General features: G+C 55.9%; 8 protein-coding genes across 8 annotated transcripts; 2 read left to right on the plus strand and 6 right to left on the minus strand.

Annotated features, from left to right (window-relative positions):
• The first annotated feature begins 6,916 nt into the window (after positions 1-6,916).
• AP1S1 (adaptor related protein complex 1 subunit sigma 1) lies at positions 6,917-12,939 on the plus strand. The gene is made up of 5 exons (XM_065892329.1): positions 6,917-7,044; positions 8,882-9,060; positions 9,681-9,789; positions 10,775-10,912; positions 12,165-12,939. The coding sequence occupies exons 1-5, from the start codon at positions 7,042-7,044 to the stop codon at positions 12,210-12,212; spliced, it is 477 nt and encodes a 158-aa protein (XP_065748401.1). The 5' UTR covers positions 6,917-7,041; the 3' UTR covers positions 12,213-12,939.
• A 1,475-nt stretch (positions 12,940-14,414) lies between these two features.
• Positions 14,415-16,265, minus strand: VGF (VGF nerve growth factor inducible). Its single transcript, XM_065893634.1, has one exon. The coding sequence runs from the start codon at positions 16,263-16,265 to the stop codon at positions 14,415-14,417; it is 1,851 nt and encodes a 616-aa protein (XP_065749706.1).
• A 7,299-nt stretch (positions 16,266-23,564) lies between these two features.
• NAT16 (N-acetyltransferase 16 (putative)) lies at positions 23,565-29,603 on the minus strand. Its single transcript, XM_065892364.1, is given in 5 exon segments — positions 23,565-23,996; positions 23,999-24,139; positions 24,759-24,983; positions 28,407-28,689; positions 29,599-29,603. Coding segments are annotated over 5 exon segments (1,086 nt in total).
• Positions 29,604-32,696: 3,093 nt separating this feature from the next.
• MOGAT3 (monoacylglycerol O-acyltransferase 3) lies at positions 32,697-35,294 on the minus strand. The gene is given in 9 exon segments (XM_065893352.1): positions 32,697-32,851; positions 32,934-33,139; positions 33,716-33,809; positions 33,812-33,890; positions 34,196-34,398; positions 34,686-34,766; positions 34,856-34,948; positions 35,170-35,209; positions 35,211-35,294. Coding segments are annotated over 9 exon segments (1,035 nt in total).
• Positions 35,295-35,821: 527 nt separating this feature from the next.
• Positions 35,822-38,351, minus strand: LOC136134694 (putative diacylglycerol O-acyltransferase 2-like protein DGAT2L7P). The gene is given in 7 exon segments (XM_065892368.1): positions 35,822-36,009; positions 36,268-36,418; positions 36,513-36,679; positions 36,854-36,940; positions 36,943-37,057; positions 37,167-37,258; positions 38,336-38,351. Coding segments are annotated over 7 exon segments (816 nt in total).
• A 634-nt stretch (positions 38,352-38,985) lies between these two features.
• PLOD3 (procollagen-lysine,2-oxoglutarate 5-dioxygenase 3) lies at positions 38,986-46,555 on the minus strand. The gene is made up of 19 exons (XM_065893625.1): positions 46,023-46,555; positions 45,569-45,660; positions 45,266-45,402; positions 44,994-45,157; positions 44,751-44,863; positions 44,516-44,579; positions 43,875-43,972; positions 43,510-43,611; positions 43,209-43,334; positions 42,891-43,012; positions 42,381-42,485; positions 42,142-42,267; positions 41,746-41,887; positions 41,555-41,668; positions 41,300-41,368; positions 40,725-40,829; positions 40,071-40,217; positions 39,761-39,886; positions 38,986-39,419 (listed from the first exon to the last, which is right to left on the minus strand). The coding sequence occupies exons 1-19, from the start codon at positions 46,132-46,134 to the stop codon at positions 39,264-39,266; spliced, it is 2,220 nt and encodes a 739-aa protein (XP_065749697.1). The 5' UTR covers positions 46,135-46,555; the 3' UTR covers positions 38,986-39,263.
• A 535-nt stretch (positions 46,556-47,090) lies between these two features.
• On the plus strand, positions 47,091-55,239 carry ZNHIT1 (zinc finger HIT-type containing 1). The gene is made up of 5 exons (XM_065893403.1): positions 47,091-47,134; positions 53,919-54,089; positions 54,539-54,618; positions 54,743-54,912; positions 55,002-55,239. Exons 1-5 carry the CDS (start codon positions 47,113-47,115, stop codon positions 55,021-55,023), a joined length of 465 nt encoding a protein of 154 aa, XP_065749475.1. The 5' UTR covers positions 47,091-47,112; the 3' UTR covers positions 55,024-55,239.
• A 4,363-nt stretch (positions 55,240-59,602) lies between these two features.
• On the minus strand, positions 59,603-64,892 carry CLDN15 (claudin 15). Its single transcript, XM_065892528.1, has 5 exons — positions 64,414-64,892; positions 61,515-61,679; positions 60,417-60,498; positions 60,210-60,326; positions 59,603-60,128 (listed from the first exon to the last, which is right to left on the minus strand). The coding sequence occupies exons 1-5, from the start codon at positions 64,628-64,630 to the stop codon at positions 60,002-60,004; spliced, it is 708 nt and encodes a 235-aa protein (XP_065748600.1). The 5' UTR covers positions 64,631-64,892; the 3' UTR covers positions 59,603-60,001.
• Positions 64,893-66,159: the final 1,267 nt, after the last annotated feature.

Genomic DNA, 66,159 nt, shown 5'->3' on the forward strand with positions numbered 1-66,159 from the left:
AGGACTAAGATATGGTTGTAGAACTACAGGAAAAAAGGCCAGAGAGGCCACTTTGCCTCTTCCTAGCCTTACAGCCCAGCCCGTACACAAAAACTAGATGTAGCCTGAGCCAGTTCACAAGATACTTCTACGCTGAGGTTTATGGCCAAAACTTCAGCTGGGGCTAAAGGATTCCTCTTCCTGCAGGAATACTTCCTTCCTCTCATACAGATCCCGATTCAGGCTCATAAAGGCTCATGAAGGCCAAGAATTTAGGACACCAGGATCCAGATTTATCTTTTGTCCTCCTTATACCCTGAAAACATGACCAATGCCAGGCACTGGGCTAGTTGTTGAGGAGCTACCCATCTGTGACAGATTTGCTTAGAGACCAAAAGAGCCTCCTTTTTGCACAAGATGCTTCCAAAAGCAGAACACATTAGAGCCTTAATTCTGCAGGATGTAATTCAAACACTGTCCATACATGCTGAGAAGGCTCAGAAGAAAAGAGTTCTTCAGAAGGTCTCTTCGCCACCAAGGGAGTTTGCCCCAGGAAGTGCCCCATTTAACAGTACCTTCTGTTCTTCTCAGATATTTTGAGGACAAAGACGGTGATGCAGCCTCACAGCGTGGAGCCCACCCAGGCCTCCTTGGCCACTCTTCCTCTGTCTATTTCTAGGGATGAAAATTCCACAAGATCTGCCTGCATCTATCATAACTGCAGATTTCTTGTTCACCTCACCCATTGGAATTATGGATCTGCCCAGGTGTGGGCAATGAGTATGGATTTTGTAAATCCCTCAAGGGTAAAAAGATTCTATCAGAATGAAGCTTGTCAAGGAGACACCATCTGTTTTCCAAACCATTTTTTTTTCCAGGCGGTTCCTCAAGTAAGTTTCATTGTACCAATCATGGCGTGCACTTCTGTAGAGATGAGGAAGGTAAGACACAGGAAGGTTGAATCACTTGGCCCAGCCATGCCTGTGCTCCTGGCCACTGCACTGTACCGCCCTCTCTGTGGCATTTGTGAACACAGATCTCCCTGAACACAGAGGAGGGCTCAGACGCAGTCAGGAGCAAAGGTGCTGCCCTCGCGGGCCCGTCACCAGGGCATCCTGTGTGCACACCAGTGCCTTACCAGCTGGGACACTAGCGTCCTGAATGCAGCCTTTTCTCCCCTGGCCACCAGAGGTCGCTTTGGCGCCAGTGGAAAGCTTCTGAAGCAAAGCAGCTATGGCTTCAACCGAAATCTTGCCAAGTCTGAACTCCAATTTAACAAGTTTTTCTTTAAACGTGTAACTGTATACTGGGGGCGGTGAAGGACTTTTAAAACAGAGTAAGTGAGGGACTTCCCTGGCGGTCCAGTGGTTATTAAGACTCTGCAGAGGGAGCGGGTTCCATCTCTGGTCAGGGAACTAAGATCCCTCAAGCTGCTCAGCGCAGGCCAAAAAAACAACAATAATGTAAGTGATTGATGTTTCTTACTCTCAAGTACAGGCATACCTCGGAGATACACTTACTTTATAAATACTTTATTGCTAAAAAATGCTAACCATCATCTGAGCCCGTAATTGTAATCTTTTGCTGGTGGAGGGTCCTGTCTTGATGGATGGCTGCTGACTGATAAGGGTCAAGCTTGCTGAAGGTTACGAAGGCTGTGTCAGTTTCTTAAAATAAGACAACGGTGATTGACTGCATTGATTGACTCCTCCTTTCACAAACAATTTCTCTGTAGCCTGCAATGCTGTTTGATAGCATTTTACCCAGAGTAGAACTTCTTTCAAAATCGGAGTCAATTCCCTCAAACCTTGCCGCTGCTTTATCAACTAAGTTTATGTAATACTCTCATTCCTTTCCTGTCATTTCAACAGTCTTCACAGCATCTTCACCAGGAGTAGATCCCATCTCAAGAAACCACCTTCTTTGCTCATCCAGAAGAAACAACTCCTCACCATGAAGGTTTCATTGCGAGATTGCAGCAGTTCAGTCACACCTTCAGGCTCCACTTCTAATTCTAGTTCTCTCGCCATTTCTACCACATCTGCAGTTACCACAGTGGTAACAAAGATCACTGATCACAGGTCACCATAACAAAGATAATAATAATGAAAAAGTTTGAAATATTGCAAGCATTACCAAAATGTGACACAGAGGCATGAAGTGGACAAATGCTGTTGGAAAAATGGCGCCAGTAGACTTGCTCGGTGCAGGGTTGCTACAGTACAAACCTTCAATTTGTAAAATACTCAGTATCTGAGAAGCACAGTAAAGCAGAGCGCGGTTAAATGAGGTCTGCCAGCATCTACGGAGAATACTCACCAAAAAGCTGAACTGTTATGGGAATCACTGCAAAAATGGTTCAAAGAAACATTCTAGAAATGATCACTGGAGTGTAAAGGGTCATCAGGACCGGCTGCTTTGTTCCATCTTAAAGGATGAATAAGGTGGATTTGGGTCTGTGGGGAGGGAATGGCAGGGCATTCCAGAAAACAATATGAACAAAATCACAAAGGAAAAATAATAGCAAGGCAGGTTCCAGGGACGTGCCTGAGAATGAAGTCCCAAGTCATCAAGTTGGTTTTCAGACTGCTGCCTCCCTCCTCTGATAACCCAGCCCGTCTCCCCTTTTTCCATACGCTCTCCTAGTCTATCAGGAAGGTCTGATCTATGTCCCTTGAATAAGCCATGCTTTTTGTGATCCTTCACGTCCCAGGCTGATAGTCTGCAAACTTAGGAAAAGGTGGCGATGTTGACCACAATGGGAAACCAAGAAATGGGATGGTTTCAGGGGAAGGCGGAAGGAAGTTACTCATTTGGGGCAAGTGAAGTTTGAGATGACAATGAACTTTTCAAGTGGAGGATCCAGTGTACCTTTCTTCAACAACTCTTGGGTACCTGCTGTGTGCTGGGCACTGTGCTAGGTACAGGAGAAACAGCAAAAGAAGGCAGCCTATCCTCTAGCAGGAATAATAGATATTAAATATGTACTATTATATAGAAAATTAGAATTTAGCATATTTGGGGTGAGATGTAAGATTTAAATATCTCAATTAGGTAACCATGTATACCAATCATAATTGAAGCCAATCAACAAGCACTGTGCTAGGTGCTGTAAAGAAATAAAACATGAGTAAGGCACTGTCCCAAGAGGAGCTTACAACTCACATGTTTCATCAACAGACAGTGTGGCATGATTACCTAGTTTACCAGTCAGAGTCCTTTGTTACCAGGAACTGAAACCAACTCTGGCTAAATGAAGCAGAAAAGGAAACTGGGGAGCTCAGGGAATTGCCAGGAGGGCCAGAGAACCAGCAGGAGGTCTCACACTAGAGACAGAGCCCCAAATTACAAATCACCAGGTACCCCCACCCTACCTCTTACTGGTACGGGACACTGCCATTGGCGCCACTCCACCTGCGCCCTAGGTTTTGTCCTCTGACCCTCTGCCAGAGTCTTACCTATCCTTATCACCCCATCCCCCCTCATTCCTTCCTGGACCAAAGTCCAGGTGAGAGTAAAGATTGGCCGAGTCCAGCAGACATGCCCATGCTGTGGGCACAAAGAGGGCTGCCAAAGGGAATATCTGGGAAATTCAAATGCTACACTGGGAGGTTGCTCTATCTCCCCCTAGACTCGTAAGGTGGGGATTCTGAAACCCTAGGAAGGGGGTTTAGAGCCAGGGAAGTGAAAAAAAATGGCAAACATCTACCACAGAAAGTATTCAGGACCCTTAGGAATAGCATATTATAAGGTCCCAACTGCTTAGTTAAAAACAAGAAGTTAAAAAAAAAAACCCAGAGATGAGTACAAATGACATCATCAGGGAACAATGAGTACTTAAAGAATACACCAAAAATGGTGGCGGGGTCTTCCCGGGGTCTTCCCGGGGGCTTCCCCAGTGGCGCAGTGGTTGGGAATCCGCCCGCCGATGCAGGGGACACGGGTTCAAGCACGGGTCCGGGCGGATCCCACATGCTGCGGAGCAGCTGGGCCCGTGCGCCACAGCTGCTGAGCCTGCACTCTGGAGCCCTCGAGCCACAACTACTGAGCCTGCGTGCTGCGGCTGCTGGAGCCCGTGACAACGGGAGAGGCCACCAAATGAGAAGCCCGCCCACCGCCGCGAGGGGTAGCGCCGGCTCACTGCGCTAGAGAGGGCCCGCGCGCAGCAACGAAGACCCAATGCAGCCAAAAATAAATAAGTAAATAATAAATTTAAAAAAAAGGTGGCAGGGAGCATCATCACGAGAGAGAGAAACACAGATCATAGACTCAGAAATGAAAGGCTTTGAGGCCACGTGGATCACCCTTCCACCCACCGCAGGAACCACCGCTCCAACCAGATGAGGGAAGAGGGAAGGCTTGGGGAGGCGTCAGCATGGGCTTCGCAGGATAACAATAAAAACACCATCCATACTAATGAGGGAGAATCTCACCTCTTCTATTTTTCCATTTATACAAATGGCACCACTAATTCTCCAGACTCATCTTTGATTCTTCTTCCTTCTCTACTTAGATGAGTTCTAAATTCAGGTGATTGGCCCATTACAGGTATCTCTCCAATTTGTCCCCCTCCATTTCATTTTTGTGCCTAGATTCCCCAAACTGCCTCCTAGATGATCTTCCAGCCTTCCATCTGTCCTTTCAAATCATCCCCCATATTACTATAAGATTAACTTTTTCAAAGCTGTTTTCACCAAGTTATTCAGCAGCTCAGACAACTATAATGACTCCCAACTGCCCACTGCATCAAATCCGAACTCATCTGCAGACACAAGCTTATTGGACCCACTAACTCATAGATTCTCTACGTGTATCATTCACTAACCAAGAAGAGATAAATGAGGTCCATCATCTTCTAGTTAGTTTAAACCACTTGAGTCTATGATTCTACGTGAGCAAAACCCCTATTTCTCACAATTCTCTCATGGATCTTATCTTCTCTGCAGCTAGGCATGGCATGTTGAGACAAGGAATTCTAGAAAGTGTCATCTTTCCAAGGCGTGTAGGAGTTTACATCTCTAGATCTTCTACACTTCCTCGGGCTGTTGCCTAGATCTCTGCTTTACATCTTTTTTTTTTTTTTTTTTTTTTTTTTTCTGTACGCGGGCCTCTCACTGCTGTGGCCTCTCTTGTTGCGGAGCACAGGCTCCGGACACGCAGGCTCAGCGGCCATGGCTCACGGGTCCAGCCGCTCCGCGGCATGTGGGATCTTCCCGGACTGGGGCATGAACCCATGTCCCCTGCATCGGCAGGCGAACTCTCAACCACTGCGCCACCAGGGAAGCCCTCTGCTTTACATCTTTACCTCACTGCTCATCACTTCTTTATACACAACCTTCTCCTCTCCCCTATGAGCACATTTTATTATTTTGCCTTCTGCCCTTCTCACACACTCCCACTCCTTTTCACTCCATGATGACAACTTGCTTTATTGATATGATTCTTGACCTAAAAAATAACACCAAGATAGTTCAGCCAATGTCTATGCCATTGGCAAGCCTATGATATAGGCAGAGGAAAAAGGGAGATGAAAAAGAAAGGAGGAAGGGCTTCCCTGGTGGCGCAGTGGTCGAGAGTCTGCCTGCCGATGCAGGGGACACGGGTTCGTGCCTCGGTCCGGGAGGATCCCACATGCCGCGGAGTGGCTAGGCCCATGAGCCATGGCCGCTGAGCCTGCGCGTCCGGAGCCTGTGCTCTGCAACAGGAGAGGCCACATCAGTGAGAGGTCCGCGTACCGCCAAAAAAAAAAAAAAAAAAAGGAAGAAGAAAAAGTAGTAGACCAAAGAAGCTGGGAAAGGCAAATAGTAGTAATCGCTACCAATATCAAGTGTTTACAGTGTGTCAGATACTTTCTATACAGCCTCAAATCGGACTTGCAAGGTAGGTATCTTCATTTTTTAAATGAGTAAACGGAGGGTTAAAGGACCCACCTGAGACTATACATCAAGTAGAGAGCAGAGACCAGATTGCATCCCAGGTTATTAGGCCCACCCCCTTGCAACTAAAGCATATGACCTCCATAACAAAGAGTAAGAAGAAAAGAATGCAAAGTGGAGACAGGTAGAGCCTTACCAACATTTGCTTCAAGTGCTACTCAAAAACAATAGCATCATTAGTTACCAACAATTATCTAGAAATGTGCCATTAAGTTTTCGGCATGACAAAATTTAAGATTTTCCTCTTATCCATTTATATGCAAACTCCTTTACTACGTGGACACACACACACAAATATACACACTCACACATGCACATCCTCAGTCAAAAAGCTTGTATTACAATTTACATCCTTCTCATCTTTACACTTGTGTCTGGGTTACGACTGTCCCTTTTTAGCTTTAACCCATGCCAACTTTTTAAGATTCTCTTTACTTCTTTCTCTTTCGCCTTAATCATGCTTCTCCCCTTCTTCCTTACATCACTTTTCTATCAGCCTCTCCTTTTCTCTTTTTATTTCTCGTCTGCCTCATTACCTACACCTTTCTCTTACTTTGACTGTTGCTGCATCTAGCAGGTTTCCAGTAGATGTCTATTCTGAGCTCCATACTTCTCTCATGCCTGCCCCACCACCACCCTTTGTCTTTGCCTTCCTCGTCATTCTTCCTTCCCTACAGACAATTCCCACCCTGCTCCCTCTCAATCGCCCACGCCCCTTCCATTAAACCACCCTACTTCCTCACAAACTCCAGCGGTCACCTTATCCACCTCTCACCCCTTTAACCGCCTTTCTCCCCCAAGGTTCCAAAGCGCGAGGACCTCATTGTCCTCCTCCCCCATCCTCCAACCAGCCCACAAGACAGCCTTGTTACCATGACGACAGGGCTACTCAAAGCTGAAGTCAAGGACCTGGTTGCCATGGCTTCCGCTTCTCCACCTCCAGCCCCGCCCGCGCGCTCCGCAGCGTTGGCGCCTGCGCAGTACGCAAAGCCTTGGTTCTCTGAACCGCGGCGGACGGGGCGGGGCTTCAGGAGAGAGGGAGGGAAGGAAGCAAAAGGATAAGAACGGGAGTGGAGCTGGCGCCTACGGTGGCCGAAGAGGGACGCGCAGAGCCGGAGGCTGCAGGATGGTAGGCTGTGCAAAGAGGGAGGGGAGGGGGAACCGAGGGGCGTGGGCTGCACCTGCAGGGGTCCTTGGGGCCGCCCTCGGTGTGAGCCGCTCTTTCTCCCTCCGGTCCTCAGAGGCCCTCACTTACCTGGGCGGGTGGGCTAGCCGGCCTCGGAAGGAAGACCAGCTGGAAATGGCTTTAGGGAGAAGGCGCGGAGAGGGGGCGCATTTGTGGGGAGAGAGGGAGGTGACTAGGGGGCGGTGGGACCGTCCGGAGCCACGGGGAGCGCGCTGGTCGCGATCCAAGGAGTCCCAACCACTGCCGCAGGGAAGTCGCCCGAGGAATGGGGGCTCCCGGGCCTGTTGGCGGAGGGAGGCAGCGGGGGTCGCAAGTCACCAAGACCCTCTGTCCACGTGCAGCCCAGAGCAGCGGCGGCCGGCGGGAAGGGCGGTGTGTGCGAGGGGATAGTTTCCGGGTCCGAGGAGTGGACGTCCTGCCTCACCTAGAGGCGGGGGTGAGGTGGGGAAGCCAAGTGGGCTCGAGGTTTTGCTCTCGGGGACCCAGGCTTTGGCTTCCCGGTTCCGGTGCTCTTGGCTCTCCGGCCCCCACCCCATCCTCTTTCCGGAACTCGGGCCTTCCGTCTTCCTGCTCCCGGCCCACCCCCCATAGTAGCCGCACACGGCTCCCTTGTGCCCCTCTGTTGACCACCCGCCACGCTAGAAGCGCTTCCCCTTCCCCGCCACCAAAAAACCCCCAGTTCTCTCGAATTCTGATCCTTAGCCGTCTAAACTAGTGCTGTTCCGCACACCCAGGACTCCGGCCCTGGTAATGTACACGGAGAGAAGAGCTCCAGGGGAGGGAGATGACTTCAGGATGTGGCCCGGACCCGCCCACCCCCCCGAACTGGGAAGCTGTGGTTGCACGGGGTAGTGAGGGCTCTGCACTCCCCAGTCCACCCCCCTGGGCTTGTTCCACAAACATTCCCTAGGCGAGCCACCCTGAATGGCTGTGTCCAAACTGAGGGACTGAAAGGGAAATTGGTCACCTGGTATCTGGGGAGGTGTGGGCATTCAGCAGGAGGCACCCTAAAAGGAGGAAAAGAGGAATATGTCTGGCCAAATGCCTGGAGGGCCGAGGAGAGCAGAGGGTGGAATCCGGGGCTCCCAATACCATGTGCTAACGTAAAGAATACCCGTGAGCACAGGACTGGCACTGGAGGGCAGTGTGCTGGGGACATCAGCAAGGGTGTATGGCTAGGATGGGGTGGAGGATTGAGGTAGCTTCTTGAGAACAAAATACCTGATTTCAGCGTGGTGGTGGATAGAAAGAGCAGGAAAGAAAGCAGACGTCTCTGACATCAGCTATGGGCTTCTTGTCACCGTGATAGCATTTTACCCACCTTTGGAAAACAGGATTAGGAAACAGGAGGTCAGGAAATAATAATAATGATACCTAATGTGTTATAGTACTTCCTACGTGTCAGGCACTGTTTCACGTATCAACTCCTTCAATCCCACCTAACAACTCGGGAAAGTAGGTACTTTTATTATTTCCATCTTACACACAAGAAACTGAAGCCCAGAGACATAAAGTAATTGCCCAAGGCAAATTACTCAACTACTAGAGCCAGGATTTGAACCCAAATGACAGACTCAGAAGCTCTGACACCCCCTACAAGGAAAGGCACCTGCTGGTGGGAGTAGCCAGTGTTGACAGCAAGGGCTGATGTTTTGAAGAAAGTAGGAGCCGTGAGTAGAGAAGAGGTAGATGGGATGGGTTTGGGGCTGTGTATTTCTGGAGGAAACCAGCTCAGAGAGCCACATCTCTGACCCTTGGCTCTGACTCCCCCCCACCCCAGATGCGATTTATGCTGCTGTTCAGCCGGCAGGGGAAGCTGCGGCTACAAAAATGGTACCTGGCCACCTCAGACAAGGAGCGAAAGAAGATGGTTCGGGAGCTCATGCAGGTCGTTCTGGCTCGCAAGCCCAAGATGTGCAGCTTCCTGGAGTGGAGGGACCTCAAAGTTGTCTATAAGAGGTGACTCCCCACCTACTTTCAGACCTGCCTGGATCCTACTTGATTGGGGTCTGGGATGGGTTCACCTGGCCAAGAAATAGGCAGTCCCTTAGGTCAGGAAGAGCTAAGGACATCCGGAGGGCAGCGATGAACTCCAGCCGCCTTTACTTTCCAAAGTCACCTTGAAGAAATTCTTGTTCCCTTTTGGCTTTGCTTAAGCCTGACACCTACTTCATGCACCTACCTCTGTCCCGAAGGCCCCATCTTGTCTATTGCACACGTCCCTGGCAGCCTCATTCAACAGCCATAGATCCTGCGCGCGCGCACACACACACACACACACACACACACACGTGCACCAACCCTTTCCAGTTCCTCCTCTGAGCAGGTGAATTCGTGGCTCAGGTTTTTGCTGAGTCAAACTGAACAGGTCAGAGGTCGAGAGGGAAAGAGCTTGCGTCTGTGAGAGGCACTAAGGCAGAGTGAGTTACTGTTTGCATACCCTGGGGCCACCCCGCCTGTGTCCAGTAGGGGCACAGACTGGGAATGGGGGGAAATGAGAGGTTTGGGCACAAAATGCTTGGGTCCCAAAGCAGCCCCAGGAGCCATCCCAGCCATCCCTCCCGTGCCCCTGTCCTCAGATATGCCAGCCTCTACTTCTGCTGTGCCATCGAGGGCCAAGACAATGAGCTTATCACGCTGGAGCTGATCCACCGATACGTGGAGCTCCTGGACAAATACTTCGGCAGCGTAAGTCTCCCCATCCACCCATTTCTATACGCAGCAATCCCCTCTTTTTACCAAACTCTGGGGTCCTTCCGGTCTCTGCCCTGGAAGACTCAGGAGAGGGGAAGTTGGAACAGTGAGAACAGTAGTTAATCTCCCTCTTTAAGCCTTAAGCCTATTAGCCATGCCCCTTAATCAGCCCTGGGGGTGGGGGGCGGAGGAGGGGGGGGACCAGAACATGCCACTTAGTCAATCCATCTAGAGCTCAGCTCAAACTGCTCACACAAGGACAGAGGCCATGTTCAGATTTTTATCAATGGTTCCTGACCTTGACTTTGCTTTGGAATCTTCTGGAGAGGTTTTTTTTTAAAAATAGCGATGCCTGTGTCTCACCCCTGGAGATTCTGAATTAACTGATCTGGGCTATAGTCTGGGCACTGGCAGTGAGCTCAGATCTCAGGTGGGGAATAGTAATAACTCCATAATTTGTATTCCACTTAATAATTCACACAGTGCTTTCAGGTTCTCCTGATCGCTCCTCATTCCGTCCTATGAGTAGGTGTCGGTGTCTCCATTTTCAGATGAGAAAACTGAGACTCAGAGAAATTAAATGACATGTAGAGTTAGCTGGTTAGTGTCACAGCGCTGCTTGGAACCGAAGTCATTTACCCCATGATCCAGAATCTCCTTCCCTGCCCTGTCACCGTGCCTAGGGAGGGAAGCTAGCCCAGCCTCTGGTAGGAACTGTGTTGCAGATCTGGGGGGAAGGCAACAGGAGTCCAGGGTAGACTAGAGCAACTAATGTCTCATGATCACAGAGAAAGAGGCAAGAGAAGGAGAAGGAAAAGCCGAACCAAGGACTAAGGCCTAGGGGCTGGGAGGACATAGACCTGGGGCAAGAACCCAAGGTGGGCAGGAGTGGTCACGAAGGCCGTGGAACCGTGATGAGAAGAAAGTGGGGTGGAGATGCACCTTGACACTCAGCTCTGCCTCCCCCCCCTCCTCCCAGGTTTGCGAGCTGGACATCATCTTCAACTTTGAGAAGGCCTACTTCATCTTGGATGAGTTTCTGATGGGGGGTGACGTCCAGGACACCTCCAAGAAGAGTGTGCTGAAGGCTATCGAGCAGGCGGACCTGCTGCAGGAGGTACGGGCCGGGACGCTGAGGGGTAGGAGGAAGAGGACCAAGGCCAAAGGCACCCTCCCTGCTCCGGACACCTTGCCTGCGGGCCCCAGCTGCCCCTTCCCACCCTCCCTGTGGCGTCTGGCCCCCAAGGCGCCTGGTTGGCCAGCTGGCCCTCAAGCCCTAACTGCTCGGGGTGGGAGGTAGTGGGGGTGGCGGACGGCCACCTGTGCCAGTTCCCCCCTCCTTCTCCCAAGACCCAGGGTATCCCATCCCAGCCAAATCGCCTTTGTCCCACGCTACTCTTGGCATTTAGGGTTGCTCAGAGAATTGGAGAAGGGGCACATGATAGATCATTCTTTCTTTTTTTTAAACACACACATACTCAAAGCCTCTGCTTCTCAGAAGCAAAATTTTGCCATGGGGATTTGGGGGTTGGGGTTGAGGGCGCCTGGTTGTTGATTCTCCCTTCTATCCGGCACCCCCGCCCTCACGCCATTACTGCCTGCCCCCTCTCTGCTGTGCCACTGCTGAGCCTTGGTGCAGGGAGATGAGTCACCGGAACCTGCAATGATGAGCAAGCCGGCCTGAGCTGGCTCTGAGGAGGGGGAGAGATGGGGGGCGGTGGGGGGGGGCTCATCCCTGCAGAAGGAGAAAGGGCAGAATCCAACTTGCCATCTCACTGGTTCAGCTCCCCCATCACACACACACATGCACACACACTCGTACACACGTGCCCTGGCACTCACACACCCACCCTGTTGCTAGTGCTCTCTCAGACCCTAATGACTCATCTCTCTGCAGTCTGGTCCACCTTTCCTCGGGGACCTGATGCCAACTTCTTACTCCCTCCCCGCACCCAACCATCTGCCGCCCCCAGCCCTGGGAAAGCCAGTTTCCCAGCCCCCAGTCCCAGTTTTACTCCCTCCCCTTCGGATACTAAGGCCGAGCCCCTTGCTTGCCAAGCTCCTGGCTTTGGGTTCTCTGGGTGGTGGTGGACTCAACCTGGACCCCACTCCTTGCCATGGTTGGCTCTGGGGGGTGCACCTGGGAGGCGCTCCTGGGAGGCTGGAGAGCTCCCCTGAAGGGTCCCCAGCTGTTCCAGCCTTGGGCTCACGTTGGCTTCTCTCTTCCCTCGCCGTGTCTCCCTGTGTCTCCCTGTGCTTCCCCCTCCTCTGTCTGTTCTTACGATTGCTGTCTTGCCCACCCTCCACTCCCTCACCCTGTCTGCCTCTCCTGGCGTCTCCACATCACCCTCTGTCTGTCTCTGCCTTAGGAGGATGAGTCGCCGCGCAGTGTGCTGGAGGAGATGGGTCTGGCCTAGCCTCCGCCCGGGGCCACGTGGAGATGTGGGGAGCTGGTGGAGAGGCAGGGCATCGGTGGCCCTTTTCTTGGTGGGACCCAGCTGCCCCTCCTCTGCTGCCTCACCTTCTTTTGCCGTGAGCTGTGGGCTCAGGACCCTCAAACATTCCCTCCCTCCACCCCCTACCTCCTGTTTCCCCTTTTCCCACTGAAGGTTTTAGGAGCTAGGAGGCAGGAAAATGTGACCAAGTTGGGGGTGCTATTTGGCTTTCATCCCCTGCCTTTGAAGAACTAATGTCACCCCAAACTCCCCCCCACCCTTATAACTGTAAATATATAAATATGTCAGGTTAAAGGGAAAAGGTTTTCAGGGCTCTTCTCTTCTCCCTGCCCCATAACCTACCTCCAGCCCTCCCCGCAGCCAGCCAGGGCAGCTTCTCTGCCTGGGAGGGGGACCTCCGTGTCTCCAGAGGGAAGTCCTTTTCCCTCATCTGTCTCCTCCCCTTCCTTCTTGGCTGCAGTGGGGCCTCCGTTCAGTTCCAGGGGAGGAGCGACATAGTTAATTTTTTTCTAACCTTGCTACTTTGAGGAAAGGGAGGGCTGGGGGAAGGGTAGGCTTTACAGAAGACTGGGCCCTGTCCCTCCTTCACTCCGAGTTCCCAGTGAGGCAGGAGCTAAGTGGGTGGGGTGGGGAAAGTGTCTGATTTTTTTTTCTTTTCCTCTAAAATAAAAGGAAAAGCATTTCTGGACTTTGCCTGGCTTAGGCTCTGTGAAGGAGGGCTGCTGCGATCAGTCAGGACGGGAAAGCAACACTGCCCGTTCCACTCGTCCCTGGAACTAGGGTTGCCAGATTTAAGGCCAAAAAAAAAAAAAAAAAAATGAAGATACCCAGTTCAATTTGTTATGATAATGAATAATGTTTTTAGGATAAGTGTGTCCTGTGCAAATGTATTCATTGTTTATCTGAAATGCAAATTTGACTGAGTGTCCTGTATTTTACCTGGCACCACCCTCCCCCCAAACAGATTTGTGAGCTCAGTGTCTCTCTGACCTCAGTGACCGCTGACCAAGGTGCCTCCAGCTCCCTGAGCTGCCTTCAGACAGGGAGGAGCAACTCCTGGGGACATGGTTTCACTCCTCTGAAGTTTCTTTGTGGTCATTCACCTGGTTTAGTTTCATTTGGGGAGGAGACTCAAGAGTTCAAGGATGTATCCCAGCCTCTATGCTCAGAAAAGGCTTGAGAAGAAGTTAAAAGCAGGATGTTTCCGTGGCCGCCAACCCCTCCTCCCCATATGTCTTGTGAGGTACATAGGACCAGGGAATTTAGGGAGCAGTTAAGGGAGGTGGGTGGGTAAGGTAGAGCAGGGGTGGTGGGAGCCACCAGCACTGCCTAGGTGGCCCTGAGATCGTGCAAAGAAGGATTTACTAGGTGGCTCAGAGTTGTGGCACCGTATCCGCTCTGCATCTCTCTGCCAGGGCCTGGGGACCTGTGACTTTAACCCCCAAGCTGGAAGTGGAATTTAGGGTTTCCTAAAGGATGTGAGCCTATTCTGCGCCCCCTCCCCCACGCCGAATACGGTTGAAAGAGGTTCTGTCACTCAGCCTTCGCTGTTGAGCAGGAGATGGGTGTTGTGGATGGCGCTTCTCTCACCGCCCCTTGGGAAGGACCACGCAGGCCCAAGGGGACGGGTGAATAACCGAGAACAAAGTCCTAATAAAATAGTCACTTTTATTTCTTAGCAAAACTATTTCCTCCGTGAGGGGTATTTACAACAGAGTAGGGAAAGAAGGGGTAAATTCACAGCGATCCGGAGAGGGTGGAGAGGCTCTTGGGAGGCCCAAAGGACGGGAGACAGACACTTCTTCACACAGTTAACTGGAAATCCTTTTTCCGGTTTCAAACCGGGACATCCCGAGAGGGACTAGGTGGGGACGGGGCCCCGCGGGGGCAGGGAACTCGCACAAACTACCCGCCCCCCCGTGCTGGCCCCGAGACACCCGTGAGTGAGTTTGGGATTTCGGGCTTCCGACGCACGAAGAGGTCTGACAGGTCCCGGCGTAGCCCGGGGGCGGGGCGCCCCGCGGGCGGAGGGGTGGACGGGGGCGGGGCTGGGCGGCGGCCGAGGGCGGGGCCGGGCGCATGCAAACACTGAGAGGGGAAAGGAGCGACACGGAGGGGGGTGGCGGCGCGCGCGGCGGCGCGCGGGGGCGGGGCCGGGGCCGGTCACGGGCGCCTGAGCAGCACGTGCTCGATGTAATTCTCCAGCTCCTCCTGCTCCTGCAGCCGGCGCTCCTCTGCCTCCGCCTGCTCCTGAGCGCGCCGCGCCTGGGCCTCCCTGTCGGGATAGTGGCTCGAAGGCGGCAGGGCGTGGTGGTAGTGGCGGCGGCGCGAGGCAGCGGGTGGCTGCAGTGTTCGCGGCCGGATGTAGTTGGGAAAAGGGTGGTAGGGCCCCGGGGGAAACACCTCGTCCTCCTCCCGATCCCAGGGCGGGAGCACCTCGTTCCAGTCGGGCAGCTCGTCCCGAGCCGGGGCGGGGGAGAGGGGCTGGGGCTGCGGGGAGCGGGCGTGAGTGGGGACGGGGGCGGCCCGGGGGGGCGGCACAGGCTCGGGAGGGGCGTTCTTCTTCCTCTTCCGCTTCTCTTCCACCTCCTCGATGATGCTGACCACGTCGTCCGCTGGCAGGTGGAGTTTGGTGGACAGCTCAATGAGGCTATCGATTGTCTGCGGGTCCATCTCTTCGTCGTCGTCGTCCTCCTCCCCGCCCTCCTCTGCCCCTTCGGCCTCCTTTCGTCGGTGGCCAGGCGTCTCCTCCTGGGAGCGCTTGTCTTCGGCTCCGGCTTCCCCGTCCTCCTCCTCGGCAAACAGTAGCGCGTTCTGTCGCGCCCTCTCCGCCTCCTCCGCCTCCGCCTCCGCCTCCGCCGCCTCCTCATCCTCTTCCCCCGCCCTCTCCTCCCCGCCGCGTCTCTCCTGCTCCGCCGCCTCCTGCCCCCTCTCGGTCTCTCGCTCCTCCTCCTGCTGCAGCCCCCGACCCCCCAGGCCGCGCTGCCGAGCCCCGCCCTGCAGCAAATACTGGAGCAGCAGGTCGGAGGCGAGGTCGGCCAGCCGCTCTTCCTGGGCCGCGGCCTGCCGTGTGGCCTCTGCCTGCCGCCGCCCGGCTTCCACCTGCGCCAGCCCTTGCTGTAGAAGGCGCTCTCCCGCCTCAGAGCCGCCCAGGAGTGAGGTCTCCGGCCGGCGCGCCTTGGTAAAGGGAGCGCCCAGGCCTTGGTACGCCTTGGACAAGGGTGCCAGTGCCTCACCTAGGTGTGTTTTGGGGGAGGACACTCCTTCCCCGAACTGGTGGGCTTCGGGAAGGGGCCCGCTCTCGGGCATACGCGCCTGGAATTGCGGGGGAGCAGGCGGCGGCAGGGCCGCGCGCTCCGGGACGCGCGCCTGGAACTCTCCCCAGGAAGCCCGCCACACGCGCTCCGGCCCGGGGCTCTCCAGGTTGACTCGGGTCAGCGTGTGCGTGCGGGTTTCCGTCTCTGCTGCCGCCGTCTCTTGCTGGCGCTTGGCACTGCTCGGACTGAAATCTCGCAGTTCCTGAAGCAGGGAAGCTAGCGCCTCGAGCTCCTCGGAGGGGTCGGCCGCCTCGGGACCATTCTCCTGAGTCTGAGGGCGAGGCGGGGCCGCGGGCGCCTGGGTCTCTGGCGCTGGGAGACTGTGGGTCTGGCTGCGCACGGTCTCGGTCAGCAGAGCTTCTGCTGCTTCTTCCTCTGGCCGCTGCTGAGAGCCGCCAGGCGCTGGGGGCGAGGCCGGGCGGTCGAGTGCCTGCAGCAGCACCGCGGCCAGCGCCCGGGGATCCACGCCCTGGAAAAGCTCTCCCTCGTCCTGCGGCTCTGAATTCCTAGCGGCTCGGACCTCTGGGGCGCTAACATCCTTCGGCCCGAGCACTGCGTCCCCGGCTACCGGCTCTTTATGCTCAGAGCTGGGGGGAGGTGGCTGAGCCTCAGGGTGCCCCGGGGGCGCTGCTCCCAACCCCTTGGTCAGTAGAAGGAAGCAGAGGAGGACAGGAGCCGGCAACCTGAGCGATTTCATGACCGAAGGGCTGCCGGAGACTGTGAAAAAATAGAAGTGACCAAAGAAAGAGAGGGTTTCTGTAAGAATTTTCCGCTCTCTGATTTTATATTCCCTTCCCCCACCTTTAATCAGGAAAGCCGGGGCTTCCCTTATCCCCCTAACCTTACCCTGAAAAGGGACGTTTAGGAGCAAAGGAGGAAGATGTGCCGATCTCTGGAGTCGTGTAAATGGGAAAACGCCTGCAACCCTTGCTCCCCCGGTGCCTCCTCGCCCCCCTTCCCTGAGCCAGCTCACTGGCAGCGCCCACGTACTAAGCAGCAAGGATACGGGGAAAAAAAAAAAATCTCTGCTCCCTCCCCACAGGACTCCCCGGATGGTGCGTGGGCGACTTCAGCAGCAAGAGAAGAGCGGCGACTCCCCCATTTACCAGGGACCCTTCCCGGGGGCTCCCCGCTGTGTTTTCAACACTCCCAACTGGGGGAGAGAGGACCCTCCCTCACGCCCACGGCTGCTGAGGGTTTGAGGGACGGACAGCAGAGTATTTACCAGCTGGTGCCACGACGCGGGAGGTGGAGAGGAGGGTCGGGGCGGGGTGGGGACAGGGGAAGATCGGGACTCGTCCGCCTCGGCTCCGAGCGGTGGCTAGGATACGAGCGATGGTCGAGGTCTGGCGTCCAGTGGGCTGGGCTCAGCTGGGTCCGCGCGGCTCCGGGAGACTCGCTCGCTCAGGCTTCAGCACGCTGGACAGCGCCCGCGCCGCTACCGCCTTATAAAGAGGAGCGCGCGGGGTCACGTGGGAATCGCCCCGCCCCATTGACGTCAATGTTCATTCATGGGGAAGCGGGCGGGCGCCTAGAGGCGGGAGGCCGCCCAGCGATTGGAGGATGCGTGCCTCTCCCGGCCCGCGCCTGCGCGCTGCAGGCCTCTTTGGAGGGGTGTGCGCTATCCTGGCACCAGGGAAATGAATGAATGAAGGAATGAATGAATGAAATGCTGAGGCGGGCGGGGCAGGGGGGCTATGAATGAATGAAGGAGGGACGAGGAGAAAAGGATGAATGAATGAATGGCAGAATGAATGGAAGGGTGGATTCAGAGACGCTGCAAGGCGGGAGGGTGGGTTACAGAGCAACTTGCAGCGGCGGGAGCCCGACGAGCGGAATAGGGTGGGGGCTCTCCCAGCGTCTGACTGGGCCCCATAGGAGATCCACACTGGGAAGGGGGAAGAGAAGGATTCCAAAACTGAGGAGGGGGCCAGACTCCCCATTCCCCGACTGCACGGTGCGTGGGGAACACGCCCAAGGACGGCGTGAACCTGAGAGAGGAGGGATGGTTCTGCGCGCCTGCGGGCGCTGTCCGCGGATCTGCGGTGCGGGATGCGGGCCCTGGGCCGGGGCACATGGGTGGATCTTGAGGCTTGGGTATGCTGTCGGAAAGGATCCGAGTTGGAAGAGATAGGGAAAAGACTGAGGATGTGTGTGCCTCTGTGTCGTGTCTGTTCATGGTCTGTGCGTGTCTCGAGAAAAAAATGTGTGTCTGTCCTTCTGTCCGGCTGACTCTGTTGGCCCCTTTTCAGACCACCTCTCCCCACCACCCTCCTGCTTCTTCCCCTCTCGCTGCTACCCCCCAAAGGACGTTTGGAGGACGAGAGCAGACCAGGTGGGGAGGGGGGTGCGCAGGTGGGGGGTGACTCAACTCCATCTCTCTCCATTGCTTAAAGGGAAGATTTAAACGCGATGGAGGGGGGCGTGGAGGGTGGGAGTGCAACGTCAGAGATCGCCGCTCTCTGCCACCAGACCCCTCGTCCGCATCTCCTGTCAGAGGGGTTGGGATTGGGGGCTTGGACAGTTAGAGGTTCCGGGGGGATGGGGGGCGATGACGCACAGATTGCGCAAAGAGAATCCATCAGCGAGCCGGGTCCAGTGAAGGGAGACCAGCCGTGGGCGGGGGTGGGGGAGGACGGAAATGAGGAGGGGGGCAGGGGAGAGGGGAGGGAGGCAAGGGGAGCAGCCACTGCAGAAATGAACGGGAGGGAGGGAGGCTGGAGGGGGGCTGCGGTGCAGGGAGAGAGCTGTGCGGGGGCGTGGGCAGGGAAAGGGGGGGGAGTGGAATGACACATGCCAGACACACAAGGACTGCGGACACGGGTGCCTGTGGGCACACACAGGGCACCCGCGCCCTAAGACTCTGGAAACCGGGATCAGAGCTGTATGTCAGGAGCTCAGAGACCTTTTCAGAGCCAGTCCTCAACCCCTTCCTCATCTCTTCCTAGCACTGACCCTCATCCTCTCCTCTCTCTCTCTCTCTCTCAAACTCTCTCTCTCTCTCTCTCACACACACACACACACACACACACACACAAACACACACACACACACACACGCTCACGTGCCTTCCCTCTATAGCCAGCAGTGGCTTCTCGGTTCCATCAGTGGCTCCACTTTCCCAGAAGAAAACCCATCAGCTCTGCGGGGAAAGAGGTGGGGAGAAGTAGAGAGAGAGGAAAGAGAGAAGAGATGGGGGCAGGAGAGGGAGGCAGGCAGGCAGGCATCTGGAACAGGTAAAGCATCAGGCTAAAGAGAAAAAAAATAGGAGAACCAAGGTGACTGTGAAGATGCCAGAGAAGGAGAGGAGGGGGCAACAGACCTGAGATTGTGCCTCATCCCCTCCCCAGACTATCTAGGACATCCCTCTGCCCCTATGGGTTCCCCTCATTCGTCTTCCTCCTCAACCCACTCCCCTTTATCCTCCCTGCCTGGTTACCGAGAGCAGTGGAATGGGGGGGGGGTCACGTTACCTTCCTGAGGAGGATGAATCAGAGAGAGATGGCTCAGACATCTGTTGGGGGGAGGGGAAGCCATCCAAGAGAGAAGGAAAGAGGGAGGGAGGGAGGCGAGGTGGGGGGGAGGCAGCCTGAGAGGCTGATGGGGCTAAGAGACCAAGTATGAGATGACAGAGATGGGCATCTAGAGAAATTGTTTGTGTTCCTGTGGGCTTGTATATGTGCACATGTATGTACATACGTGTGCATTGCGTTTGTGTGTGTCCGAGATTAGTGAAACATAGGGGGAAAGAAAAAGAAATGGAAAATGGTGGGACCAATTGTGTATTTAATCAGCTAGAGAGTGGATGGGCATGGTAGTGTTCCAATTTAAATATGTAATTTTCTCTTCCAATCTGCGGAGCTGTGTTTTTGCCTGTTTCCAGGTGTCTCTGTAAGTGTGAGTGTGTGTGGGTCCTGATCCCTCTGAGTGCCTGTATACCTGTGCGGTTGGGAGTTTGAGTGCATCCAGTCTGGGTATCTGCTGGTGTCTGAAAATTGTGCCTGGCTTGGTGTGTCAATAATACGTGTGTCTTTGTGCACTTATCTGGGTCCTTCCATGTCAATTGATATATGTTACAGGTTATGTGGACTGCTATGTGCTTTTGATCTTTCCTGCCCCTCCCCCACTTACCTTCACCTCTAGATTTCTGTGCAGAAAAGCCTCAGTATCCTAGCCACTCATCTGCAACCCCCAAGTTCAAGTCTTGCCCCGCGTTTTTTAGAGTGTTCCCTCATTCCTGCATTCTTCCCCAATGCTTTCCTCCTCCACTCTGCCCAGAAGTCCAGGGGAGCTTCTCAGAAATCGACATCCCAAGAGTCTCAGTCATTATGACACGGGGGAGGGGGCAGTGAGATGGAAGCCAGGGCAACAGATTTGGTGATTCCACAATCTGGATTGTGTCTGCATGGACTCTGAATCTCTGGGTCTGTTTCTGCCTCTCTCTATCCCAGTTCCCTGCCTGGGTCAGCTCGTTCACACGTACCCCACCTCTCAAAAATGTGCTATGCCCTTCACACCTGGCTGCCTCTAGGGGCTTCTGGAAAAGAGCTGGACTGGGGACAGGTCCCTGGAGTTTGGGAGAGGAGGGAGATGGCAGGAAAGAAAGAGGAATGAGAGACAGAACTGGGAAAGGCAAAGCTGAGAAGGGGACCAGGAGGGGATGCCTGGTGTCTGCTCTGAGATGTTTGTGTAAATCCGTCTCTTTATCTTTGTTTCTGAATCTCTCATACTCTCCAGGAGGGTAGTAAGAGAAGATGGGCTCCAACCAAGTAATGATCCAAGCTGAAGATTTGGAAAACCCAGGGAGGGGGTAGAGCACTGGGTCTTTTCCCTGAGAAGGTTTGGGAAAGAAAAAGAGGGCAGGGGCTTGGGGGTCCCCGCAGCTCACCTCCCCTCTCTTCCTCCCTTCCCCGCAACCGGTGACTCACCTCTGCAGCCTTTCAATGCGTCAGCTATGAGGGGGACAGGCAGGGAGGGGCACTTTATGAGAAAGGCAGGGGTCTCCACCTTGAATTGAAAGAAAGTGCTGAAGAACCCCGTGGAAATGACCCCATTAGAACACATCATTGCCTATCCCCTGCCCACCCCAGTTCAGGAGGGTGGGGAATCCTGGGAAGGGGACTGGGAGAGGGCTACGGGCCACTGGTGGGTCTGGGAATGATGAGTAATAAAGGGGTGCTCACCCTGATTTTTAGTCCCAGGGTCCCATTCCTTCATACCCCCACCCACTCCTGGGTGGGGGAGGGGAGACCCAGCAAGCTGGGGGAGGGCAAAGCCGCAGAGATGAGTCACCAAGAAAGGAAAAGAGAAAGAGGGAAAGAGACAGAGATGAGGAGAGACACAGAGACAGCCACTGGAAAGACTGAGAAAGGAACACACACACACACACACACACACACACACACATCTGAAGGTGGTATCCACAAGCTAACAGGAGAAAGGAAATTTTGTACTTCCATAATCCTGAACCAGCCTCCTCCAGCATCCACCTGTCACACAAACACACATACAACAGTATCATTCAGAGTTACACTGATATCCTGAGACACACCCACTTACACAAACACAATGTCACACCTAGTCCAGCAGAGTCACCTGTCCAGGCACATGCTGAAGATGTGACCAGTGTAATGGCGGTTCAGGTTGAGAGCCCTCGATTCCTTTTACACAGGATGGTGGGAAGGCATAAAAGCCCTAAAGGAATATAACTTCAAAAATCCAAGACTTACAGGCTATGCCTTGCATACGCGACGATACACACAGTCCCCTGCTTCCCCATCCACACGTACATAGTAACCTATCAAGCGCCTCCTCGTCAAGAAGCCACTTGGAGTACCTGATTTTGGGGTACGCCAGGCCCGTAGCCCCGAATATATCCCACCCAGACACCCCCTGATTCGTACACACATGTACAGAAACACAGACACACAAAGACGCCCATGGACACACTCACACGGACGGAAACCACCTTGCGCTGCCTTGCCCGCGTCCGCACACGTCCTGGCGCCCCCGCGTGGTACTTTTCGGGATCGCAGTCTCCGCCGCTTCGGAGCTCTGCTCCCGCGGGGCGGCGCCCAGGCTCCCTCCACCTCTTCCCGCTCCGTGCGGTGCCCACCCAGGAATGGGGAGAAAGCAAGGGCGCTGGCCGCGAGAGAGCCGAGAGCTGGGAGTTAGATGCCTGGATCGTGGGAATGAGGCAGGCTGGTTCTGGATGCCAAGGGGAACTTGCGAGAGAGCAAGAATTTGGAGCAGCAGCGGACTCCCAGGTCCAGGGGAAAGCGAGGCCGAGGGCTAGTCCAAGCGCCGTGCCGCTGCCCGCCTCGGTTCTGAGCAATCAATTCTTTCTGCCGCTTGGCTGGTGTGGGGGGTAGGGGCGCGCAACGGCCAGCAGCCCTCCCCAGCTCCCCTCCAGGAAGTCATTAGCCCCAGTGCCACAGGGCTTAGAGATCCTCTCTGATACAGGCTGCTGGGGAAGGGGGAGAGGACAATGCAGCTCATCCCTCCCCACCGAGAAGAAGTGAAACAGACACAGAAGGTGGGCCAAGGGCCCGTTTTATTGCAATACAGCCATGGTTGAAGTGACAGGGAGGAGGGCAGCTTGGTCAGGTGCAGGAGGCAGCCAAGCAAGACACAGCAGCACAGCCGGAACGGGGGGGAAAGAGGGGAGCAGCGGCTGTCTGCTTTGTCCACCTTCTTCCACCTCCTGGCGCCCTCCTCTGTCCATGTCTTTGATTCCATCCCCAGCGAACCCTGTGCTCACTGTCCATTGTCCAACAAGAAGTTCCAGCTACAGTGAGGTTCTGAGGTATTCTCTGGGCTGGGGACACCTGGTTTCTAGTCTCTGCCAGGATACCAGCTATTGTGAGCCACTTGGAAGGCACTTGAGTCTGAGCCTCTCTCTCCTCCCTCTGCGGGAGATGTGAGGATCCCGTGTAGGAGACATCGCTGTGCAAATGCAGCTGTTACTACTTGCATTTAAATAGAAGACTGTCAAAGTCCACAAAAAGCATAAAGGAACAAGAGGATGGGAGGGGTGTCCAGAAATATCTGGAGGAGGGGGTTCCAGTCACGCTAGGAGGCAGCCCGGGTAGAAGCAGGAGACAGACTCGCACCAGGCTGAGCGACCTGCCCTCCACTACACCAGGCTCTCCACCCAGAACCCTCTGGTTCACGGGCCTGCTTCGGGCCCCTGGTTGGGGGCGTAGGGAAGGGAGTCTGCAAAATAGCACCATTGTGCAAAGTTGGAGGAAACCCCAGTCAGAGGAGGCAGCCTCAGAAAAGTGCATCACCAGAGCGTAAGCAGGGGCCAAATGGGGGTGGGGCATTATAAATCTATTTCCTTTACAGGTCCTTCTCCATATTACACACAGGGCGGGCGATGAAGAGACCATGGAGAAGGGGAGTGGAGGGGCAGACAAATGGACAACGGAGAACTAAGAGAGGTCCAGGCACGGGAGACTGAGAGGACGGTGAGGAGAGGAGCAGAGGGCAAGCTCTGGGGGCCTGAGAAAGATTGGGAGCAAGAAAAGTAATACGTATTGGGCAACTGTGCTCCTGGCCGGGTACTGGGCATTGCACACACTCTGCCAGCTTCCATCCACGACGGGGCAGGAGGGAGAAGCCACAAAGGGCAGAGTACTCTCCCAGGCTGGGGCACGGACAGGGAAAGGCTCTGAAGCTGTGAAGGAACCCATTCTTTGGCAGGGAAAGGGAATGGGTGGACAACAGAAGCGCGAGTGGCTTCCCCAAACCCGGCGGTTCAGATCAGGGTGTGGGCAACTGCATTTGGGGGCGCTAGAGTCAAGATGGCAGACAGAGATGTAAGGGGAAAAGGGAAGGGAAGGATGGACTGCGGGTAAGTGTAGGCGGCAGAGCCGACGACCGAGGGCAGGGGGAGGGGGCGGAGCTTGAAAAGAGCAGGGGCGGGGCTTTCGGGGGATACGAGGAAGGAGGTGGGTCTAAAGTGCATCTTCTCTCCCCTCCGACTGGAGAGGCCTTAGATGTCGGCCTCCAGCAGGTATTGTTCGGTATAACCCTTGACCAGCTCGAGCCCCAAGCCAGCCTGGCAGAAATCAGCCAGCTGTAACCACAGCTGGGGCGCCAGGAAGAGCTGGCACATGACGTTGAGGTGGACGAGACGCGGGGCCTGGCGCTGCAGATGCCACAGAAGCTGGCTCTGAACCTGCGCGCCTTCGCTGACGAAGGTGTAGATGTTGACGTAGCGCCACGTGCCGTTGCCGCCAGGTGGGATGGGGAAGGGGCGCGTGCCCAGCGTGAGCAAGCGCGGGCGCGCGCGGCTGTTCACGCGCCACTCCAGGCCCTTGGCCGCCAGCAGGCTCAAGTTACTCTCGCTCGGCCGGTAGGGCTGCCAGTCCTGGATGATGGTCCCGCCCGGAAGCACGTCGCGCTGCACAGAGGGCGACAGCAGGGGAGGCGTGCCACGACGCCGCCAGCCTCCGACACGGCCTCCGTGGGCAGCGGCGAGGAGGTGCCGGAGGCCCGCAGAGCCGCCAGCCGCGCGCCCAGCCCCTCCAGCAGGGCCGACACGTTGAGCTGGCCCAAAAGGATGTCCTGGGTGGGGGGGCACGAGTGATCGCGGGGCGGGCGGCGGGAGCGCTGCGAGCCCGGCTCCTCTTGGCACCGTCACTCCCACATTCACACCCACGGGCCCCCACCTGGGCCCCTCGAGGGCCGACCGTGCGGGGCCGGGTGGAGTGGGGTATGTGAGAGCATGCAGGAACCAGGGGCAAGGCCTCCGAAAACCTGGATCCCCAATGAGAGTGGAGATCAATGTGGAGTAGTCAGGGTCGTGGGGATGTGGACCCCAAGAGTGGAAGTGAGGGAAGCTGATCAGTCAGTAGGATGCGGGAGACGGAGGGGAAGGACAAAGGCTCAGATTAGGATGTTTGGGTCCCTGAAGAGAGGCGGGGACACTAAGTCGGGACGCCTGGGCTCCAGCCTCCTGGAGTAAGGATGGGGGATTTAAAGACGGGAAGTCGGAGCTGTTTGACTTTCCCTGGGCAAAAGGGCCTGGGTAAGGACTGGGAGTCCCAGGGCAGGGCTCATGGGCGCCCCCACTCGGCAGAGCCGGGAGCGAAGGAAAGCCGGCAACTGGCTGCATATAGGGTGATAAAGCCCGGAGGCCCCTGGGGGACAGGCCCGCCCATCCGAGCTCCTTTGTCCTTCTCACCTGCTTGGCGATTAGGTGGTATTGCTTCAGCTCCCGGGACCCCATCTGGTCGTCCCGGGTGAGTCGTGCCACTTTGATCCCCGGGTGCCTTCGCTTGACCAGCTGCGAGCAGAAGCGCTGCAGCATCCCAGCCACGCCCTTGCCGCACTCCCAGGGCGCCGCGCGCAGCCACTCCACCGGAGCCGTCTCCCCAGCGTCGATCACGTGCACCGACCCCAGGGCGATCTGCGGGCCGAGGCCGTTAGGGGGCCCCCGCCCCGCCTTCTCCCCTGCCAGGGCTCTCCGTTCAAAGGGCTCGCCTCTTCCCACACGCTGAGCACTCCGTCGTCACCACCCAGGGCGCTGGGCCAGACCCGGGGCCTGCCCAGGGAACTCTCCTCAGCACTTGGGTCTTGGATTCAAGAGCCCGCGGAAAGATCACTCGCGGGCGTCTCTTCCACCTCTTGAGATGCTCCATACCCCTGAGCATCAGGTCCTTGCCCACTCGCCACGCCCCCTTTCTTTGGCTCCACTCCCAGGAGCCTGCTACTCCCAGCTTCCTGTTAGCTCCGCCCCGGAGCCCATCTCTTAGCTGCTCCTGCATTCAGGCCGTCTTGTGCGAGAGTTCAGTCTACTCAGGGATCCAGACCCCATTCTAGCTGCTCCCAACCCCAGACTACCCCCTCTTCTCTGCTCCCCTCTTTCTGTGCTCGGAATTCTAAATTACAGAGGCTGTCCGGTTCCTCCGCTATTCCGAGTTCTACACATCTGCCGCGCACCCTCACTGGCTGGGCCTCTGGATCCACACGCCCTTCTCTCTCTCTTCTTTTCTTCTTTTTGGGAAATTTCTTCCTGTAATCCTTGCTTCATCTCCCACTCAGGCTACCCCTGCTCTTCCCATTCCTCAGAGTTTCCTTTTTGGGTCAATGGCCTGTGGATCTGGTACCCCCTTGGCATCCAGCTCTTCTTTTTCCCCTGCGCAGAGACGGGACAAAAGAGAAAGGCCCATCTCCAAGTCCGGATGACTCCTCATTTCCAGATCTCTCTCCTCCAGACCAACCAAATCAACCAATCAAATCCCCTCTTCTCTCTTTCAGCCAATTAGAATTGTCCACTCACATAACCTACATAAGCCTCAGTAACCAACATCCCAGGGGACACACATACCAGCTACTTTGAGGAGGGTGATTTGGGGATGATTAGACTTTTTTTTTTTTTTTTTTTACAAGAACATGACCTAGGTTTAGGAGATGGGACCAGCAGGGGCACCAAGGGGTGGGTTAGGGATAATTTTAGCTTCCATATCACAAACATATCACAAACAAGCACAGCGTGGTTCCAATACAAACACGCTTCAAAACCAGGGCTCCATCTCCCGCTTTCTCTTCAGTCTAATTCTTAGGCTTAAGGCTCTCCCAGGTAAGCTGGGGTGAGGTAAGACAGCTCAGGCCAGTATCATCAGAGGGCAGGGAGAAGCACAGGCTCAGAGGATCTTAGAGCCCCTGCTATGGCCACTAGGGACCGTCAGGTTCAACCCATTCCTTTCACAGAGAGGAAATCAATCAAGGCCCAAGATGGTTAAGATCTTGCCTAAGGTGAGTCAGCTTGGACAAAGCTGGGCTAAAAGTTAAATTTTCCCGGATCTCAGGCCAGTGGGGAGATCTCCGACCCCAGCCTGAAGAGCAAGGATAGGCATGACTGGGTCCTTGGCAGGAGTCAAAGTTTCCAAGTGCTAAGGGTTAAGCTGACTCAGAAGCAGAGATGAGATTGCGGGAGGAACACACACTGCCCTCTCCCCACCGTCAATAATTTCTATGCCAAAAATGAGCTCAGTCAGATTACTGGGGATGATGAGGCCCAGAGAGGAGCAGGTTAGCTTGTGGCTCCCATCTGGATCTCCAGACAATCTCATCAGCTGTTCATGGGTCCCTGGAACATACAAGCTGGTACTTCAGGGATATTCCAGCAATTCCCCACTGCCCCCGTAAGGGGGCAGAATGTGAGCAACTTGTAGACCGGAACACATCCTACTAGGTGCAAACATTAGGCTCCATTTTCCCTCTTACTTTCAAGATGGGGAGACTATTGCCAAAGAGTGTCTGCATCTCAGATAAAGAGGTGTGTAAGGGGAGGGGATTCCCAGGGTCACAGGAAAGAACGGGGAACTTGCTAATTCACCCTGCATCTTTCCTTCCCCGGCACTCTACTCCTATTCCCTTTGTGGGAGATGCAAAAGTTCTAAGGTCCTTCAACCCTGGAGGAGGTGGGAGCTGGGAACAAAGCAGGTCAGGGGTAACAGGCCAAGTGAAAGCAGCCAGCTGGCCCCACAGCCCTTGCTCCACACACTGATCCCTTCCCACCCTCCAATGTGGCTCCTTGAATTCTAACTCCCATTAGGTGTCTAGGCAGAGACAGAGGCAGCCCTGTGCCCCTGGGCACTATGGGAAATGTAGTCCAAGCACCCCCTGGACCAAGCTCCAGGAAAGGGGGCAGCATTTCCTTATCATCCTTGTATCCTTTCTCTCAATCTCATAAATATGAATGATCCACTCTGGCGAGAGGATGATTGGAGTCGTCGCTGGGCATGCCGGGAGCCCATCCCCCACCCATCTCTCTCCCTCCAAACACACCTGAAATATTGATGGCCCTGAGGTCGCAGCTTCTCTGAGCTGGAACACGGAGCAGAGGAAGCAGAGAGAGGAGAGGCGGAGTCAAAGAGACCGCAGCTACACAAAGCGCCCAAAGAAGAGAGCGAAAAGGACTGGAGCCGAGGCAGAAAGGAGACCAAGGCAACCTGGAGACGATGGGGGGTGGGGGAGAGGCACGGATACCAAGTCACAGACATGACACCTCGTGACACAGGGCACAGCAGATGCCAAACAAGTCCTAGCACGCGCCCCCTCCCCAAGGAGACCAGAAATAGAAAGCAGCTTGACACACCCCCTTCTCCCCGTGGTGTGTGGTGGGGAAAGGGGTCACGGGGAGGAGAAAATCAGCAGAGGCTGGAAGAGAACAGAGACTTGAGAGCAGAGGCAGGGGAGACAAGATGAAGTGAGGCAGGGGCAGGGGATGAGGAAGATGGACCAACGAACTGGGGAGAGGGGGTGCCTCAGAGGGCCACGATCATGGAGAAGGGGAGGCTGTATTGGAGGGTGGTCCCCGGTCTTTTGGGGAAGCAGGCGGGAGGGAGATCCCGAAGGAAGCTGTCTTCTAGGCAGGGGTCCCCCTGGGCGCCAGTCCCACCAGACTGGGACAGGTGGGAGCCAAATGATGATGGGAGGCCGAGGGAAAGCGCCTCTGAACACCTGGGCGAAGTCCGGTCTGAAGTTATCTGGGACGCGGGGCTGGGATGGGTTGGGCGGTAGGGGGCGCAGAGGCTCTCTTCCCCTGAGGGGCGTGGCTTTCTGCTGCCCCCATTCCGCGGGGGAGGAGCATGCCAGCCCCCCGCCCCCGGGCCTGGCTGCCCCCCTACCTCCCTCAAGCCAGGGCCAGGGACTGGCTGCTGAGAAGCCGATCGGGGCCGGCCGCGCAGACAGCGAACGGTACCTAGAGCGGGGTCACCTCGGAGCTCCGAGGGTCAAATTCCGATGACGCGCGGGGACCCGGCCGCCGCCGTCCGGTCCCGACTCGGAGTTCCGACGCGAAGGCCGAGTCTGCTCAGTCCTGCACGCGGGCTCGGACGCCTAGAGCTTCGGGATTCGGGCGGTACGCGCGGTCGCTGCTCTGCTCGGGCTCGGCCGAGGGGAGGAAACCCCAGTGATGCAGAGGAAACGTGGCGCGGATCTGGAGCGGACTAGGTTGCCACCGGGGGCTGGCGGGCGCTGGGGGTAGGCGGTGGGGCGGCGGGGCGCCTGGGAAAGCGGAGTGGCCCCTGGGCGGCGAGGTGGGCGCTGCTGGGTGGCCTCTAGCCTTGCAGACGAGAATCCGCCCCTTGTCCCGGTGGGGGGCGGGACTGAGGGTGGGGAGGCGTCTTGAGCGTCGGTGGAGGGGCCTGATTGCTGTCTTAGTTATGGCCCCGTGCCCGCAGCATCTCTATGTTGAGTCCGGGAATACCCCCCACGCCCAGTCCCCCTTCTCCGGGAGCCACGCCCCTACCTCCCGCAACGTCAGCCCCATTCTCTGACCTCCGGCTGCAAGACAAGTAACAGCGGCTGGAAAGGGGACGCGGACCCCAACACCCTGGGGACCTGGTCGGAGAAACTGATAGAGGAAATTGGAAACCCATGAAGATCAGGAAGGGTAGAGACACCAAGTGGCAGAAGCCAAGAGCTGAAAGGAGCAGAGCAAGGCCAAGACGGGTCAGCCGGGCCACCACTCCCCGGGGGTCGCCGAGCAGCCTCACGCCCCCCTCCCAGCCCTCCGCACTGGCAGGCTCAGCTCCACTCGGCCGCGGACATCTCAGCCGCGGGCATCTCACTTGCCATCAGGCAGCATGGCCCCCGCGGGGCAGCACGCAGAGAGAAAGACTTCAATGTACAGCTGGGGACACCCGAGTACAAGAACACAGACCTCTGTGCACACGGCTGGGCACACGTGCTAACCGGGTGGGTGGACGAAGGGTGGGAGGGAGAGCGCAGTGCAGACCCGGAACCGGAGTGGCTGCAGCTCTGCTGTTGACTCTGGACAAGCTGGTGACCCAGGCTCTTAACTCCTGGGGGCTCCCCACCCCGTAAAGTGAGACAAAAACACCTGCAGTTCTACCTGCAAGGAACCAGGAAAGGGATGGATGCGAACGTCCTTTAAAACCTGTAAAGTGCTGCGGAGGATGGGACGCCACCCCCTTGTCTCCACTCTCGTTCCTGCCCAGCTCCCATACCCCCCCCCCCCCCCCGCTTCCCACAGAAGTTGACCTCTCACCTACCTCATCCCAGTTTTATACTTCCCAAGATAATCACTCCATAACCTGGTAATCCCACTGGCTGTGCTAATGTGAAAAGATGGAGGATCGTGTTCCTGGACTTCCACACACAAAGCCACCCCAAGAGTTAAAGGGATCAGAGTCATCTCTTGACTTCAAGGCCAATAGGCCAATAAATGAGTCACTCAACCTTTTTTTAAAAATAAGACTTCCCCCCATTTCTGATTTTTTGAAACTGCTAACACACTGCATCTCACAAAGCTGCAGTCAAGGTGGAATACATTCCAGTGTGGGAAAGGACCTCCCGAAGTTAAAGGTGTTGGAGGAAAAAGTCACTAGTGGCCGAAAGGAGATGCGATCACACCCTAATTCCTTCTCTTTCACCGGAAGACTCCCCTCTGCCACCAGAAACGCTTGGATTGGTCCAACATTCACCTACCTCTAGTTTCCTCAACCAATCAGAATTGAAAGTTTCCCAACGTTCCAGTTTTTTCATGTCCAAGCTACAGGTGGTGTCGCATTCTTCCCTCAAAGGCTCAAATATGGTTGTCTTACTGAAATTTTATCGAATATTGTTGTTTGACCTAAATCCAATCATTTATTAGGGGTTACAAGACGGCGATATTCTTAATCTGTCATTCTGGGGTTTTGTTTCCCCCCCAAGCTGGAATATGCCTATAAAAGGAAACTTGTTCTCTTCTACTGTGATTACCCTTAGAGATAGTTTGTTGAAGGAAAGACCGGATAAATGCTTACATTTTCCCCTTTATTTGTTAACTGTTCAAATAATGTGGTGGTTCCTCAGCACCCTTCAGTGGTGATCAATTACTACTTTCAGACCGTTATGAACACACTGATGTTAAACAGGCTTAATGTGGTGCGATCCAATGCTGTTATTGCCCTTATTAATGTTGAAGCTAGCCAACTTTTTTGATAAATTGATGTTTTAAAGCGACACAGAGGATCGTGCTAGATCTTCAGGAAGCACTACGTGGATGCAGAGCACGTTGGCTGGTCAAGGGAAGTGCGTCTTAGAAATTCCCCTCTGGGGACTTTCCTGGCGGTCCAGTGGTTAAAACTCCGCGTTTCCAATGCCGGGGCCGGGGAGCTGCTTCGATCCCTGGTCTGGGAATTAAGATCCCACATGCCACGGGGTGAGGCAAGAAAAAAAAATCCCCTCCAGATGACAAAGAAGGGCAGGGTCCCTCCTGCGCAAGGGGAAGCCTGAGCAAAGCCCAAAGCTGAGAAACAGCCTGCTTTGCAAGAACAAGCAATTCTGGGTTGCACCCATCCTGTAGGTAGGGGCTGGCCAGCCAGGGGAGGGCTTTAAACAGGAGAGCGACAGGTTGGCCTTGTGAGTAGAGGTTGCCCTCTGGTGGCCACATGGACAATGGCAGGGAAGGAAGAAGGCCTGCCAGGAGGCAATGAGCGGTGCCCCTAAGGCATATATTCATATATTTGTAAGTTAGACTCTTCCAGATAGGAGGAGAAACCACACAGTGTTGGGGGTTATTATCCAGATACACGTCAGGAGAAATGGGACAGGTAACCTTGACGGCTCTGTACTGTGGAGTCCAGAGCTCTTCAAACTACAATAGATCCTTTAGGCAGTTTAGTGATCCATCTTTTCTCTGTGCACGTGGCACCGGCACTTCCCCAAAGAGAAGATCCCATAGCAAATGTTTGTCACCGCCCAACCTGGAACATTCTTTGTCTAATTTGCACAAAGTCCACGTCTCGGTGGATGCAGCCCCCAGGCAAAAGCAGACAGCACTTTTGTGTGTCTGGTACCCTGTGTGTCTACAGGGTAGGGCTCTGTTTGTGGGGTGCCTCAAATGCTGTGCTGAGGAGTTCACACCTTCTGACAATGAGGATCCGGTCCCAGTGAACAGGAGGAATGACATGATGAAAACAGTGTTTTAGGGAGAGCATCTTGCCAGCGTGAGAAGGTGTTAGATGGGAGATGAGAGGCAAGACCCCTCCTCTCTGAGGAGTGGTCCCAGAGGAAGTCCACGGGAGGGATGGGGGCCTGGAGTAAGAGAAGCAGCTAAGAAGCACTTAGAAGAAGACAGGAGGCCAGGAAGTGTGACTGGGGTTCTGGAAGGTGGGGAGAGAGGAAGGCGGTGAGGGTGATTCTGGCATCCCTAGCATGTTACCGGGGAATGATAACGTCTGGTGGCAGTGGGCAGTGCAGGATATTAAGCTCCTCGGATACGCAGATGCTATGTTTTGTTTACAGATGGGTTGGCTTTTCAGGGCTGCAAGGACTAGCAGTAGGGGAGGACCCACTGGGGCTGGAGCTCTGGAAGAATGACCAGAAATAGGTCTGTAGAAGAGCCCACATTAGGGTCTGCATGGGTGGCAGGTGAGTGGGGATAGCCCCGGGCGCAGGGCTGAAGTCTGACCCAGTGGGATTCTCACTGTCTGGGGCTGGAGCTTCCGAAACAGCTGTAATGATGCTGTAATGGACCCTAACCTCCTCCAGCCTGCTGGGTCGACTCCTCTACCCATTCAAAAGGCTCGTCCCCAGCCCAGCCCCATCCAAGTGCTGACCGCTCTCTTCTTTCTCTGAAAAGGCTTCCAGATGTTTCCTCCTGGCTCCATCCTGGGTGAGTGGGCACCCACCCAGCAGAGAAATCCAAGGGTAGAGATGGGTGGGAGGACGATGGCTGACAGTTCCCCTCACTCCATACACAAGGACGCCAGTGCAGCCGTCCCACGAGCCTGAGTACATCTCATTCACTTCCCAGGACAACCCCGTCTCTGTTCAGTGGATGAAAAATCAAGCCGTGCCCTTGTGATCTGTGCACTTCTCTGTGTTGTATTTCAATAAAAATTAGAAACCCTGCAACTCTGAAGTAGGTAGCCCCGTGTTATAACGAGGAAACTGAGGTTTGAAAAGCTTAAGTGACTTGGATAAGGCTACGGTCAGTTGCTGGTGGAGCTGAGAATCCGATGGTGGGCATCCGATCCTATGAAGTAGTGGTGTGAGAGAACTACCTTTTATTGGTGCAGTAGCATGGCAGTAGGTGGGGGTCTCAGGGCACTGGGATCGGGGGCTGGTGGGGCTGGTGAGTGTGGGGGGAGGGGTAAGGCCGGGGCTAGATGAAGGTGGGGCGAGTGGAAGCTGGGACACTGCAGCTTTCCTTGTGCTCGTCAAACAGCTGCTCCAGAGCCTTCACGTAGAGCACGTGAGAGTGGTCAACCTGTTCCTCGGTGGGCCCGAGACACTGGGGCACCGGGATGGGGCAGCCCACTGAGGGGAGAGGGGAGACACAGGTGACGTGCTTCTTACGAAGCTGATGGCAGCCTTCTCCCCTGGAGACGGGCACACTCACCCACAGTGGTCATGGGCCTGGAGAAGGGCCCCAGGCCCCAGGAGTCGGCTAAGAGACCACAGCCCCAGAAGATGCAAGGAGAAAAGCCCAGGAGCTTCTTGAAGCCCAGCATCTTCTAGCACAGATGCTGCCACAAGTCTGGGGCAAAAGCCTTAACTCTGAAGATATCATTCTCCCCAAAGGAGTACACGGGCACCAGAGAAGTGCTGGGAAGGGGCGGCAAGAGAGAAGACGGGGTGGTCAGATCAGTGTCTCAAGGAGTGCCCCAAATTCCTCCCTCGCGTGATTCCACTTCCCAAGGCCATTTGAAGCAAATGACGGTGGCTACAAAAGAGATCTGAAAGAGGGATTTACATTTCTTGAGGAAAGACTGTGTACTGGGCCTTCCTATATACATCTTCTCACACAGTCTACAACTGCAACATGGTGGCCAGGTAGGTATTAACCCTATTTCACAAGTAAGGAAGCGTGCAAGCATTTGCCTTTGAGAGGGTGTCATAAAAGAATTTGAACCAAGGGCGTCTGAGCCCCGGGGTCCTGTGACTTGCACTGTGATCCTGTCTCTCTCCGCCTGGGAGGAAGCCTGGGGAACTGGCACCGGTGCTTGGCACAGAGGAAACACTCAAGGGGCAAGAGCGCCCTCTAGGTGTGGTCACGGTGTAAGCTCTGGGGACACACAGGCCCACCTACAGGGGTGCGGTGTGTAGGGACAGACAGTGTAGACCCCCAGATGCACTGTGACTTCTGAATATTCAGGGCAGCACCCCTGGGCACCCACTCACACATGCCTCAGTGCCAGGTGGACAAAGCCTTTCCGATTCTGGACAGTGAGGCAGTGCTCTCCTGGGACGGCATACAGGGACTCGTGGGCCCCCTAACCAGGATGACCACAGCCTGCCCGACGTGAGGCTGTGACAGAATAAAAGCCAGGCTCTGGCGGTTCACGGAACATCCTCCTGCAGGCACGAGGAGGTGTGGGAACAGTCACTACCCCGTCCTTGGCTCCCTAGTCCCTTACCCCACCCCTTAGCCTAGGAAGGGTGAGCCCCCCATCCCTTTCCTTCCAAGCTCCCCTACCCCTGTGCCCATGTCAGTGTGGCCTACAGCACCTCTCCAGCAAGGATGCAGGACGCTTGCTCCAAAGCCATTCACTGACGCCCACTGTGAGGCTGGCCAATGTTCAAGCCAGGTCCCTGGGCTGAATGGTGGGTGGGGGCCACTGTGGGGGGTGGCTGCCTCCTCCCCTTAGCTCAAGACTCATCAAAGGATAGAAGGTAGCCTCGGTAGACTGGGAAATGGAAGAGGCCATTCAGCATGGCCGTCAAGGGCCGAAGCCTGGGGAACTGCTGGGAGAAGCTGGAGCTCTCAGTGGAGAAGTTACAGAGGATTCCCATGGCCATGAGCCCATGTGGGTGAGCGACCAGCAGGTAGTTCCGGTCAGGGGGCAGCTCTACTGTTTTCACCGGTTTTGGGGGCAGTGGGCGGGATGAGGGGAAGAAAGCATAGACAGCAGGATACCAGCTGAACAGAATTCCCTCCACACCAACAGACTTAACTTAGGGTTAGAGTTCAAGGTCCTACGATGGGGTCAAGGGCACAAGGGGCCCCCTCTGGGACACCATCCCACCCCTCCCCCACTGCCTGAACTTAGGCCGCTGGGGGGCTCAGACTCCAGCATAGGGAGGGGTGAGTAGGGGGGGTACATAGGGGAAAGGGAGGAACCAGAGCATCTCCTTGGAGGGTGGCCTGTTGCCTTAATGGGAAAATAATCCCTTAGGTGCTTCCAAACAGTGCAGTTCCTCATCCACTCAGAACGCCTTCCTCCTTGGGCAGACAGATGAGGGTGGGAGAGTTCCTGGAGGCACCATTTATCACCTCTCACTACTTGGGTCCTTGTTTAGTGCTCACCTGGGGGGCGGGGTGTGTGTCCCGGTCCAGGAAGAACCACACCAAGTAGAGAACAGAGAAATACCAGAGCGACGTGAAGAGGAGGAAGAGAAGGGAACAGAAGGGGCCTGGGGGAAACATGGGAAAGAAAAATGAACTACAGCTTTTGAAACTCCCGTGGCTCCTCCCCTCCACCCTCACCAATGAGATCACTGGCCATCTCCCAGCTGGACCTCTGGCCCCTCCCCCTTCCCTTGACCCTCGGACATCCTGGCAGGTGGGGCTCCAGCCTTTCTCCCCCCACCCTCCCCCTTGTCTCCTTCCCCAGTGGACCCCGGGCACCACTCACCCGTGAAGAGGAAAGTGCGCACGTAGCAGTAGGCGCTCAGTATAGCAGGCGCTCAGTACTTCTAGCCGCCGCTTCTTCAGGGTTTTCATACTGCGGGAGGGCGGCGGGGCTGTGGAGACTCCCATTCGCTCCCGTTCTGCCAGCAGGGCTCCAGGACCCGGAGGACAAACGATGAAGATTTCGGTACGAGCCGGGGAAGCCTTTCTCGTCTGAGTGGCCACGCCCCTGGGGCCTCCCGGGGTTGCTTGTAGAGGGCTGTGTGGATGGGGAGACCTTGGGATCCGGAGCGCCACAGGTCTTCACACACTGATCTTTGAACTCCAGACGGTAGGTCTGGGCTGGTCGCTGGGCGGAGCTGGGAGCCGGGCTAGGGGCCGTGCGTTGGAGGTCCACCCCCGCGTGCATTAGGAATCGTTGTGGGGAGCGGTCGCAGAAGAAGCCGGAGAGCCCACCGACTGGGTCCCAGACGAGACTCTTTGATCTCGAGTGCGGCCGGCAGATACTGGACGCGCGCCCCGGGTGTGTTTGCGGGTCTCCGGGAGTGTCTAGTCCCCTCCGAGGCCCGGCCAGGCGCGCGGCCTTGCCCCGCCAAGTACAAACACACACACACCGCAGGTCTGTACCCACCTTTAATTTCAGTCCCCACCCGCAGTCACCGAGGGCACCGGTAGGGGCCGGCGGCGCGTCTAGGTGGGGGGAGGTGCCTGTCGGCGGGGACGCCAGAGCGCGCCATGTGCTCTTTCAACAGCTGCTTGAGCCGCTCCAAGTAGACCTCGTGCTGCGCGTCCACCTGCGCCCGGCTGGGCCGCGGGGTTCGCTGCGCCGGGATCGGGGCCCCCACTGTGGGCGGAACAGGAGGCCAGAGGGATGGTCGCTAGCAGCCGCCCGCAGGTCACCTCGCTCGCCGCGATTAACTGGGACAGAGTTCAGGGCTGGCGCGTTTGCCAAAGGCAGCCTGGAGGCGTGGCCGGAATCCAGGATTTCACGCCCCAACCGGGGGGACCTTCACCTCCGGCGCGGGGAGGGTGCAGAGGCCTTCAGCCGGGGAGAAGCAGGCGGGCGGGCCGGATAGCGGAGCGGGTAGAGGCCGGGGCTCGCCGACGGTGTGGATGGGCGTGCGGAAGGGCAGGAGGAGGCCCCGGGGGCCGTGGAACAACGGCAGGGCCACTCTCAGCAGTGGCTGCAGCGCTTCCTGTGTCCTTCGCACCCATGAGCCCGGCGGGTTCGGGAACTGCTGGATGAGCTAGTTCTCCCCGAAAGAGAAGACTGGCACGAGGGAGGCCCTGGGGGAGCAACTGACTCCAGACCCCGCCCGGCGCGCGCTGCGCTCCCTCCCGGGCAGCGCTGCCCTCTTCCAGCGCCAACTTGACAAATCTCTTCTGATTCCGGATTCGCAAGCTCAGCGCTCCGGGCTTTGCCTCCCACGCCTCCAGGGGCCCTCCCACGGCCAGGAGGCCCCCGGGCAGGGACAAGAGATAGGAGGCGCTGGCCTTGTCCGAGGGCACTGATCCTGCGAGAGAGGGCGGAGGCCGGGGGACCTGACGCCTGATTCTTCCAGAAAAGAGGGCGCAGGGCTCTGGGAAAGTAAGTAGAGGTGGGACCAAGTGCCCGCATGCGGGAGGAGGAGGGCAGTTAGGAGGTGACAGCAGGGACTGGGGCTTCTGAGACCCAGCGCTCTCCTCACCAGCACACATGATGTAGTCCCTGAAGACAGGGAGCTGGAACCAACAGGGCAGCGTGAGCAGGTGGGGCTGGAGGTGAGGGAAGAGGTGGAGAAGCCAGTGGCCTCTGTGCAGAAGTTGCTGCAGGCCCCGCTGACCAGGACCCCGTGAGGGTGGAAGCCAAAGAGGTAGTTCCAGGAGGGATCCGGATCTGCGCTTTTAACCAGCTGGGGGACACCCCACTGGGGAGCTGACATTGGACTTCGGGGGTGAAGGTCCCGAGAGTCCATTCTGAAGCCCTGCTCCCAGCCAGCTCACCGTTCCCGAGCGCCTCGCCGAGATGGGGAGGTGGTCACGGATATGTCTCTGGATGGCCCAGTTGCGGACCCAGGCAGAGCAGCGGCCCCCTGCCCCAGGTGTGTTTCTATCTCCACGGAGTCAGACCAGGTCGAGGACCGCTAGGATCCAGGCCCGGCCCAGGAATACAGGAGCAAGGCAGCCAGGCACACCTGGGAGGGAGGTGGTGGCGGTGCGTGGGGGGTTGTGGGGACTCAGGATCCAGAGGTTCGAGTCCCAGGTCCCCCGTTTTCCCCCTTCCCTGTTCCATGGTTTCAGGCGCATCTGTCCAATCTACATCTTTCTCCCTCTCTCCACCCCACAGACCCCTGCCCTGCCTCCCTCCCTCCCGTACTGGAATGGGGAAGCAGAGTGCCAGGCGCAGGGTTCCTCAGGTCTTCAGGGACTCAGTGAGCCCCCCAAAAGGGGAAGACCCATTGCAGGACGGCAAACACTTGGAGGCCCCGGAAGAGGTGGCTGGAGGAGGATGCAGAGGGGAGTCACCCAGGAGCCACCACGGCAGTGAAGCGTACCTTCTTTGACCCAACCCACTGGTCCTGACCCCTGGCCTGGGTTCTGCCCTCGCTTCCGCCCCCGCTGCTGACCTGCACATTGGAGCATTGTGAACCCCGGCATGGAAGGGTTAACCACTATTTGGGCTCACAGGGCTGTGACCAGTAGGACCGAAAGGAAAGACCAGGGCTGTGGCTTGGAGCCTCGGGGTGAGGAAGGTGTTTAACTTTGTGGAAGTCAGGACCGGCTCCCTGTGAGGAGCAGGGTTGGGAGAGGTCTGGGCCAGCGGGGGTTGCCATGTGTGTGTACCCCGAAGTGCAGAGCTCCCCATTTGTCACCCGGACCTGGCGCCTAAACGGTAGGTGACCTGCAGGAGGATATATTCCCTAAGGAGTAGCTTAGGCCTCTGTGGGGAGACCTTCAGAGGGAAGGGTTTTATGGGAGAGGCTAAGGATTGGGGAACCCCTCCAAGAGAGAGCCCACTGGTCTGTGGGCATATCCTCCAGTGGGCTGGGGCCAGTCCTCACTGTGACCGTGGCCCTGTTTAACATTGACCAGAGGCCTGCAGAGCCAGCACTTTTTCCAGGTCAGGGAACGTCACTTGTTTTTGGGTTTTTTTGGCTGTACCTTGCCTTGTGGGATCTTAGTTCCCTCACCAGGGATGGAACCCATGGTCCCTGCAGTGCAAGCCAGGAGTCCTAACCACTGGACCACTAGAAGTCCCGGTAAAAAAAAAAAAAGTCCCAGTCTTGTCTTCTGCAAGGCTGCTTCCCATCACGCCTCTTCCAGGAAGCTTTCCTGGGCTGACCCTTAGGATTCCCCTCTCCTGATTCCACCTAACAGCTTAGACGCAAGAAGCCACAGTAGGGTTCCAGCCTGTCTTCCCTCAAAGAACACATGCCCCCAGGGGGACTTACTTCCCCAGCAATGTCCCTGGAGCTCAGCTTACGGCTGTGCCGCCCCACACGTCATGCACTGGAGAAGATGCCATCAGGTGAGGAGAGAATCGGGGAGGAGAGCTTGGGGGCTTTGCACGGGTGGGGATGGGGGGTTCTCACCTCAGCCCAACAAGGGAAGTCCTTCTTTCGGTCTGGCCCTCCTCACGTCCTCCCCCAGCTCTGGCAATGACAGGGAGTTAGACGTGGGAGCCAGGGAAGCTTCCAGGCTCCCACTCTGCTCTAAAATCATGTCTCTGTCTTTTCTTTTTCTCTGTTCTTTTCCTCTGGAAAACCCCGGGTCTCCCCTCTACACTGGGTGGCGGGAGGGATACGGCGTCCACAGGTAGATGAAAGAATGGACTCAAGAATTACAAATCCTCTTTTATTGAGAGGGAGACTGAAAAACAATAATTTATCACGTGGTGAACACCCAGAAGCCCTCTCCCCGGGAACTCTTGGGGGCTGAGGGGTGGAGCAAGGGGGCTCCCTGAGCTTCCTGAGGGCCGCGTGGTGGGAAGCGAGGTGACACATTCAGTCCCAGGCACACGGAACATACACCCAGGAGGCGAGGAGCTGGACAGACCCCCTCCGAGGAGGGCGGCACAGGAAGGCACAATGGCAGGGAAGCTTGGGCAGTGGTGGAGCGTCAGGGGTCCACAAAGGACACCATGATGTAGCGAGTGCCCCGAGTGGTGGGCAGCCCCTCGTGGTAGTGGGTGAGGCGGCCAGGGTGCAGGAGCCCCCAGCCCTTCCGGGGGGACGACACCACGCAGTCGTAGCGCAGGAAGCGGCAGCCACCTCCCTGGGAAGACGAGAAGGGGCAGGAGTGCAGAGTGAGCGGAAGTGGGGGCTGGGCGGCGGGCTGACAGAGCGGGGAGAGCCCGACCGGGGGAATCAGGGAGGGAGGACACAGGTTTGGGCATCAGCAGATGGGAGACCCAGGAGAAAGGGTGAGGCTGCCAGCCCGGAAGGGGTCCAGAAGAGGATACCCACGAAGTCACTGAGAAATATAAAGAAGGCAGACAAGGGGGAGGGAGGTGACCGAGGAGTGTGTGTAGGGATGGTAAGGGGGCGGGACACAGGGTCCTGCGTGTGGGGAGGGGCCCTGGGGGCGCCCTGAAGTGGAGGGCAGTAGGGACTCACCTCATAATCCAGGCCCTTGTGGTTGAGGGCGACATTGAGGGTGAAGGTGGATGAGTCGTGATGTGGCCGCAGAGAGGGCTGCTCATCTGGCCGGTAGCGGACCACAAAGTTCATCACCGCCCGGGTCTGTGACAGGGACACGGGAGGAGAGGCTGGAGGGATGGCCATCAGGTCCGGGGAAGGGGAGGGGTTCTCACTGGTACCTGCGGGCTGCCTCCCCCAGGGCTGCCCTCCTGTAGGATCTCATTTTATGGGGCCGGGACGGGGTGTGGGAGGTGGAGGCGCAGGGGTGGCGAGTGCAGCGGCCCACCTTGGTGTGGTAGCCGGGGAACAGGCTCTCGGTCATGGGCCCCACGTACGTCCGCAGCAGCTGCAGCCACTGGTCCTCATAGCCCACCTGCTTCATGTGGATGTCCACGGTGGGTACGTTCTCGTAGCCTCCAGCCAGCCTTGAGTCCTGTGGGCAGCGGGCACTGAGCCGACAGGGCAGTGTCAGCCTCCCCCTCCTCTTGCTCCCAGGCCTTAAAGCCTGTATTCCCTCCGTCTGGAAGTCTCGACCACTTCTCAGCTTGCCTCGCTCCTCCTGTCCTCTGAGTGTCAGCTAAGACGTCACCTCTTCTGCGGAGCCCCTCGGTCCCCCCACGTCTGGGTCAAGGGTCCCTCCTGAGCCGCCCGCAGCACCCGGGCTGCCCACCACAGCCTTCAGAAGCTGGGTTTCTGCTGCTGCTGACAGCGGGTGAGACCCAGGAGGGCAGACCCAGGCCAGGGCTGGCGGCTAGGACCCACCCCGTAAATATTTCTTGAACGAATGGATGAGTGAGTGAATACAGCTGTGCCTCCTGTGGGCCCCTCCCCCTTGGGGACCCCTCTTTGCTCCCACTCTCTGGATTCCATTTTCCCTCAATCAGGGAAGTTTCACCTCCGTCCTCCTGGGGACCCCCTCCCCCCTGCCCCAGCCCCTCACCTCATGCCGGCCTCCTGACCACTGGCCGTAATGCTCCGTTTCTTCCACCAGCTCATCGCACATTTGCTCAGACAGCAGAGGGAACCAGTACACGTCCGGGCAGGGCTGCGGACGGGCGGGACAGGGCGAGAACAGCAGGGCTGGGTCATGCTCGGGGAGCGGACAGGCAGCCAAAGGAAGGGAGAGAAAGCAGGGAGCAGAAAGGGAAGCCAGGAGATGAGAGAATCTGCAGGAATGGGGATCTGAGTGTGGGGATGGGCCAGGAGGCGCTGGGCCAGAGAAGGTGGGAGCAGTGCTGAAAACATGGCGCAAATGGCACGGGGGTCCTGGAGCCCCGGGTTCTGGGATAGTGGTTTTCAAACTCATCTTAAAAAGTATAATTTCACCCATACACCAATATACCCAACAGACAAGAGAGGACCACCCAGATTAATGCCAGGATGGGGGCTGCAGGCCTATCTGCTCTGCCTTTGCCCTCAATGCATGAGCAGAAAACCCTGAGGCACCACTAATCCAGGCGGTGGACCCAGGGGGTGATGGCCATGCGATGGGTCGGGGTCCTGCGTGGGGCTCACCTGTTCCACGAGTCCCTCCCCTTCCAGGGCCCGGCTGTAGTTCTCGTGAATATACTGCTCCTTCCAGTCCTGGGGGATGGGGGGAGGTGCACCTTGACCCGGGCCCTCTTCATTCCATCTGCTCCCGCCCAGGAAGCCCCCTCCCCAGGCAACAGGAGAGCCTGCACAGCACGCATGAGCATGCGGTAGGTCTGGGGCATCCTCCTTTAGTGAAGGAGGGGAAACTACCTTCTGAGCGAGGGGCCGCCGACTCACCAGGGGGTTGTCGAAGATCTGCCAGAGGTCAGGGTGCAGGTGGTCTGTGTCATACCGGGAAGTGGCCAGGAGGCGCCCAAATTCGTGCTGATTGCTGAGGTGGAGAAAGATGCCCTGGAGTGGAGGGAGGGTGTGAGAAGGGTGACAGGGAGCAAGGGCCTTGCCCCGCCTCGAGCCCCAGGCCCACTCACCTTATCCCGCAGGCTCTTGCAGAAGGCCATGTCTGGGTCAGTGTCACTGCCCGAGAACACCTCCCTCTGGGGCAGCTCCGTCCTCAGGGTCTCCCCGCGGATCACATAGGCCTGGGATATGTAGGGCACATTCCACACGCCCCTGGAGGCGCCCACACCGGGGTCAGCTACGTGGGCGAGCCCCACAGTCCTGCCCTGTTCCTCCCAGGGGCCCCTTCCCTCGAGGGCTGTGAGCTGCTAGGTCCCACTGGCTTCCCCCGTCAACCCTCTCGTGCCCCCCTGCACGGTCAGTCCCTGCCCACAGCCCCCACTGGGCCCCCGAGACTGGGGCTTGGCGGCAGGATGCAGGGTCTCCGAGGGCCCAGGCCGGGGCAGGGGAGGGGCTTCAGGACTCACGCTCGCTTCCGCTGCACCAGCTCCACGTAGTCCTCGGAGCGCGCGTAGTACTCATCGGGGCTCAGGGCTCCCCAGAAATTGGACCACAGCTTCCCGTGGCGGGACAGCATGGGCGCTATCACCTTCCTGTGGACGAGCAGAGGTGAGGGCCGGGCGGAGTTGTGCCCCACGCCCAGGGGAGGAGGGGGGGGTTCCCTGGGGACTATCTGGGGGCCCTCTGGCTGAACCAGCTGAGTGACCTGTTCTCTTCAATGAGGATGCGCAGGGTCTGCGGGTTGCTGATGACCGCGTCTGCGTCCAGGCTGAAGTAGAATTCACACTTGGGGTCCTGCCGACAAGTGTCCCTGGAGGTGACAGACCAACAGACAGATGAGCTGAAACGGGAGCAGGTGTGGGGGGAGAGGGGACTGTAGAGAGGGTGGAACTCCCCCTACCCGCTGAGGAGAAGAGGAGGAAAGTGGGTAGAAGCATCAGCAAGAGGACAGCAGGGAGAAAAGGACTGGGGGGGAGGGGGAGGGCGGGAAAGGGGGAGGCCGAGGCCTCTGCGCCTCCTCCCCCGGGACCCCCAGATTCTTCCATCTGTGCGGGGCAAGGGAGGGACAGCACACTTAGTGGCTGGGAGTGCGCCACTGTGGAGGCCGAGGAGAGGCTGGATGGGGAACGGAGAGGGAAGGGGGCTTGCAGTGGGTGGCAGCCCCTTCCCCACTGCTTTCACCGCCCCCCCCAACACCCGCCCAAGGCTCACTCACATGGCCATGTCCCTGGCCTCGCCTGGCGTCAGGCCCTCCTCGGGCCCCACCAGCTTCACAGCTGAGAAGTGGTCCTGCAGCTGGGGCCAGGAGTCAGCAATGTGGGGCTCGTGGTACACCTCCTGGAGATGGCGGGGGGAGAAGGGGGAGATGGGGAGACCGAGAGGGCAGAAAAGATGGTGCCTGAGGGACAGGAGCGGGGAAGGAGGTGAGCAAAAAGGGTGCAGGAAGGAGTCTGGGATATAGGGAGGGGGAGTTCTGATGAGGGCAGGGGCGGGGTCCCTTGGGAGGGAGAGGCTGTCAGTCGGGGTGTCTCACGTTGTTGTGCAGGAAGAGGGTGACCCTGTCGGGCGGATAGTCCAGGAGCAGCAGCCGCTGGAGGAAGCGGGGCAGGAATGGGGTAGGTTGTTCCACAAACACTGCCAGAAGCACCCGGGGGGGAGTCTGGAAGATACAACGTGATGGGGCTCAGAGGAAAGCCCACCAGTCTGTCCTCCACAACCCTGGCAGGTTTGCGGGTCTCCAGGGGCTTTGCCCCCACCCACTGCTGCCTGGAATGCCCTCCCTGAACCTCCTGCTTCCAAGTGCTCTCCCACCCATGCTGGCACCCCCTCCTCACCTGCCCCCCCGGGAGTGGCCTCCGGTCCTGGTCACAGAACCCACAGCCTCCCTCAGGAGTCCAGCCATTGGGGACGTAGTTTCCCAGGTAATTCAGCTGGAGCTGTTGGGAGAGACGGTGAGAGGCTGAGGCTGATGAGTCCAGGGCCAGAGGTGAGGGAGGTGGGGCAGACAGGGAGGGGACAGGGCAGGATGGGGAGTGGTGGCCACTGAGAAACCCTCCCAGCACCTGTGCTTCTGGGGTTGGGGAGGACTCACTACATGGAAGGGCTGGAGGAACCTGGGGGCTGGGGCGAGGTCTGGGGCAGGGGCTGTGCGGGCAGGACTGACTGGGGCTGGGGCTGAGGGTATAAGCAACTGGGGCACCTTAGTGGGGCCGTTCCCATGGACCACAACAGGAAGTGTGTCATAGGCCACATTCCGGATACGCACGCGATTCTGACCAAACTTTAAGACCACCTCATCTGGGGAAGAAAGGCCAGGCTTCAGACTCCCTTTCCCCCAAAGCTGCCAAACAGCACGTGCTTCTAAATATGGGGGGGCGGGGGCTGCCCAGCTTCTCTAGAGGATGAAGGACTGTGACCCATGGGGCAGGGATGGGACACCTTCTCTCTCTGAGGGCACTGACCAGGCTGCTGTCACCCTGGGGCACCCCACCACTTACTACCTGTGCGACCTGGGCAAGCCACTGGCCCCTCAAAGAGGCAGTTTCCCCATCTGTAACAGGTGGATAACCACAGACCTGCCCTTTGTAGAACTGTTGTGTTAAATGAAATTACAGAAGTAAAGCCCTGGCCCAGAGCCCCGCCTCGTAGTGTGTCAGACAGACGTCAGGCGCGACCACTACTGCTGCTGCTATTAGCGCGGTGCACCTATCAGCCATTCCGACGTTTGATGAAGTTAACATCGAGGTGAGTCGAAGGTCACCCCAGTTCTACCAGGAGCCTCTCCCACATTCAGGACCCCCAGCAGCCTCCCATCACCCCTTCAGATTGCCTTTTCCTCACCTAAAGCCCCGTTGAGGTTCTGAAAGATCTGCGATTTATGATCCAGATTAAGGCTGAGTTTCTCCTGGATGGGATGAGATGGGGCAGGTAATTAAAGAGGCGGTGGGACACCATTTCCCACTCTTTTCTCTTTATGTCTTTCAAGAAGCCTCTTTACCCCTTCCCTCGCATTCAGCCTGAGAGGCCTGCCACCTCCAGAGCTTCAAGTCGGGCCCCCTCTTCTGCCCCTCCCTACCCTCAGTCCTGGGTCCAGGTAGAGCCGAGTGTAGAACAGCTGATCGTCATCGTCATCTTTGTACTTCCACTGGCGGACAATTTGGTGGATAGCAGGGGCGAAGCCAATGAATCCTGGGTGGGGGGAGGGGAGGTGCTGACTCCAAGATTCCCAGGGTCCCAGGACCTGTCCCCACTCCCTCTCCAGCCCTCAGGCACCTGGAACACTCCATGCCCCACCACTTTTGGACACTCTGCCACTCACCACCAGAGTTGAGGAAGCGCTTCCCCGTGCCCACCTCAGGGTACTGCTCCGCCAGCCCCCACTCGGGCCAGCAGAAGCCCTCTGCAGAGAAGAGCAGACGGCTGCCACTCTGGACAAACTTCTTCAGCAGCTCCGAGGGGCTGCCGGCCAGAATCACGTCGTAGCTGGGGGAGGAAGGGGAGGATGAGCAGGACAGCCACTAGGAACCTCAGTCTCCTCACCCCCTCTTTCTGTCCACCCCTCTTCTTTCTCCCCAGCCCCAGCCCCTTTACCTGTCCACAAACATGATGACCATATCCTCCCTGTCTGCATATTTCTCCATTTCCTTCTTCAGCCACCTGACCTTCTGTCCTCCACCAACCGTTCGGGCTACATCGCCCCCTCGCCACTCCTGTCCCAGGCCCAGGGTCTGTGGAGGAGACCCAGAATGCCAGGGAGGGGCTCAGGCGGCCAGGTGGTCCCACCGTCCTGACCAGGCTCACCGTGGGGTCCCAGGCATCCAGCCCTCAGCCCACTCCTAGGCTAGACCCCACCCCCACCCCTTCTAGAGGCCATGAGAGTGTTTCTCTCCTCACCCGCACAGTGTAGTTGAAAAACTCCGCTGACCGCAGGAAACGCCGGTATCCTTCTGTCTCGCCTGTGGCCACGGTGATCACCAGCAGCTTCTCTGTCACCAGCCAGGAATTGACACTCAGGACCCACTCGCCCAGCTCGCTGCCCGGCAAGCTCCACTCACCGCAGGCCCCCTTTCCCTCCCTCTGACTCTGCTCCGGTTCCTCCCCTCTTTTCCGCATTCCCTCTTAAACTCTTCCAACCCAGGGAAACTTGACCCCAGTGAAAGCCGAATGGGAGTAACACCCAGAAATTCGGGGTCAGTTCCCATGGGGAGGGTGGAAACAGTTCAGAGCGAGGAGTGGGCGAGGGGCCGTGTGATTCGGCCCTAGAGAGCCCGCTGGGCGTGGGAGAGGCCCGCCTCGACCCTCTCCCCGGGGTCAGCCTGGCGCCACTCGCCCCTCCCCGGGTTCTCACCTGGGTTGACAGGGTCGCTGCCCCGGGGACGATTTGAAGCCGAGGCCTCAGGAGGCGGCGACAGCAGTAGCAGCAGTAGCAGCAGGAGCCGGAGTCCCGGGCCCGAGGCCATGACGGGGAGCTGGCCGAGGGGCACACAAGCCCGCACCGGGCTCTGGCTGTGCGCCTGGACCCCAACTCCGGAGAGAGGCTCTGGGAAAAAGGACGGGGGCTGCTGTGCGGCCCGCAGCTAGGAGGAGCCGGCTTGGGGCTCCGCCCCGGGGGAAAAAAAAAGCGTACCCGGAGGTTACAGAAAACTCGAGATGCCGGGCCTTAGACAAGGCGAGGATTGTCCAGGGCGGTGGGCAGAACTGAACGAGCGGGAGGGGGCGCCCAACCCGGAGGCGGGGGAGGGGCGGGGACTAGGGCTGGCGATCCCGAGCCGAGGACTTTTAGAGCCAGCCCGGCCCACAGCCAGCCTAACACTTCAGGAAGGTGAAACGCGGAGAGGGGAAGTGACCCCTTGCGGGTCCGGCGGAATGCGGAGGTGGGTCTTTGCCACAACCCTGCCTCGGGCAGCCGGGTGGAAGACCCAGAAAGAGGCGATGGGGACGCGCGGAGCGGGTTTGACGGCAGGGAGGGAGAAGGCCGAGGAATCTGTGGCCCCAAGGGATCTGGGGGGTGAGGTTTTGGCAGAGGGTCACCGGGGACCTCTGGGATTGCCCACTGAAGCCAAGTTCTTTGGTACTCCGGCCCATCATCTTCACTGCCCAGGGGAGAAGCTCCATGGGATGCCTTTGTGATGACTGTATCTTCAGACGGACCAAAGGAAAATGACGTTTCTTGAAAGATCACTGGCAACACCCCTTTAAAATGACCCATTTCGAGGGTCCCGCAAAATACACAACTACACCGAGGTCGGAAGTAGTTTTGCCCGTATAAAATATGGCGGAAAGCTTTCTGGTCTCTAAGGGAACATTACGTAGTCAAAGCGGTGGATTACACTGCGCACGCGTAGGGGCACGCGCCACAGGAAGTCGTGATGACCCTAGCACAGCGCGTGATTTAGAACGCGTGCGCAGTAGGCTCAGCTGGCGGCTGTGTTGTGAAAATGGTGGAGAAGAAAACTTCGGGTATGTGAGCCCCTGGCTGTTGGCCCCCTATCCTCCTCTAAAATCGAACCTGGCCTAGGATTCCCTCAACCAGTTATTAGTCTTAAATCCCTACCCAGGACCTCGGGTCCTGACGTCGGGGCAGACCCCCAAACCATTCGTTCACGTTTTATTCATGCTTGCTGCAGGCCGGGCCCTGGGGATGGAGAAAGAAAAAAAGATCCTTAGCATCCAAGAACTGGCTTTCCGGGAGCTGGGCAGACGCGCAGACTTAACACTGCATTTCAGAGCGATACGTGCTATGGTAGAGGGATGCAGAGTGCCTGGGCTCGGGGAGGAGTGGCATCCAACCCAGCTTCTGGGAAGGAGGGGACTGGAGGGAAGGAAAACGCTTGGATTGAGTCCTGAAAGTCACAGTTTCGCTCAGTGCAGGTGCGTGGGGACTCCTTCCCTGCAGCGGAAACCGCACCTGAAGGTAGGAGAGCAAGAAAAAGCAAATCGCTTAGGAAGCCAAGTTCACAGTTCTGGGGCTTGCAGAGGAGAGAGGCTGGAAGGCTAGGAAAAGGTATCCTTGAAAGGCATTGTATACACTGCCGAAGAGTTTGAACTCTCTGGAGAGGGCGGTGGAGAGCCATCAAGGTCTTTTAAGGCAGGGGAGTGACCCAGACAAATTTGTCTCTTAGAAAGGGAGTTTAGCTTCAATGCGGAGGATGGATTGGAGCGACTAGAGCTGCGCCGTCCAGTAGAAATTTCTGGGATGATGGGAATGTTCTTAATCAGCACTATTCAGTATGGCAGCCAGTAGCCACGTGTGGCTATTGAGCGCTTGAAATGTGGCAAGATTGAGAAACTGAATTTAAAATTTTATGTATCTTAATTAATTACATCTTTTTTTTTTTTTTTTTTTGTGGTACGGGGGCCTCTCACTGCTGTGGCCTCTCCCATTGCGGAGCACAGGCTCCGGATGCGCAGGCCCAGCGACCATGGCTCACGGGTCCGGGCACGAACCCGTATCCCCTGCATTGGCAGGCGGACTCTCAACCACTGCGCCACCAGGGAAGCCCAATTAATTACATCTTTTTTTTTTTTTTTAATTACATCTTAATTAATCTACATCTAAATTTCAGTAGCCTCATGTGACTAGTGGCTGCTCTGTTGTGTCGTGCAGGTTCAGAGATTGGAAGGCCAGTTAGGAAGCTGTTGAGGAATCCAGATAAAAAGAGATGAGGGTCAGAACACTGCCAGATCGACTTGTAATAAATACAGTCATGTCATCTTTAAACCCCTCACTGGATCTCAATCACCCTCACCATAAAATCCCCAAATCCAAATTCCTTGATTATTTTTTTTAATGTTTTAATTTATTTGGTTGCGCTGGGTCTTAGTTGCAGCAGGCGGGCCCGTTAGTTGTGGCATGTGAACTCTTAGTTGCAGCATGCATGTGGGATCTAGTTCCCTGACCAGGGTTCGAACCCGGGCTCCCTGCATTGGGAGCTCGGAGTCTTAACCAGTGGACCACCAGGGAAGTCCCAAAGCCAAATTCCTTTAGATACTTAAAGGTAAGATTCTTAATGGTCTGCCTAACTTCATATCCCCATCCCCCCCAACACACACATACTTTATATACCAGCCATACAGAACTTTAAAAAATTTATTGAAGGCACTACAGTCTTTCATCCAGGCCTTCCCTCATGCTGGTACCAAGGCCTAAGACACCCCACCCCCATCCCAGTCAGGCTAACTTCTATTCATCAGTCAGGCCTCAACCTAGACTTACTTTCCTCTGGAAAATCTTCCTGACTGACTACCCCAAGCCCCAGTTATGTGTTTCTGTCATGTGCTTTGTAGTACTTTGTACTTCCCTGTCCTAGCATGTACTGTCCTGTACTGTGCTTGTTTATTTGATCATTTATATTCCCCACCTGACTGTAAGCTCTGGTTGTATTCCCAGAACCGCCTGGTACTTGGAAGGGAGGCAGTATAGTACAGCGCTCAAGAGGATCTTTTTTGATGCTGGGCAGTTCTGGGTTTGAATTCTGACCCAGGTGCTTATTAATAGCTGTGTAAACTTTGGACAGGTTCCTTAACCTCTGAACTCCAGTAAACTGGGGATGATAATGATACCTATTTCATAAGGTTGACGTAAAGATTAAAGGATTCCATTTATGCAAAGAGCTTAGTACAGGCAGATCTCAGAGATATGCAGGTTTGGTTCTAAACCACTGCAATAAAGCAAATATCGCAATAAAGTGAGTCACAAAAATTTTTTTATTTCCCAGTGCATAAGAAAATTATGTTTAGGGACTTCCCTGGCTATCCGGCGGTTAAGACTCCACGCTTCCACTGCAGGGGGCACGGGTTCAATCCCTGGTCGGGGAACTAAGATTCCACATGTGCTCGGCGCGGCCAAAAGAAATCTTTTTTATTTTTACGTTATAGTCAGTTAAGTGTGCATTAGCATTATGTCTTTTAAAAATGTACATGCCTTAATTTAAAAGTACTTTATTGCTAAGAAATGCTAGCCATCGTGTGAGACTTCAGCGCATTGTAATTCTTTTGCTGATGGAGGGTCTTGCCTCGATGTGGATGGCTGCTGACTGATCAGGGTGATGGTTACTGAAGGCTGGGGTGGCCGTGGCAGTTGCTTAAAGTAAGACAGCAGTGACGTTTGCCACATTGATTGACTCTTCCTTTCGTGAAGGTTTTCTCTGTAGCCTGCAATGCTGTTTGATAGCGTTTTACCCAGAGTAGAACTTCTTTCAAAATTGGAATCAATCCTCTCAAGCCTGTCACTGCTTTATCAACTAAGTTATATAATATTCTGTTTTTTAAAAGTCTTTGTTTTTTCCTTTCCTTTCCTTTCCCTTTCTTTCTCCTCCCTCCCTCCCTCCCTTCCTTCCTTCTGTCCCCACACAACTTGCAGAATCTTAGTTCCTCAACTAGGGATTGAACCCTGGCCCACTGCAATGGGAGCTCATAGTCCTAACCACTGGACTGTCAGGGAGTTCCCTGTTATGTGGTACTGTGAATCATTTGTTGTTGTTTCAACAATCTTCACACATCTTCACCACGAGTAGATTTTATCTCAAGATAAAATCTTATCTTTCTTGGGCTTCCCTGGTCGTGCAGTGGTTGAGAGTCCGCCTGCCAATGCAGGGGACATGGGTTCGTGCCCCTAGTCCGCGGAGCGGCTGGGCCCGTGAGCCATGGCCGCTGAGCCTGCGCGTCCGGAGCCTGTGCTCTGCAGCGGGAGAGGCCGCAGCGGTGAGAGGCCCGCATACCGCAAAAAAAAAAAAAAAAAACCACTTTCTTGGCTCATCCAGAAGAAGCAACTCCTCATCCATGAGTTTTATCATGAGATTTCAGCAATTCAGTCCCATCTTCAGGCTCCCCTTCTAATTCTAGTTCTCTCGCTGTTTCCACCACATCTGCAGTTACTTCCACTGAAGTCTTGAATCCCTCAAAGTCATCCATGAGGGTCGGAATCAACTTCTTCCAAACTCCTGTTAATGTTGACATTTTGACCTCTTCCCATGAATCACAAATGTTCCTCATGTCATCTGGAATGGTGAATCCTTTCCAGAAGGTTTTCAATTGACTCTGCCCAGCTCCATCAGAGGAATCATTACCTATGGCAGCTATAGCCTTATGAAATATATTTCTTAGATAACAAGACTTGAAAGTCAAAATTACTCCTTAATCCATGGGCTGCAGAATGGATATTGTGTTAGCAGGCGTGAAAACAACATTGATCTTGTTGTACATCTCCATTAGAGCTCTTGGGTGAGCAGGTGCATTGTCAATGAGCAGTAATATTTTGAAAAGTATCTTTTTTTTCTGAGAAGTAGGTATCAACAATGGACTTCAAATATTCGGTAAACTATGTTGTAAACAAATGTGCTGCCATCCAGGCTTTGTTTTTCCACTTATAGAGCACAGGCAGAATAGATCTAGCCTAATTCTTAAGGGCCCTAGGATGTTCAGAAGGGTAAGTGAGCATTGGCTTCAACTTAAAGTTACCAGCTAGCTGCTCTAGCCCCTAACAAGAGAGTCATCCTATCCTTTGAAGCTTTGAAGCCAGGCATTGACTTCTCCTCTCTAGCTATGAAAGTCCTGGATGGCTTCTTCTAATAGAAGGCAGTTTTGTCTACATTGGAAGTCTGTTGTTTAGTGTTGCCACCTTCATTAATTATCTTAGGTAGATCTTCTGAATTTTTTTTTTTTTTTGGCCGTGCTGCGCAGCTTGCGGGATCTTAGTTCCTCAGTCAGGGATCGAACCTGGGCCCACAGCAGTGAAAGCGCACAGTCCTAACCACCGGACCACCAGGGAATTCCCTTAGAGCTTCTGAATAACTTACTGTAGCTTCTACAAGAGCACTTTTAAAAAATATATTTATTTATTTATTTGGCTGTGCCGGGTCTTTAATTGCGGCATGCGAACTCTTAGTTGCAGCATGTGGGATCTAGTTCCCTGACCAGGGATCGAACCCAGGCTCCCTGCATTGGGAGTGTGGAGTCTTAGCCACAGAACGCCAGCGAAGTCCCTCTACCTCAGCACTTGCTGCTTCAACTTGCACTTTTATATTATGGAGACAGCTTCTTTCCTATTTAAAAAAAAATTTTTTTTAAATAAATTTACTTATTTATTTATTTATTTTTGGCTGCATTGGGTCTTTGTTGCTGCGCACGGGCTTTCTCTGGTTACAGCGATTGGGGGCTACTCTTCATCGCGGTGCGTGGGCTTCTCATTGCGGTGGCTTCTCTTGTTGCGGAGCATGGGCTCTAGGCACACGGGCTTCAGTAGTTGTAGCGCGCAGCCTCAGTAGTTGTGGCTCGCGGGCTCTAGAGCGCAAGCTCAGTAGTTGCGGCGCACGGGCTTAGTTGCTCCGCGGCATGTGGGATCTTCCCGGACCAGGGATCGAACCCATGTCCCCTGCATTGGCAGGTGGATTCTTAACCACTGCGCCACCCGGGAAGTCCCTGGCTTCTTTCCTCAAACCTCATGAACCAACCTCTGCTCGCTTCACACTTTGTTTCTAACCTCTCTCAGCCCTCACCTCTCTCAGCCCTTGTAGAATTGAAGAGAGTTAGGGCCTTGCTCTTTATTAGGCTTTGGATTAAGGGAATGTTGTGGCTGGTTTGATCTTCTATCCAGACCACTAAATCTTTCTCCATATGAGCAGTAAGGCTGTTTTGCTTCCTTGTCATTCAGGTGTTGACTGAACTAGCACTTTTAATTTTCTTCAAGAACTTTTCCTTTGCATTCACAACTTAGCTGTTTGGTGCAAGAGGCCTAGCTTTTGGCCTGTCTCAGCTTCTGACATGCCTTCCTCACTAAGCATAATCATTTCTAGCTTTTGATTTAAAGTGAGAGACATGTAGCTCTTCCTTTCACTTGAACACTTAGAGGCCACTGTAAGGTTATTAATTGGCCTAATTTCAATATTGTTGGGTCTCAGGGAATCGGGAAGCCCGAGGACAGGGAGAGAGACTTGGGACAGCCGACTGCTGGAGCAGTCAGAACACACACACATTTATCTATCAAGTTTGCCGTCTTGTATGGGCGCAATTTGTGATGCCCGAAAACATTTACAATAGTAACATCAAAGATCACTGGTCACAGATCACCATAACAAAGATAATAATAATGAAAACGTGTGAACTATTGCAAGAATTACTAAAATGTGACATATAGACACAGTCTCAGGCTATGGAGAGCTCAAGCAAACTCACTGGATTTGGCCCTAGATGGTCACTGGTGTCCTGAGTGTGAGTGGTTTCCATTGAATGGAAGTTGGTTTGCCAGGGGTTGGTTAGGAGTGGATGGGAGGTAAGGAAATAAAACTTACCATGGACTGTGCTCTCAAAGCAGAGTAGGTATGAAGTCGGATAGACACGTGAGAGTTTATCAGGTTTTTCTGTGGAGGGGAAAGTACCAGTTGAGTGGGAGGGGTTGAAGATGCAAGAGTCAGGGAGGACTCGAGCTAGAGGTAAAGGGTTTGGGTTTAGCAGTGGGACTTGGGGGTGCATCCACTTGGAATGGAGGGACGGGGGGTACCCATGCAGTTATGATTGAGGGTAGGCTGATGGATGAGCATTTCTCCATGGTGGCTCATTTCCTTTTAGGTGGGAAATGAGATTGCTGAGTGTAAAGTCTGAGTGCATCAAGGTCCCAGTGGAGCCTGGAAGCCCCGAGTGTACTGTGGTCTCCGTCAGCATGGTTGTGTGATTTCGGCCAGCAGTGAGAGGTCTCCAGGAGGCATTTCATTGGCTGGGTCTGGGATTGGGAGGAAAGGCTGGGGCCAAAAGGATAGAAAACAGGCATGAATGGGGACTTACCTGGTGGTCCAGTGGCTAAGAGTCCACGCTCCCAGTTCAGGGCGCCCAGGTTCGTTCCCTGGTCAGGGAACTGGATCCTGCATGCCTTAACTAAGAGTTCACATGCCGCAACTAAGAATCCCGCATGCCACAACTAAAGGTCCCACATGCAACAATGAAGATCCTGTGTGCCGCAACTAAGACCCAGCGCAGGCGAATAAGTAAATAAATATTTTTTTAAAAAGAAAAGAAAAGAAAACAGGCATGAGTGACTGAAACGGCAGCCTTAGGTAGCTGGGAAGGAAGCAGCCAGAGTGGGTGATATATTGGGAGAAGATACAGGGGCCAAGGGCTGGGGGACTAGGATGAGATCAGAGAGCTGTGCCTCCCCAACCCCTGGACGTCTTCCACACATGGCCCAGAGCCAAGGCCGCCCCAGCTTCTCTCTTCTCTGACCCCGTAACTCTTCTGGCCCCATCCCATCTAGTTCGCTCCCAGGACCCTGGCCAGCGGCGGGTGCTGGACCGGGCGGCCCGGCAACGCCGCATCAACAGGCAGCTCGAGGCCTTGGAGAATGACAACTTCCAGGACGACCCCCACGCAGGGCTCCCCCAGCTCGGCAAGCGGCTGCCTCAGTTTGACGATGACGCAGACACTGGTGAGTCGGGTGGAGGAGGAAGCGGGGGCCAGGTGCCAGGAGACAAGGCTGCAGGAGGAGGGAAGAGCCTGCCCCGGTCAGGGTTTGTAAGGACATCAGGCTGGGGGATGGGTGATCCAGGAGCTCCTCTGGCTCCTTCGAGCCAGCTGCTCTCCCTTTCTGTGCTTCAGTTTCCTTTCCTGTATGTATCCATAGAATGAAGAAGCTGGAGCCGATGAGCTCTGGGATCCCTTGAGCTCGGACACAAAGCTCTAGATATAGGGAGGGTGGAGATGGAGGAAGGCTTGGCTTGGAGAAGTGGGGGGTAGGGAAGGGTGGTAGAGAGAGGCCGGCTTAGAACCCAGGTGGGCACCTGGGCGATGAATGGACACGGGGGATCGGAACGGTGAAGCAAAGAACCGGTGTCTTCCTTGGCATGTGCCAAGTAACTCATTGCTCTTGACCTCTAGGAAAGAAAAAGAAGAAAACTCGAGGTGATCATTTTAAACTTCGCTTCCGAAAAAACTTTCAGGCCTTGCTGGAGGAGCAGGTGAGAGGAGCTGGCTGGGGAGGACCCCACAGGGCAGGGATGCACCTGCAGACATCCTTGGCCCCGGCAGGTGTTCCTGGAAGGGGACAGAGGGGTCACAGGGCCAGCCCCCTTGTCTCTGCAGAACCTGAGTGTGGCTGAGGGCCCCAACTACCTGACGGCCTGTGCAGGACCCCCATCCCGGCCCCAGCGTCCCTTCTGTGCTGTCTGCGGCTTCCCCTCCCCCTACACCTGTGTCAGCTGTGGCGCCCGGTATTGTACTGTGCGCTGCTTGGGCACCCACCAGGAGACCAGGTGAGGGGCCCCCCGGGTCCACACCCTCCCCGCCCTCCCCCACAGCCTCCTGGACCCTCTGCTCATCCTGGGCTTCCTCTGCCTTGCAGGTGCCTGAAATGGACTGTATGACCCTAGGCGTCCGCAGAGAGGAAGGCCTTCCGTGCATCACCTGGCCTCGGAGAGGGCGTCACCGAAAGGAAAGGCGCTCCCCCTGGACCAAGAGAGGAGCCCAACAAAGCTCATGTCCTGTCCTCCAGGGAAGACCAGTGTTGCTCCCAGGGACTGTGGCAGGGCAGTGGGCTGAGCCCTCAGAGCGCTGTTGTAATAAAAGGTCTCGTGCGAGGAGGAGGCTGCCTGTGTGGTCCTGTGGGGTTTTGGGGGTGAGGCTGATGGGTCTCCTGTCTCTCGAACTCATGCTCTGTGTCTTTTCCTACTCCCACTGTCTGCCCCTCATGGTCCCTGACGGTGAAAGATTTTGTCCCATTCTCCTGCCACCCCCAGGTCTTTGCATTTCTTGGCTGCTTCTTTCTTTTTATATATATATAAATTTATTTATTTATGGCCGCGTTGGGTCTTCATTGCTGTGCACAGGCTTTCTCTAGTTGCAGTGAGCAGGGGTTATTCTTCGTTGCGGTGGCTTCTCTTATTGCAGAGCACGGGCTCTAGAGCGCAGGCTCAGTAGTTGTGGCGCACGGGCTTAGTTGCTCTGCAGCGTGTGGGATCTTCCCGGACCAGGGATTGAACCTGTGTCCCCTGCATTGGCAGGCAGACTCTCAACCACTGTGCCACCAGGGAAGCCCCTTGGCTGCTTTATGTCACTATTTGGGTTATTGATTTAGTTTTTTTTTTTTTTTTTTTAATTTTGTTTCTATAGTTCCTCCGGGTATCTTTTGAGTACCGCTGGCTCCCAGGACTGGTTATGGGGAAGTGGAGTGAGGGGAGGGGTGGGGATGGGGGTATAGAAGGCGCCACAGAAGGCACCAGCGCTGTCTTTGTCCTCTGGTTCTTAACCAGATGGGAGAGACTGGGACCTCATTCTTGGTGCTGCCTGTGTGAGGCAGCACTTGTCCTTAGGAAGCCCCTCTTACCAGGGGCTGTGGTGTGTGAAATTATTAGCAGAGAGAACCCAGAAATTTCTGGGAAGCGTCAGGAAGTTCACGGTGTAGAGGCCCCTGTTCTTGGTGGCCCTGGATGCTGTAACTTCTGTGCTACTAGAGCTTCTTACACCCACACCTTCTCTAAGTGGATTGCAAGCTGTGAGCTCTTAAGTGCCTTGGAGTTGCTGTCTTAAGGCCCCGTACCCTGTTGCAACATAGCAAACCAGGTGCTTAGGAAATATTTGTTGCACAAATTACTTCAGTAAGATATTGATGAGATCCAGCCAAGCTGGTGTTAAGGAACTGCTGGGGACTTTCTTGGGGTTGGCCCAAATGTTCCCAGTGTCTTCCTGCGGAGCTTCCTGCCCTTTCTCTGGAGACTTGGTTGGGCAAGTGGTGTTGGTGACATCTTCGTGTTCAGTGGTGGTGAGGACAGGGTTTAGAGAAAGTCCTCGGTGTGGTGGTTTTGAAAAATGGCTGTAAAATTTTTTACTATCCTTTCATCAAAAGGTGGTGCTTGGTCCCCTTCCCCTGGGATCTGGGCAGGCTTATGAGTGCTCGGACCAGTAGAAAATGGTAGAAGAGCGATCACGTGACACTCAAGGCGAGGTGGTAGAAGGCAGTGCAGCTTCTGCCTTGTCCCTAGGACACTTGCTTTTGGAGCCTTCAGCTACCATGTAAGAAATACAACCATCCTGAAGCTGCCATGCTGTGAGGAAGCCCAGGCTACACCCAGAGGCCACGTGCAGGTCCTCCCATTGATGGGTCCGGCTGAGCCAAGCCTTCAAGCCATCCCAGCCCAGGCTTCCATCATAGGAGTGAAGATGCTTCCTGATGATTCCAACCCCCAGACATCAAGTTACCCTCAACCGTTTGAGTCTTCCTAGCCGTGTCCTCAACATCGTGGAGCAGACACTGGCTGTCTCTGCTGTGTCCTGTCTAAATTCCTGACTTGCAGAATCTCTGTGTATAATAAAATGGTTTATGCCTTTGAGCCTTGGGATGGTTGGTTATACAGCAATAGTAACTGGGACATCAGGAATTCAGTCTGCTGGCTGCAAACTCTTGGCCTAGATTAATTATCTTGCTCTCAGGAAGGGAAACTTTCCTAGATCCTAACCTTTCTATTTTTCTCTCCACCAAGAAGTATCCTCAAGAAAGTAAATAGAATTCCCTGGTGGTGCCATGGTTAGGACTTGGTGCTTTTACTGCCGGGGCCCTGGGTTCGATCCCTGGTTGGGGAGCTAAGATCCCACAAGCCACAGGCATGGCCAAAAAAAAAGACCATTTCTGTGCTTCAGTGTGGTCGCCTGCGTCGGAATTCCTGTCAGATTTCCACTGAGTCAGCACAATCTCTTTGGTTTATTTCCTAAATTTACTGACTTTGTTTCCTATTTCGTTGCTATAAAAAGAATCACAGAGGTTCTGCTTGCTGTAAGATTTGTCTACTCAGTGACACACTCAGTCTTCCCCAACTGACCTTGATAGGACAGAGCCAGACCCCAGGGGCTCCTGACGCTCTGATGCTGATTGGGTCCCCAAGTCATTCATTCACTTCTCTAGGAAAGATCTCCAGAACCCCATTTGAAACCTTAACTCCTCAAGGAAAACCTTGAGCAATTTTTGCCAGCTCCTGTGTACTAGTGGAGACTTGGTCCCCACCTTGGGAAACACCTTGGTCTTTGGGGAATCTACACTATGCCAAAGCTTCTAGAGGCTAGAAGCTTCTAGATCCAGTGTCATGTGGTAGGGCAGCACAGACCCTTCCTGGGCCCGCAGGGGCAGAAGAGGTTAATGCTAGGATCTGGAAGGCTGAAGACTGGGGCGCTCCCACCTAAAGACCTCAATGAGCTTTAAATTTAATTGACATGGATTAGGGACTTCCCTGGTGGTGCAGTGGTTAAGACTCTGCACTCCCAACGCAGGGGCCTGGGTTCAGTCCCTGGTTAGGGAACTAGATCCCACGTGCATGCCACAACTAGGAGTTTGCATGCCACAACTAAGGAGCCCATGTGCTGCAACTAAGGAGCCCACTTGCCGCAACTAAGACCTGGCACAGCTAACTAAATAAATAAATAAAATATTAATAATAATAATAATTGACATGGATTAGTTTGGAGAGCCAGGGATTCTGGGAAACAGGCCATTTGGGTCTTCAGTCTCAGACCTTCGGCCCACTACTTACTAATTACTGTACTACCAATTATTACTAGCTTGGACAGGTCACTTTGCCTCTTTGACTCTGTTACAGCCACCTCCCAGAAATTGTGAGGATTAAATGAGACTGTACCAAGCCCAGTGCCTGGCGTCTGGTAAGTACTCAGCTGTTGACATCATTGCCCAAGACCTAAAGCAGTTTGTTGCTGAGTTTCTCATAGCTAGTTCCTCAAAAACTGGAAGATTCCTGGAGTAGCCTTAGCACCTTGCCTATTACATGGTAACTAGCTGTCTGCATTTCTGTTTGCTCCCAGCCTGTGAGTTCTCTGAGGGCAGGGCCCCGGTCTTGCTGCTGTAGCTTCTAGCAAAGAAGAAAATAGTGTTGAAAACGGTACATGTGTCTATGAGTCTGTTTCTGTTTTGTAGATAGTTCATTTGTGCCTTATTTTATTGTGTTTTTTTGTTTGTTTTTTGTGTTTTTTTTCGGTACGCGGGCCTCTCACTGTTGTGGCCTCTCCCGCTGCGGAGCACAGGCTCCAGACACGCAGGCTCAGTGGCCATGGCTCACGGGCCCAGCCGCTCCGCGGCATGTGGGATCTTCCCGGACCGGGGCACGAACCCGTGTCCCCTGCATCGGCAGGCGGACTCTCAACCACTGCGCCACCAGGGAAGCCCTGGAAGTTATTATTTTTTTAAATAAATTTATTTATTTTTGGCTGAGTTGGGTCTTTGTTGCTGGGCACGGGCTTTCTCTAGTTGTGGCGAGTGGGGGCTACTCTTCATTGTGGTGCACGGGCTTCTCATTGCGGTGGCTTCTCGTTGTGGAGCACGGGCTCTAGGCACGCGGGCTTCAGTAGTTGTGGCTCGTGGGCTGTAGAGCGCAGGCTCAGTAGTTGTGGCGCACAGGCTTAGCTGCTCCGCGGCATGTGGGATCTTCCCGGACCGTGGCTTGAACCCGTGTCCCCTGCATTAGCAGGCAGATTCTTAACTGCGCCACCAGGGAAGTCCCTCTGGAAGTTATTGAACCGTCCCCAGAAAACTGTACTTGCACCAGGCCTGGTTGATTTGACACAGTTTCAAAGGGCTTGTCAGTTTCTGATATCCACTCTCAGGCCCAGGTAAAGAAACTCTGCTCTAGACCAACTGTCTCCTTGTACAGCTGTGAGAAAGGTCCAGAGTAAAAGGATTGATCTGTTATCAGTCTGGCCAGAGGGTATCTCTGCTCTTCCAGTTCCTAGAGCTGGATATTCCTTATCTGCTCCTTGATGGCCCTGATCGGTAGTTTTAACAGTGCCACAATCTAGAAATCACCTGCCATTCCTCTCCTCTTCTGCTGGATGGGACAGTCCAAAGGCGATGGAGAGGAGAACAGGTGACAGCCTGGGGTCCAGGAAATGAGGCGGCAGCCAGGGTCCCTTGCTGGGCCAGCTGCCTCATGACACCTTCAACCCCTGAACAGTTCGCAAAACAAATTTATTTATGCAAGTATTTATACAGACCACAGACACTCGGGGACGCCTCCGCCCCCTTAACGGCCCAGAACCCAGACTCAGAAGGTTAAGAGGGGTCCAGCCTCAGGGGCCAGAGGTGAGTTCTCAGGAAGCTTGTTCTTGGCCTGAGAGGATCCAGGGGGCCAGACGAAAGAGGCGTGACCAGGGCGGAGCTCCGACAGGGAAGGCGGGGCCTGAGGTCAGAGCTGGGCGCGGCTTCCGGGCACGGGGCGGAGCCTGAAGCGTGGCTTGGCCCTGAGCTTGTTACCGCGAGCAGGGGCCTGCGCCTGCAGCCCCGGGTTTACAGGGACCCCTCTCCACTGGGGGCAGTGGGAAGGGAATGGGGTCCACAGGCCAGGCCACCTAAACGTAAGCGTTTTTCCCGTACTTGCCAAAGCTGCTGTCGCCTTCTTCATCCGAGGCCGAGGTGGGCAGGCGGGCAGCGAGGCTTTTGGCGGGCATTGCCGGGGCCTTGTACGGAAGCCGGATGCTGGCAGGGGAGAGAACCCGGGTCAGAGGGAGATGCAGCCCTCGCCCCGCGCCCCGCCCCTCGCGGCACGCCCTCCCTTACCTGGCGCCGTGGTCCTGGTTCCGAGAGCCGCAGCAGTTGGAGAAGAGGCAGATGCCACCCAGGATGGCGAGCAGGGAGGCGCTCCAGCCCAGGTAGAGGGCGGGGCCCAGCTCGTACCTGGGGACAAGGACGATGAGAAGGTGGTGCTAGCTCAGGGTGGGGCAGAGGCCCACCCACTACCCCCGTGAGTGGGGCTCCCACACTTACTTGGTTCCGGGGTACAAGGGGTCGAAGAAGTCCCGGGTGATGTTGAAGGCGTACCAGGAGATGTTCACAATCCCACAGACACCTGGGGGAGGGAGAGGAGAACCGCACTAGGCCCTGCGGAGGAAGGGCGGCCCGGAGAGCAGGACGTGGGCCTCAAGTCCAAGAGCAAGTTTCACTGGATCCCTTTCGTTTCCCCTCTCCAGCTCATGACTCTTCTGTTTCCTATGTTTCCTACGTCAACTGCAGGCTGCTCGATCCAGCCCCCAGGATCCTACCGCAGCCCACCTCTCCTGTGGTCTCCACTCTGCTTCTCAGCCCCTCTTCCCCCTGTTTATCCCCGACCTGCCCTGGCATTCCTACCTCTAGCGCCTGGACCACAGTTTCCTCGCTGGGAATCTGCTTATCCAAGTCCTCCCCATCCTCAAAAGCCCAAGCAGTCTTCCCCATCAGCCCTGCCTGCCCTGACCCCCCTTTCCTTGGCCTCCTAGAGCCCTCAGCGCTGTGCCAGGTGTTCACCGCTCGGTGCATGAAGGCCTGAAGCCAGCCAGGCCCCCGGACTAGAGGTCCAGCCTGGCCGCCCCCTGGGGCTTGTCTTCCAGCGAGCCACCTGGCCTTTCTGAGCCTGTTTCCACATCTGGAGAACAGGACAAGACCTGCCCTGCCTCACAGGCTTGTTGTGAGGTGATGTGTGCGGAAATGTTTTGCAAATTGAAAAGGGATGGTGAGTCACATGGTACTGTTATTGTGTACAGCGTGTGTGTGTGTGTGTGTGTGTGTGTGTGTGTGTGTGTGCGCGCGCGTGCTCACAGGCATGTCTTAACTCTGGTCTTCCCATCTAGGCTGTAAGCTCTGGAGGGCAGAAACTCTCACCTTTGGAGTCCCTCCCACTGCCTGGCTCCTAGTGCGGGCTCAAGAAACATTGCTGATGGACTGATTTGTAACCAAGGGATCTGGTGAGTATGGGTGAGAGTGGGGTGAGCTGGGAGAGAGGGCAGGTGTCAATGCAAAGGGGAAGGTGAGGCAACCCTGCAGTCTGGGCCACGGGCCACCCCACCCCCACCACGGCACAGTGTCCCCCCATCACTTGCCCCCAATTACCAGCCAGTATGTTTAGGGCCCCTGCGGTGGCCGCCAGCTTGGTTTTCCTGGAGGGCTCCAGACCCCCAATGTTCGTGCAGTGCAGCCCCACCATGCCTAGGAAGAGGCCCAGGAAGCCCAGGACGATGGCGGTGATCATGAGCGCCCGGCAGGCCTGGATGTACCCTGGGGAGGTGGGACACAGCCATGGGTCCCGGAGCCGGCCCCTTCCCCTCCATCTGCTCTCCTGGCTACGACAGGCAGCCCCTTATACAACCTGCTCAGGCCTCAGTCCCTAAAAGCCCTCAAGTCCTCTCCCTGTCCTTCAGGCCCCATCCAGACTAAGGGGTCAGGCCAAGGGGTCACACGCCCCTCCATCCCAGGAGCTCACCTCAGTGCCAACGAGGCTCAGCACCGCCTGACCCTCCCGCCTGCACAGGCGCACTTTGCCTCTACCTCCATTACAGGGCTTCTCCTTGGCGCCACTGACACTTGGGCCAGACAATGCTTTGTTCTGGGGGGCATTCTCTGCATTGTAGGATGTTTCGCAGCATCCTTGGCCTCTGCCCACTAGACACCAGTAGCAATCCCCCCAAACAGGACAATCAAAATGTTTAGACATCGTCAAAAAATCACCCCTGGTTGAGAACCGCCGTGCTCTGCTGGGTATTACAGACACTGCACCCAAGCACCCCCTCCCTTTCCCCACATCTACTAGGTCCCATTTAGTGCCCAGCGCAGTGCCCGACATCCTGAACTGAGCCTCTTCCTGGAGTGACCGATAGGGGGCAGCAGTGACCTATGGGTCACTGGGTAAAGGGCAGTTTCTTATCTGGAAGGTAGGATACCTGGGCCTAGGACCAATCCAGGTCAGTCTAGCGCACATGCTTTCAGTGCCTGTTTCCCCTTTCTCAAACTCGAAGGAAAAGGCTGCTCCCTTTCTGGCCCCCCTTCCTCCTTCTCTGTCTTTGATAGTTGCCAAGCACTCCCAAGGACCTTGCACCCCTTTACCGGGTGGGGCAGTGCCACCTGTGTTGAAGGGGAAAGGCTGAGTCCCTGCCAGGAGGATGTGAAGTGGCCCAGAGTTGGGGAGCAGGGAAGAGCGACAAAGTTCTCTGGGAGCATTTTCTTATTCCCAGCCACTCCTTCCGGAGTTCCCACCCTCTCCCCATCCATCCATCCAGCCATCCCCACCTGGGGCAGACCAGCTCCGGATCCTCAGGTAGCTCTCGTAGACAAAGAGAGATTATTGAAGGGCCCATAAGCATGGGCTGGGTGGCTGCGAGGTGAATAACTGATAGGAACCTTCCCAGGACCAGAACCAGCCTGGGAAGGAAGTATCAGCGGGTTTGTGATACACACAAGTCTGGATTCCAGCCCCCCTACCACCTGTGTGGCTCTGGGCAGGCCACCTTGCAGTCTTCCAGCTTCTGGAAGATGAGGTTACTAACACCGCCAGCAGCGGGGCTGTTATCAGCACTGAAACGGTGCATGTGAAGCATGCAGCACGATGCCTGGAACCTCAACCTGTGCAGCTGTGCTCTGCTCTCCCCCTCAGCACACCCTCGCACCCCTGTCTTTCATTGTCTCTCGTGCACGCTCACGAGAGGTTTCAAGCAGCAGTCCAAGTTGGGGCCCCTCCTTACGCCATGGTGTGGTTGAGGGGTAAGTCAGGGGGTGGCCAGGGCTGCTGAGTGGCTGCCGCCAATGTCCGTCCTGGCCACCCAGCCTTCTGGGTGTCTGGCCCAGACTGTACTCAACTTTTACAGAGGGCTTTTTTCACGGGGTGGGGGGTGAGCATCCTGGATGGGATGAGAGCATGAAGCCCCTGCAGCTGCCTCAGGAGATTCTGAGAATAGTGGGGGCACGAGAGACCCACCTGGACTCCCTAACGGCTCAGAGCATCTTTGACATACACGGGGGCGATTTCGTGGCATGCTGACCTTGGCTCTTTCCCCTACCACCTGGCCCCTGCAGCAGGGGGCCTGGAAGAGCATGACGGCTCCGTGAGCACCCAGTGAGGGCATGGGAGCTGCACTGCATAGGGTTTCTTGTCATCCCCTCTTGGCCTGGCAAGGGGCCGACTGAAGGACTCTCCTGGGGAACAACGGGGATGCTACTCATAGGTGAGCAGGGAGCAGGACGATGCTTCAGCCACCAGGGAGAAACTTTCTGGGCCAAAAGAGCTGTAGGCTCCAGCCCGCCAAGAACCTTAAAAAAGTACGTTGACCCGAGAACCCCAAACACAGACACACACACACCCCTGCTTCCAGTGGACACTGAGATGTGCAAGAGGACTCCCTTTAAAACAGTCCTTTAGAACTCCCCGTGGCGGTGAGACCAATGCTCCAGTGGAAGCCTGGCGAAGCTACTGAGACTTTTAAGTATCTCAACCCCCAAGAATCCAAGATGAGGTTTCCTCTTCACCCCACAAGCCCTAGCACTCCCACCCTGAAACTAAAATGCTGAATTTGATTGAGCGAATATAGATGCTCACATCACATTAACATTTTGCACATTTTATCTCATATAATCCTCACGACCACCCGGTGAACCAGTGCCATTATGACCGTAATCTTACAGATGGGTCAAATGCAGCTCATTTTGTCACCTGCCCGGGGCACAGAGCTAGTCAAAGGCAGGTGCTGAAGCCGGCACTCTGGCCCCAGTGCCTGCACTTGTAGCCACAAAGACAGAGGGTCAAGTCAGAGCAGGGGGCCACGTGTGGTGAGGCCTCCACCGCAGTTCCAGAGGGCTGCCCCCAGCACTCCCGGCTTCAGGAACCCAGGTCTCCCAGCTGGATTGGGCCTCCCGTATCTGTATGGCGCCCAAGGTCAGACCGCAGGCAGCACCCACCCTTGCCGGGGTCTCTCCAACCTCCCGCCTCCCTCTGCTCCCCTCAGCTCTCCCCACCCCGTACCAGAGAGGGCCAGCATGGACGGGAACTCCCAGCAGTTGTAGACTCCAAGGGAGTCAGTGGCACAGCTATACCAGAGGTTCTCGAAGATGGTGCTGGTGGTGATGACGTTCCCGTGCACGGTGGACACTCGCCAGCTGCTGTGTGTCAGGGTCACCCCTAGCATCAGCAGCCCCAGGGCTGCGATGAAGAAGCCGAAGATCTCCACAACCACCGACATGGTGGGACACAGGCCCCGGGGAGAGCCTGGGGCCCCAGAGAAGGGGAGGGGCTGAGCCCCAGGGGAACTTGAAGGGGCTTTGGCTAAGGACTGCGGTTAAGGCAGGCTGGGGAGAGAGAGGGAGGCAGGCTGCAGCCTCTGCCTCTTCCTTGGCCCAGGTCTGTCTCTGGTTGGTCTCTTCCCTCTCTCCGGGTCTCTCTGCTTCCCTGCAGGTCGGTCAGAGGAGTGAGACAAGAGTGCACGGCAGCTGTTGAAGAGGAGATGGACGGAATAAACGAAACGGGCCAAAAGTCCACCCCACCCCCTCGTCTCTGGGCTGCCCTGGGCTCCCCGCCCCGCGAGGGTGTGGGGAGAGGACTTACCGGGGAGGGACTAACGGATGCCGCCAAGGAAGGGTTCCCACGGGAGGCACTGGGAGCCGAGGGGAAGCATCCGCTTCTGACTCAGCTTTAATCAGGGGCCAGAGAATGGAGTAAGAGGGACAAGAGACAGAGACGGAGACTGACCACAGGCAGGTCCCCTGCACCTTTCAGTGGGGAAGGGCCAAGGGAGCGGAGCCACCCTCTCTCAATGTTGGTGAGAACAATTCAAGAAACTCAAAGAGCTAGGGCTTGAGGCATTGAGTCTCCAAGGAAGATGAAGGTTGAAAAAGGGAATGGGGAATCTGGGAGAAACCCATGGCTCTGGAATCCAGCCAACCTGGATTCAAACCAGGTCCCATCATTTACCAAAGGGATGTGGGCATGAAGTCTGAGCCCCCTGAGCTTGTTTCCGATTCTGTGAACTAGAACCACTACTCCTCACTTCATAAGAATTGTGACTACAGATCAAAGCTCCCCGCAGGTATGAATTGCTCGATACTCCATACTTGGTGAATGCCCTGGGTCTGGGCGCCCAAGGGCCGGGGTGAGGCCAAAGGAGGTTGCTTTCCCCCAAACCTCAACTTCCTGAACTTGAAGTCCCCCCTCGTTGGGACGACCTTTGACTCTCGGCAAAAAGCTTGACCTTGCTGCTAAGGGGCCTCAAGGGGGATAAATCACAAGCCCAGGACGTGATCCTCTGATAAACTAAAAGGCAGAGTTATCAGAACTGTCACCAGCTCTATTAATTATGAGAGATTAGAAACCTCTGGGTCCCCACCCCAAACCGCGGCTGAGCACCTGTCCCGGCACAGAGGGTCTCAGTTCCCGCCCCAAGGCCACGGCTGGGGCAGCTCTGGTTCTCTTCCGGCAGGTGAGGCTGGGGCTCAGTCCAAGGGGCCCGTCCTACACCCAGGCGGTCACATGGGCATCACTGCGCTGAGGTGTAGCCCCCCATCCCCTCCTCCCCACGTCAGGCTCCTCTGTGCTCCCCCAGGCGCCTCCGCCCCAGTCCCCCCAAGCTGGGCTGAGGAATGAGAAGTATGCAGTGAAGCAAGGCAGGCCCGTGCCGAGCCTGGCACCGGCCGGGTGTTGGGCAAAGCAGGCTGGGTGGGGACTGGGTCCCAACCTTCCTTCTGCAACTGGGATGTCCTGGGTTCCTGACCTCTC

The sequence above is a fragment of the Phocoena phocoena genome, chromosome 15, assembly GCF_963924675.1.
Source record: "Phocoena phocoena chromosome 15, mPhoPho1.1, whole genome shotgun sequence".
NCBI classification, from domain to species: domain Eukaryota; kingdom Metazoa; phylum Chordata; class Mammalia; order Artiodactyla; family Phocoenidae; genus Phocoena; species Phocoena phocoena.

What these genes read in the sequence shown, in the direction of transcription:
- AP1S1 (XM_065892329.1), top strand. An exon ending in CTCAAAGTTGTCTATAAGAG is followed by an intron (nt 9,061 to 9,680) that starts GTGACTCCCCAC and finishes CCCTGTCCTCAG; the next exon opens with ATATGCCAGCCTCTACTTCT. An exon ending in AGGCGGACCTGCTGCAGGAG is followed by an intron (nt 10,913 to 12,164) that starts GTACGGGCCGGG and finishes TCTCTGCCTTAG; the next exon opens with GAGGATGAGTCGCCGCGCAG.
- VGF (XM_065893634.1), bottom strand. Translation starts at nt 16,265, where the DNA reads ATGAAATCGCTCAGGTTGCCGGCTCCTGTCCTCCTCTGCTTCCTTCTA.
- PLOD3 (XM_065893625.1), bottom strand. Translation starts at nt 46,134, where the DNA reads ATGGCCTCGGGCCCGGGACTCCGGCTCCTGCTGCTACTGCTGCTACTG. An exon ending in GAGGCCAGGGACATGGCCAT is followed by an intron (nt 42,486 to 42,890) that starts GTGAGTGAGCCT and finishes TGTCACCTCCAG; the next exon opens with GGACACTTGTCGGCAGGACC. An exon ending in CTGGTGCAGCGGAAGCGAGC is followed by an intron (nt 41,888 to 42,141) that starts GTGAGTCCTGAA and finishes GGGCGCCTCCAG; the next exon opens with GGGCGTGTGGAATGTGCCCT.
- ZNHIT1 (XM_065893403.1), top strand. Translation starts at nt 47,113, where the DNA reads ATGGTGGAGAAGAAAACTTCGG. An exon ending in TGACGATGACGCAGACACTG is followed by an intron (nt 54,090 to 54,538) that starts GTGAGTCGGGTG and finishes CTTGACCTCTAG; the next exon opens with GAAAGAAAAAGAAGAAAACT. An exon ending in GGCACCCACCAGGAGACCAG is followed by an intron (nt 54,913 to 55,001) that starts GTGAGGGGCCCC and finishes TCTGCCTTGCAG; the next exon opens with GTGCCTGAAATGGACTGTAT.
- CLDN15 (XM_065892528.1), bottom strand. Translation starts at nt 64,630, where the DNA reads ATGTCGGTGGTTGTGGAGATCTTCGGCTTCTTCATCGCAGCCCTGGGG. An exon ending in GTCCATGCTGGCCCTCTCTG is followed by an intron (nt 61,680 to 64,413) that starts GTACGGGGTGGG and finishes CCACCTCCCCAG; the next exon opens with GGTACATCCAGGCCTGCCGG. An exon ending in GGCCCTAAACATACTGGCTG is followed by an intron (nt 60,499 to 61,514) that starts GTAATTGGGGGC and finishes TCCCTCCCCCAG; the next exon opens with GTGTCTGTGGGATTGTGAAC.